The 72,089-nt window shown below is 33.2% G+C and overlaps 3 protein-coding genes across 5 annotated transcripts; 1 reads left to right on the top strand and 2 right to left on the bottom strand.

The window, feature by feature from the left end:
- Positions 1–21,965: 21,965 nt before the first annotated feature.
- On the top strand, positions 21,966–53,603 carry LOC133195854 (uncharacterized). Of its 3 annotated transcripts, none has more exons than XM_061331819.1 (6): positions 21,966–22,548; positions 39,840–40,058; positions 41,275–41,508; positions 48,152–48,461; positions 50,753–50,807; positions 51,211–53,603. In XM_061331819.1, exons 1-6 carry the CDS (start codon positions 22,515–22,517, stop codon positions 52,015–52,017), a joined length of 1,659 nt encoding a protein of 552 aa, XP_061187803.1. In that variant the 5' UTR covers positions 21,966–22,514; the 3' UTR covers positions 52,018–53,603. The 3 variants fall into 3 exon arrangements, with proteins under 3 accessions (XP_061187803.1, XP_061187804.1, XP_061187805.1); XM_061331820.1 differs by having other exon boundaries at positions 21,969–22,548; positions 48,152–48,449; XM_061331821.1 differs by lacking the exon at positions 21,966–22,548 and adding an exon at positions 35,403–35,682.
- Positions 53,604–55,712: 2,109 nt separating this feature from the next.
- Positions 55,713–56,675, bottom strand: LOC133194254 (protein HtrL-like). Its single transcript, XM_061330249.1, has 2 exons — positions 56,618–56,675; positions 55,713–56,512 (listed from the first exon to the last, which is right to left on the bottom strand). The coding sequence occupies exons 1-2, from the start codon at positions 56,673–56,675 to the stop codon at positions 55,713–55,715; spliced, it is 858 nt and encodes a 285-aa protein (XP_061186233.1).
- Positions 56,676–64,237: 7,562 nt separating this feature from the next.
- On the bottom strand, positions 64,238–65,198 carry LOC133194253 (uncharacterized). Its single transcript, XM_061330248.1, has 2 exons — positions 65,141–65,198; positions 64,238–65,037 (listed from the first exon to the last, which is right to left on the bottom strand). Exons 1-2 carry the CDS (start codon positions 65,196–65,198, stop codon positions 64,238–64,240), a joined length of 858 nt encoding a protein of 285 aa, XP_061186232.1.
- Between the last annotated feature and the right edge of the window lie 6,891 nt (positions 65,199–72,089).

Below are 72,089 nucleotides of genomic sequence, written 5' to 3'. Positions count from 1 at the left end.
GGATACTTCGCGTTCCGGCCGGAACCTTAAAATCATAATATTGGTTCCGGATTTTACTGTAAGTTTGGTTCCGGTGTCGCATAATTTACGTTCCGGATACTTCGCGTTCCGGCCGGAACCTTAAAATCATAATATTGGTTCCGGATTTTACTGTAAGTTTGGTTCCGGCCATGGCTGCAATCTTCGAATCGCGGTATCTCTCAATTATTATCTGCCATTCTACACTGAGCCATAGAAGTATTTCTTTCCTTGAGGATTAAGCATGGCGCAGCGGCATGCCATTTTCATGTGGCGCAGTGTTCTTTTTATAAGGCGTCATGCCCTTTTTGTACAGCCATTTTTAAAAATAAATGAATAAATAGCCCAAGTAAAGATCGCTATCTGATACATACACACCGAATAAGATTTGGTCGCATGAAAGGCTTTGTTTATCTAATGCATACAAATTAAGTCCCTTTGTTTATTTAGTGCATGTCAGGTGTGAATTTCTCACTTGAATGCACACAGACCCGGTATTTACCATGTTTACAGGGTAAAGGGGATAGAAGATAAACTAGACTGAGATTACTAAATCCTAAAAAGAAGCACAATGTTAAAGATAAATTTGATCAGTAAATTTTAATTTTATAATCTGATAAAGTAAAGATTTAAATACAAAATGTTATATGTATTTACAGAGATGCATTCTCTGTTTAAATGATATTACAAGTGTTGCAAATTCCACAATGTCGAGCCTCGAATTCATGGCTTCCATTCCTCATAGATATTATCATTTGGCATGAAAATATGATTTATATTCCATTAGAAATAAACAAACATAAAAAATATAATTCACTGATGAAGATAGATATATAGTATTTGTGATAAATTAACAATGGATTTTTCAGGAATATGTGGTTTATTCTGCAATGAAACAAACATGAAAACATAACGATATGGTTTATTCCCTTAGAATAAACAAACACAAGTAATTAATGGAAATTATGTTGTTGTTGTTTTTTAAAGACCGTAGGAAGAAAAAAAAAAACAAGGTTGAAATATGAAAAGTAAAGACCAGCAATGTTGATTGTGAAAATAGCAGTGAGGTAAATTGAATTAGCTCAAATATTTTAGTAAAATCAAGGTTTTAGCAAATTTTAAATGATTTTTTTTTCATGTTTAAAAGGCCTTGAAATGCACTTTTCTGTAAGTTCTATGCATGCCCTACCCACCCACCCCTTAAGATATTTGGGAAAAACTTTTATTCCTTGGTGTTTTTTATACATAAAACACAATAAGAAAATGACGATTTTTATGACACTTTAAAACTTTATCGTTTTATATATACCATTATGTTTAATGAATATCAAAATTTGTGGAGAAAAAATTCAAATATATACATGTAGGCAGAAGGCCAGCTGCAATAATGTAACACCCCTCCATTTTTTAAATCTTAACCCCCTCCCCCAAATTTAAAAAAAAGAGGAGGCTATAACAGCTCCAAAAATTTAAAAAAAGTGTTAGTTAATTATCTGAGCCCCCCCCCCCCCCAAATGAGGAGTTTAAATTATAGCATCTGCAAAAATGTAAAATTGTAAATTCATTTTTTTTTTTATCATTTGCAAATTAAAAATAGTTATTATTCCAGGTTACAATTTCTGAGAGTAATATCAAACATTTTTGATTCCTGTTCATTGTATTCTACCTTATAAAAAGATAATAATAAAGTATTTTCAAACATTTTTGTAACTAAGTTGTTTCTGTTCCACTTTATAACGAAGATAAAGTAGCCCGGAACCATAATTATTGTCAGAATTAACGTTCCGGGTTACAATTGCTGTGAGTATTTTCAAATATTTTTCTTACTAGGTTGTTTCTTTTCCACTTTATTACAAAGATAAAGTAGCCCGGAACCCAAATTATGGTCATAATTAACGTTCCGGGTTACAATTGCTGTGAGTATTTTCAAATATTTTTCTTACTAGGTTGTTTCTTTTCCACTTTATTACAAAGATAAAGTAGCCCGGAACCCAAATTATGGTCATAATTAACGTACCGGATTACAATTGCTTAGAGTATTTTCAAATATTTTTCTTACTAGGTTGTTTCTTTTCCACTTTATTACAAAGATAAATTAGCCCGGAACCAAAATTATGGTCATAATTAACGTTCCGGGTTACAATTGCTGCGAGTATTTTCAAATACTTTTGCTGTTACGTTGTTTCTTTTCCACTTTATTACAAAGATAAAGTAGCCCGGAACCAAAATTATGGTCATAATTAACGTTCCGGGTTACAATTGCTATGTATTTTCAAATATTTTTGTTACGAGTTTGTTTCTTTTCCACTTTATTACGAAGATAAAGTAGCCCGGAACCATAAATAATGTTCCTGGTTATAATTTCTGATATACTTTCACTGATATTATACTTTCATGTAAATTAGTTGAAACTGATTCGTCGAGAAACATTTGTTATAAAACACGATTACCCGCTGAAGGTATATTTCTTTTGACAAGACTTTCTCTAGGATACCAACAATTTTGACCTTGACCTTTGAGATTGAACTATTGAAAAAAAATTAACTTTAACTTTGGCCATAACTTTTGACATTTGATGCTAGGGCTTTTATATTTCACATGTATATTTCATGTGACGGGTCCTTTCCCTGGGTATCATTGAATTTGACAATTTGAGTTTGACCCACTTTTTAAAAACTATAACCTTGGCCATGTATAACTTTTGAACGGTTGGTTCTTGGGCTTTCATATTTCACAGGTATTTTCATTGATACGTCCTTTTTTTTTGGAAAACAACATTTTGACCTCTTGACCTTGACCTTAGAGTTTAACTTGCACTTTAGAAACTTTACCTTTCACAAAAGACTGCATGCCGTACGGGAGCACCAGTGTTTCACAAACGCATTTTGTTTTTTATTACTTCTCATTTTACCTAATGTGTTTACGATAAAGCGTTTGAACTTTTTTTTAACTATTAATCTAAAACAATTCCAGTATTTAATGTGAGCATGTAACCCTGTCTTTGACACAAAATCTTTCAATTTTAGTCTTAAAGGTTTACTATTATTTATTGATTGCTTTAGACATATATCTTATCGCATTTCAACAATAACAAACACAATGCCAAATAATACATAATGGCATTGTATGGTAGTTTTTATAGATTACACAATCGTCGTATATAATGATTTCATGGAGAATTACCATATCATATAAGAAAAAACTTTCTCTCAACTTAAAAGCATAATGGATATATGTCCCAAAGTTACAGAGATCATGGACGTTGTGAGCGCTTAATAATTGTACAGACTTCTGTCAGTAATACTTCTTGACATATTTTTAAAGAAGCTTTTCATAATGCAGGTCGTCAACCCCCATCCCCCCTTTTGAAATATTTTTAGATCCACGCATGTTCACTTTAACACATTCTACACATTCCACTCTACCTAAGTATTTTATTATGTCGTCCTGTCTCATAATCAAGATTATAAGATGAAAGCCTAATTCGACTCACTTGAAATGGAGCTGTGCAGTTTTCAACTGACGAAAACTACACGCCGCATTTTCGTTTCACGGTGGGAGGGGGATATTTTCCATTTTCCACTGCATTCTATGGCGGAAAACATGTTTTAACAGAATTACAGAGTAATATCTTTTTCTTTCCAAATAATTATTGTTTTGAAACTTCGTTTATTTATATATATCATTCAGATATGCCTTTTGAAAATTGAGGTAGGTGACAAAACAGTTCTGAATACATGGTATATAAATCTCGGCGTTCGACATTTTAGCGGGGGAAAATGGACGTTTTATAGCGAAAAATGTGACATTTAAGCGGAAATTAAAATACATATGGACATTCAACACATTGTTAAGTAAAATATACTTATATCTATGCCTCTTCCGTTAGCCAGTCGGGCTAAGTTTTCTGCCCTCTGCAGGGGGAGGGGGTAGGATTTTGCGCAGACTTAACAATACTATTCATTTCTCAGGACTGTAAAATACAAATCTGTATCTGTATTACATTTCCTCTTCAGAGTTATTATTAAAAATGCTGATACCTGCACTTACCTGTATAAATAAAAAATGAGTTGAGTTTTATTCAATACTTTTTAGCTGTGCCGTCGAAACCTTTGCTAGAGTCGGGAACTTAGAAATTTTAAAGTTCGTCATATTTTGCTGGCATTACATTGACTGTTTAAAAAATAAATTTCATCCGAGAAAAAAAAATCCTTAGATTTTTTTTATTGATTTATTACAGGAAATTGTTTTTCTACATATTAAATGCTTTATAATATTCCCGCTGAAATTAATATCTATTCACACCTTTGCAGGTCCTTCGCCCACAGATCTCCTATTATGTTCATTCATGTATTGTGATTTAATTATATACTTGGTTTTACAAAAACGCAATTATTGGGTGTTTGAAAAAAAATATATAAAGATGTTAAAATATTATCCAATAATTTTTTGAATCGTAAATATAATTCATCTATTAGTATTACCAGCTGATCAGGGTGCCCTTTGCCTAAAACTCATTTAAAATTGCGGAAATGACACAGCGATTCGCATGACTGCATATTGTATCGATAGAAGGAAGTCATAAAACAACATGATGGGGTATGTCAATGTAAACAAGTTTCACACCTTCGCGTTCTTTTGTTTACAAAGAAACAACATAATTGCGTATAATTCCATGGATTGTAGTATTGGTACATGTACATGTATTAAGACCGTATATTGGGACTTCTTCTAAATCGATATACGTTTAAATCCTGCTGCATCGTATAACCCGTTAAGAGAAAGAAAAAAATCCAAATTATTTGTAAATATTAATCATAAATAAAGTTTTTAAAAGGGTACTTGGATGCCCGGAACGTTTATTATGGCCGGAGCCAAACTTACGCGGGCCGGAACGTTTATTATAGCCCGGAACCAATATTATAGGTATTTAGCGTTCCGGCCGGAACGCTAAGTTACCCGGAACGTAAATTATGCGACACCGGACAAGTGTCTCCATACATTCCTTTCCGACCGAAATTCCTCCAACTTTTTATTATCAAACATCGGACGTGTTTCTTGTGTTTTTTAACATCGAATATGGCCATGGGTTCTCATGAATACAAAAATTCCCAGACACCAATAAGCTCACTATAATTGATCACAAGTAGCCTTTCACAGAATATTCCCTTCAAAACAGAATCATTTGCCAGATGAGTTTGAAGCGTAACCGCTTTTCAAGCCGATTTACACCTAGCGTAATTTGTCAAAATCTACGACGTACAGTTAGTGCAATATTTATATTCGATTACATTCAATTGTCCGTCTCAAATGTATATATAAGTAATAAATTACAAGTTTAAAAACTTCAATGGGAATTGAAGTGGGTCGGTACGTGATCAAATCTTCTGGATTTGATCACGTGACCGACCCACTTCAATTCCCATTGAAGTTTTTAAACTTGTTATTTATTTCTTAAATATTACAACGTGAGTACGATTTATTAGGACATTAAAATGGTATATTTCATACCGTACAATGTATGTTGACGTCCATTGCTTTAGAAAGACAAATGCCAGGTAAACAAGTTGCTTTCTTGTAGATAATTAAAAAAAAAGTACCAGTGTCTAACCTAACTCATTTTGGTACAGTTAATAACAAGCCCTACCTTATGTTTTAACGTATTTTGGTATAGTTTGTTACAATCCTTGCATTATATTTAAACTCATTTTGGTACAGTTTGTTACAAGCCCTACATTATATTTCAACTCATTTTGGTACAGTTTGTTACAAGCCCAGCATTTCTTTTAAATTCATTTTGGTACAGTTTGTTACAAGCTCTGCATTTATTTAATTCATTTTGGTAGAGTATGTTACAAGCCCTACTTTTTTTAAAACTCATTTTGGTAAAGTTTGTTACTAGCCCTTTATTTTTTTACCTGGTAGATTCAATTAATTTTTACAACCTAACACTAAAACACTAGTTAATTATAAATTTATGATTAAAGATTGTATTTATAATTCAAACATGTTTGTATATCAAATTTTTTTTTTTTTATCTATAGACATTGACATTTATAGCCTTTTATGGTGAGAACCTCGTAAGTTTCTAGATCTTGTGTTCAAACCATTTGTATAATATTTATACAACAAAATATGTTCAAATCAAATCAATTTTTAAACAACTTGCTCAACACTTTTCAGAAACAGTATATCAATATTCTGCACATACATGCATGTGGAATACCTATGGTTGCGTACGTGTATGCTTTAGTTGTCCAGTTTCTGAGGGAAAAACTCTTTTTATGAGACTAAGATGAAATTTAAATTGTGTTCATTTAGTGATTTCTTCAATAGCCAATTCTATTAGACATGGACATTTATACCAAGTACCTAAACATATATACACGTATAAGTTTTTATAATAGAGACAACAGTTTCAGGAAGTTTTTTTTACTACTATGAATTAGTTTCTTGTTAATTTATTTTCTTATATCCAACATTCTTTATGATGTAAGAAGCCTGTTTTAGTAACAAAGAAACTCATAAAAATTTCAACGCAACAATGCATTATTCTAATCGAACCATGTCTTGATTTTGTAATGTTATAAGGTATTTGCATTTGAGTACAAGCCATGTTCCTTTTCTGCAAAACATAGATATTTTTTATTGAATGTTTAGAAGAAGTGGGGTTATTGACTTTACCTGTATATGACTGAACAATATAATGATTTTTTCCTGGTAATAATATCATATTTTTGTGCAAGCAGAGTACCGCGGAAGTTATTGATATTGTCCTTCCTGACAGATTTTATTTTAATCAAATAAACTCTGCAATATGATAAATATTGCAGAGTTTATTTGATAAAATAAAATCTGTCAGAAAGAGCAATATTTTGTAATGCAGTTGCATACGAAATTGTGAAAACTTTGACGTATACTCATTGAAATTGGAACCTAGTTGTTCATTACTTTAGAATCACATCGTTAAACATCGTCTTACAAAATTGAACAACAGATAACTGCATGTCAACTTGATTTTTCAAGAAGTTACAGTATTTTTGTTTTGGTAGCTGCAACACAGTGTATGCATGTAGTTCCAGGTAAATACATACATTATGGCTTAAAGTCACTAAAATAACATCACTGTACTTCGAAGCAAATAAATTACGACAAAATATTCTGAAATATCATAATTTCGTAATTTTGATATTTTTGTCACATAAAACGTAAAAAGCTTTTAAAATAATTAGAAATTAGATGCCAAAATGATTGGAAATGGAAATACATCTTAACTAATACACAATTTGATTGATGGTACTATGCCTTTCTTCAGTGTGGCTTACATGTCATTCTTCTTGTTTTCATTTAAAATAATTTGAATGTCTGGCAAACAAGAAGGAATGCATGTCAAGAGGATAAGCATGACAGGTTTTAGATAAGCAAGGAATTTTTTTTCTTTCAAGATTATTTTATTCGCTATCTTACTTGGATTGTTTAGTTTTGTTTCAAATGCAGGCATATCAGGCAAAGCATACATACGTAAAATATACATATTCAGTTGCCATTCACCAAATTTTTAATATTTGTGTATTTAATTATCAAAACATTATCATAAGGATATTTGTAGCCTATTTTCATCTATCATAGGTCAAGAACTTCTGCAATTTGTAAGTCATTGTTTGTAAATATATATATTTTTTTAATTTTTATCCATATGTACGTCCAATGTGAACAATCTCTAACTCGGGTATAACCACAATGATTACATAAGACGTAATGTAATAACACGATGTTGTTACATATTGTATATACGCAGTTACAGTCATTTGGCTGATGTAATAAAGCAAACTCAACAGTAAATTCATCACTTATAGTACACCAATTACACACATCAAAATCTTTGTAATTTTCTGAAGACTTAACGAAATCTAACGACTAGTGACCGTCCGCCATACAACAATTTGTCTTATAGAATCACATTTACTTTAATAAGCTTTCTCGTCGCTCATCCTTCTTTCACTTCTCATTCCCAAATCTCATTTGTCCTCATCCTTGTAAATGTGGATCGTGTACGTCCGATTGATTAAGCCTCGACTCAGGATATGGAACAGAATCTTCAGACTGTAATTAGACTGCTGTAGAGCTTTGATTCCAATAGTTCCTCGGTGATATGAAAGTTTGAGATGACCATCAAATGTTATGTACTTGTATCATTGCAGAGAGTGATTTCCTCCTTTGTACATATGCATCATCAAAATATATAGAGTTCACACAAATGATACGTTAGAAGATAATTTAAAGAGAAAATACCGTACCATAAGCACAACATTAAAAGAATTCAAGTTCAAGAAAAGTTTAAGGAAAATACGACAAAAATGTTATATGTAGCAAGGTACAGATATTTTTGTTTTTGTAATTTAATTTTAGACAGAGGGGCTCAGAAGTGAATTTCTTGTTTCTTCTGCTGCACAAAGTATTGAATTCTTCTTGCTACGGAATCACGTTCCGGCTTTCAGTGTGGTAAAGAGCAAATTAACTTGGGTCATAATATGTTGCAATAGAATTGTAGTCTTATGATTGAAAGTCTTCCAGATGGCTCTGTAGACCTTAGTTACTTTTTCATAACTGTTATTTTATGTGTTTTTCTTTGATTTTCAACTGCATGAAAATTAGTTGATTAAAAATACAACAACAAGTGTTCAACGTAAAAGCAAGATTTTCAGGCAATTTTTATTCAATTTCTTTGAAATTAAGAATTGATTCACTAATGGAATTCTAATAACGTAGAAAAGATCTAATTTCAGACAAAATACCACATTTTAACACATTGAAAAAACAAGATGAGAACCGTGGGAGAGTTGAGAAAGAATTGTGGTCATTATGTTATGCAAGAAAAAGAAATAAATGAACGTAACTATCACTTGTAAGGGTGTCTTACTTAAAAATTATTCTTTATTTTCCCATTGCAAGTTGTTATGCCACCTCCTAAGTGAAGAAAGTCCTATTTGGTGTCTTTAAAATTTTCTTCCAAAAAGGGTGACATCATTAGATCTGTGATATTATGACCATCACACTATTAGGGGTCCCTCAGTGGAAGAAGGAGGTGGCGAAACAAGCATTTCACTTCATCAAAACAGAGAATTTTTTCTCAGAATAAAAGGTTCCATTATATTTTATGGTTAAGATATTTCCTGAGATTCTATCCCTTTTGGTTTTCCGTCATTTAGCAATTGTTGGTACAACTAAAATATTATGATTGTAGCTACCAGAAATTTGTGCCAACTAAAACATTTTTTTCTTAAAATTCCCGAAGAGGAAAGACATGTTTTCTTTAACATCAGGTTTAGCATCAGAAATATTTATCAGTATGTAGATTTAAACTTTATTTTTAAACTTTTCTCCGTTCTAGGTGCATAGAAATGAGATGTTTTTTTTTGGCAAAATGAAACAGGTATCCTATCGATAATTAAACTTATTTTTGATATGTTTAAAACAGACAAAGATTAGAAAAATTTTCCATATAACCTGTGTAAAGACACTTATTAATAAGAAAAATTGTAACTTTTTGGCGTTAGAGAATAATAACGTTGACGTTTTGCCAAAACAAGCTTTCTTTGCAAATCATACATGTATCTCTCAAAGGATTTAAATGATTTTCAACATCAGAGTTTATAAAGCGCATTTATTATATTTGCTTCTATATCAAAGCTTGAAAAACTATATGGTGGTTTATCACAGACAAAACAACATTGCAACATATATAATAATAAATCAGGTGCTGTAAGTGACAAGTCTTAAATGTATATCTGTTATCAGTTTAGATATTCATGCTCTTCACAAATAAACCATTCATACATATATATTTAGCAAAATTAGTCATATACGAAGCCTTGTTACATTGTCAAAATTTTATCATACGTGGCTGACGAGTTGAAAGTGCTGCAAAACACACATTTGTGTTTTTACTTGTTTCACATTAATGTCTGCCTTCGAATGACAAACGTTACTGATAAAGGCTTCTAAGCCCTATTGTTTGACGAAATAATCCAGCACAGAACCTTTTTTAAAAAACGAAAATTACTCGATAAAAACTGCTCACTTTCTGATCCTTATCAACATCTCATGCTGGGTCCACATCCGTCATGAAATACGAAACCCTAACATAAGAAAAACCTCCTTTATGATTATGCATCATTCTACAATCTCGGAAAATCTCTAGCTTTATTCATTTCATCTGTATAATGAGCTATGACACGACGTTGATCGTACAGTCTCTCACTATTTTGCCCTACCGCGTTTTAAGAAAAACACAAATCCTGGTTTGTTTTTCCAATTTTCCGGTATTGACTGTGTGGCTCCAATTATATCCGCATGATTTGTTTTCTAATGTTTTTCTAGACAAGTACATACTCTACTAATTACTGAAAATCGTTCCTTTAATCCTTCATCGACAGCATAAGGAGAACATGTAGGCTTTGTGACTATTTAAATCATACTTTGATTCTATGATAGCTTTTTTATGATAGCTATGATCGATTTTCGAAGTTTCAGTGTATTCGAAAGAAATTTGAATTACTTTTCTTATGTATAATAAGGAATATATACCGATTTCTGTCTGAACGTTTTAGTCTTTTAAAGTGGCGTCCGTCATATTTATTTATTGTGACGTCTTCTATAGATATCTTTACAAGGTACAGAATTAGCAAGTTAAGATTTGACTGAGATGGAATAAATAAGTTCACAATAAACTCATAAAATGCTTAAGTTTAGAATAAATAATAACTATTCAAAGCCATATTTTCGATAATTGTTACATTTCTGATGTTGTTAGCTAATGAGAATACATTTGCATTACTCATTTGGTTTGAAAAATATGAGCTTCTTCAAAAAAGTTTCTTTTTTTTTTCTTTTTTGCGGATAACCGATTATCTGAAGAATAAAGTTAACTTTAATGTGACATTTTTATTAAATAAGATCTGTTATGTATGTGGAATGGGTACACTATATTTTATAATTCAAAACTAAAGAAGGTTACCTGTAAGTTGTTTCTACATAGAGAAATAACAGATTTTCCCTCTTGGGATTCTCTGTACACGAGGAAAAAAAATAAGAAGACAAAGAGAAACAGCTCGGCTAAAAACTACAGAAATTGTCAACATTCACGATAGTAATGCATGTTTCATATTACATTCAATTTAATATTCCATGTTCTACAGAGAAAATACGTAATGCTTCTCACATACAACAAAGTGAACACATTCCCTAATCCTGGAAGTTAGAAAACGTTTGTCTCTGATCACTTAGTTTGGTCTGAAGGGGATTAAATTCTATTCTTTGATTCAAAAATCAGTCTCAGTTACTTTTCATATAATAAAAAGTATGACTAAAACAACATAAAGAGGAAAAGAGTTCTAAATAGTTTTTAGTTGCATCTACAGAAAACTGTTGATCGTTCAAATTGTGCAAGTGCATGCTGCCCTTGAGTGCATTCCTACTTTACCTGCATGGTCAAAAGTCACACGGAAGCTTGTCTGATATAATTTTGTTCGTTGTCGGCCATTTGATTCATCTCTGTGACTTGTCTTTTAACATTATTGACTTCTTTCTCAGAAACAGTTGCCCAGTGCATTTTAAACCGAACTTCGCTAACTGCATTCTGGGTTTAGGAAATTCAAGTTTCTTCAAGGGAAGAGATGTGCCTACTGCCAAGGGGATAATTTTTAAAATCTTGAAAATTAGATATTGCCATTTAAGAATCTTCTTAATTTTCTGGGGTAATTTAGTCAGAAAAAATAAAATCTTTTATGAAATTTTCTTATTTAGTAAATACTAAAATTTGTTAAGCTTGTGATCCTCAGGACCAATTCTGAACAACAATGGACGATCAAAGAACTTTTCAGAAGGCTGGGGATGACTTCATAGAAACAATAAGACTACAAGATTTCTAAATCATTTTGAAGGTATTGTGAAATAAAAATACTCCACCAAAGAAATTTACACAATTTTGATTATTATCAAATTAATTGCACCTTGAATTTTACACTGAAGTCTATGGGCAATGCATGTGTTATTAAAATATCGTAAAAAGTATTTTGAACTTCATAAAAAGCTCTTGGTGAAAATATGCACACAGTCTCTTTTTATTGAAATATGAAATAAAATTAATCATTTACCACGGATATTTGATGAAATTAAAATTTTCTTCTTTGCATCAAAGGCAGATAACTCTCCAAAAACTTTTTAAAGTGCAAAATGACCAGCTTCTTATATGTTATCAGTCATGTGAATTTGGTTCATTTCACTTTCATTGTTATCTAGCAATGCATTTTTAACTAGTTTAAAATTAATCAATATTGTTCAAAATCCCTTCATTATACATTGAATACCTTAAGTTTTAAAAAGATGTCTATTTCTCCGAGGGAAGAAGAGGAAGCGGAATTTGTAGCCATTTCCGTTGTATATTTCTGCCAGTTTAATCCACTGGGAATGAAGAAGCGATTTTTGTTTTATCTGATTGCTATTTTATATATGCATCGTTCACTTACGTTTATTTAAAGGTATAATTTGAAGTTAAACTTAATTACTTTAATGCAAATGGTGAATAATTATGCATCTTAAGTACATTCATAATACACCATGGACTATTAGTATTATTTGATAATCTGAAACATTATACTTATTCTATTTCAGTTATTGTGATTAATCATGTTAAAATCTGATTATTTTTTTCTTTAAGTATGGATTCTATAGAAATTGAGTTGCACATAAAGAGAGTGTAGAAACTTGGCTTTCGATGTTGTATTATGTAATCTTTCTATTCTAGTCAGCACGGTTGTAATTAAACATGTATGTTTATGTTTCTATCTCACAGCAAATATGTAATGCATTAACCAAAACATTCTAAAATCGACATTAATATTCGCGCAATTTTTAATGAATTATTTTATTATGAAATAGATAGCATATGAACGTACTATAATTGATTCCTCTCTTCGCGACCTGGCTCTTCTTTTCCGTCGTTATTCCTTGAGTTAGCTTTAAATTTGTGTGAGATAATCGTTATAACAAACTTCATCTGCAAATATTAACAGAAAGATTACCATTATATTTAACAAAAAAAAGTGACCCCTGTTTTGATTATGCATGGAAAATTAGAAACATCCATTAAATCTTTCAGAAAGATTTCAGGTTTGAATTGACTTCTAATCCGAGACCAAACAAAAGAGGACAGGGGTTTGCACTTCGTTGGATATTTTTTTATTCAACACCAGCATTAAAATCCCATTACGTGATGTGACAAAACCGAGGAGAAAGTCAACACATTGACATTGTGAATATTTGAACAGTGTCGAATTAATCATGTGTCACGTGACAAAGCCACACGTACCACGCAGTCGCAGCACGGTGTCATGATTAGTTGGTACCCGTATATTTGATAGCTTAAAAGAAATCGTGCTTAAGCGTTTGAAAATGCTCTTAAATTTCAGACAAGTGGTACGTGTATTCATCGGGAAACTTTGATTGCGGTTTTATGATTTTGTTAACAAGCTGTAAAGTAAATAGACATATTTTTAATGAAAGATGCTTTGCCTCAATAAAATGTAATGAGGGACATCAAAGATGCATTATATTCACATTGACGAGATTTGTGTTTTGATTTCAATATTTAGCAAAACCTCTTAAGAACTTCAACACCCTATTCATTTCTTTCCTGTAAAAAGCAATTAAGTTGTTCATTTGATAATTTATTTGTTCGTTACTCGTTTAATTGGGATATATTGGTCAAAGTGATATACATGTAGTTCACAACTGAACGTTTATTTCAGTAGAGAAGAATTCTTGGCACACAGTGGATTTTTTTCTTTGCCTGAGTTTTGATGATGCTCATAATAGCAAAACTCAAATCTTCAAATTCCATGAGTATACTGAAAATAAAGTCAATACAGATTAACGATAAATATTAGGACCAAAACAACATGTGAGTATATGAGCTGAACATAGTTTTCAGATATAGGTTTCGTAAGAAACAAAATGGTGGTCGCTCAGCAAGTCCCATTCATTTGTGGTCATTTTAGACCTTTCGATAATTTCCAGGAGTCCGCGTTTTATGTCCTGTCCACAGATTTGTATTGTTTGTAGGCTTTTTGAGATGAAATATATGGAGATAACGAAAAGTATTCAAGCTCAAAAGTCCATTAAACAATACAAGATAGGAGCAGAGCAAACACGGACCTCCAAAAATCAGAGGTGGGATCAGGTGCCATGGAGGAGTGAGCATCCCCTGCCGACCGGTCACACCTGCCGTGTGCTCCTTGTCATGATCGGGAAATAACGGAAAAATCCGTCGACAATTCAGTGCGTAAACAATGGTTTAACAATAAGTATGAAAAACGTACTTGTCATGCAGCATTGTCATTGACTCAATGATAAATTGTACTTGCTGACAAGGTCATTGAATCGACCATAGAACTTACGAAATGATGACTTTAAACGAGACTGCTGATATTCTTGTTTCATCAACTTGTTTGTCAATAATTTACTTCGTTTTAGAAATTATACATACGTAGAGCATGCTCTTGCGTATCGAATCAACTGAGAGATATAAACCCCGTATGCAGGTGATGAAGGTATATTGCTGCATTAGTAAGGGAAGTTGACGATTGAAAAGTTAAAGTCATCACGTTTATCATAAAGCTTGGTTGTTAGATTACCATTAACGTCTTTTTCAAGTAAAATATCCAAATATGAAACAGATGTGTCAGAGACCAGTTATTGTTCTCTAGCTTCACTTTTTTTTCATTCTGCCTCGGTTGATACATGTACATGTGCACGGCGTACTAGTGTATTCTTTTGGGATGAGTTTAGTACATATAAATTAACCCTATCTCTGCACATTGAATTTTCGTTTCATATTTGTCTTGTAGTTTAATTTGTATGGAAAATACATGTAGGGAGAGGGCAACTGACGTTTTTAGAAGACTTTTGTGCAATTCCCTTTTATGAAACCTCTGTATTACAATATGTTCAAAGTTAACCATATTTGTCATGCGCAGATAAAAAATGCATACCAGAGAGTGTACAGAAGTTCACTTATAATTATGTACCAATTGGACCAAATATGACTCATTTTAATTCCTCGAGTTATTTGCATTATTTTTCATGATAACTTCTCTTTTAAATATTCGCACCCAGTTATCCATTGTTAAATATGAGAAATATAAGCCGTATTATCTACCAGATTAATTTATTAAAGTTTCGTAATATAAGACTTCCACATTTTGTCTAGAGGTATGCAGCGAGAGGACATTCATGTGGGATATTTGACACTCGATCTGCTCCTGAACGCCTCAAACGAGTCGAAAAATAATATGGTTTATTCGTTATACACGTCCGTCCTCTTCTAAATTCCCAATGGGATCAGGTCACAATATGTGCACCACTGATTCATAAAATTATATGGTTAATTTTTCCGAAGTTATTTACACAATCAAGTCGGTGTGCACTTCCAAAGTGCAAACAGAAATTACTATTAGATGAGTAAGTATAAACAAAAACATTCACTCACAAACTGAATTCACATCACAAACATCACCACAACATTACGTTGGTTTGACAATAAATCAAATATATATTAGTCCATAATCATTTTTAAAAAAATAATAATAATTGAAAAAATAATTACGGTGATTCAGTGCTGCTAATCAGGTATATTAAAATCAGTTTAATTTCCCTCACTTTATGACACATTTCTATAAATACAGATGTGTGAAACACATTCATCAATAATAAAAATCTATATTCCAAAGCACGCTCATTTGGTTACCGTCGAGTTTAACAGTTTATTTGCAGTACAAGATAGAGAACGTTACAGGCTTTAGTTCGGATACTACATGTGGCTTTTAGCCTGATATATAATAAGACATTTTCTGAAGACTTGTTCCATTATAATGTCATGTTGTAAATTTTGAATTTACAGGGTGGCGGTAAATACAAAATTTACAAAATGACAAAGAACTCAAACTCTACCCCCTATATGTACATAGCAGTTTCTATTACATTAATCACGTGTTACTTCTTTTCATTTTGCTTCAAAATTGTTTCATATCAAAAAGCATTGGACAAATAAATTTTGAATCTTATTTATCTCGCTTACATTTTTCCCTATAGCAATGAATTTTATATTAATTTACAGATATTCTTTTTCATTCCACAGGCAAAAAATATATGATGGCTTATACGTGTACCATCTCCAGTCTTTGAAGCTAATCAAATATCTTATAAATGTTCTCCTAATAGACATGAAAATAAAAAAGAATTAATCTACAAGAGGGGAGGATATACATTAAATTTAACAGATCTTTTAAAATGTTATCTCCACTTTAGCGATAAACTAAGTACGATAACTTTGCATTGCAACCTGCCTAACTGCTGTGTTTTGCATAATTGTGTTGCTAATGTAGTAATGCAGTTGTCATGTTGTGTACTTAAATTTTGTAGTGAAAGAAATTTCAAAATTTTAATGAAAAAATATTATCAGATACCTTTCAGAGTGTGTGTGTGTGTGGGGGGGGGGGGGGGGGGTCTGTAAAAAGTGATTGGAATGAATGGTTAATACTGAAGGAAAATCTTCCGTCTTTTATTATAACATGTACATTGTAAAACGTAGTAAACTTAAGACAAAAATCAAATACCCACTGGCAACCTCAATGATAACATTTTTATGATTCTTACACTATCCTTGTTGAACTTCCTTGGCAAATTAGTACTCCAGTGGCTATATAAAAAAAAGTTCTGATTTTTTAACATCTCAGTGATTCATAAAGTATTACCACCCACTGTTTTTCCCCCATATTCTTACAGGTGTAAATAAGCAACTCTAAATGAAAACATGATGAAAAATGGTGAGAACTTCTACTAAATTAAAGTCTGTTCGTGATGTTATTCTAATACAATAAAAACGTTATCTCACGGCGACATGTTTTAAAATGCTCGTATCTATTGATGTTTTATCAAAATCAGGTATGCACCTTGCGATTGTTGAATTTAAAGTTAACAAAGCTGAAAAGATTCTCCAAAATTCTCAAGAAATAAACACCCGTATTATGTAATCTATTTACCAATGTTTTCTTCTCGGAAAAGTTGGCATGGTGATCCAAAACCTATTTAAAAACTCATAATGGATGCAGTTACTTTGCATTGCATGCATTCGACAAAGAAGCCTAAGGCCAAGATCTTATCTGAGAGCTTTTATAGGTAAAACAAGAGGGCCGTAATGAAATTATCTTTCAGCACGAATGGCGTATTTTTTCCACGGAGTTTGACATCCAGACTTATACACATATGTCGACATCATACAAATACTAATTGAGGCTGTGAGTCACTAGACGTTTCTTATACCGTTTGATTTGTTTTGGTGATTACGCCATGGTTTGTATCTTTGGAGAAGGTGGCGGTGGTGCCTGGTTGTGGTGGTGATTGTGTTCTGTGGCATACTGGTCATGTTGAAATATATTTGCTCACTTTTACCGAAAGGTCTTCCTGGTCGGTGAATAAACAAATTTCAATCCCCAAAACCCTCTTGAATTTGTGTGCAAAATTAACGAAGTTAGAATGTCTCTGGTATAGATAAAAGAAGGAGCAGTTTTGTAGTTAGCCTCCAAATTTCTAGAATTTGTACTACAAAGTACTACACAATATGAAACCACAATGCCTTTTATTACAAATAAAATAAGTCCTAGGCGTCGTATATAATATGTCTATATATGAAAGAACCAGGCCTAGGCGTCTACATATATGAAGAAAAGATCAAGACTAGGTTTAGATGATTTTCCTCTTTAACAGAAGGAACTTAAGGCTATAAAGTGAATACAAGAAAGCTTTCCGGGATCTAAATGAACTTACTGCTTTAACTCTGCTGCTAGTATGTAACTCTAAAAGCTTTTTCTTCATTGCTGTTATTCTCGATAATTAACCGTCATGCAATGCAGAGTCCACTGTCACGACATACGGTTTTCATGCATAAAAAATAGTATGCAAAAATTAGCGAAACGAATAAATTGAAAACTATTTTGCAGATCCATTTCCTATTGTAAACTTAATATGCATGGACAATATGAGAGCTTTTGGTTCCCACAATGAGTTGAGCTAGAACCTAACGAGGATGATAATGGTTTGATATTGGGGGGATTTGTCGACATGTTAACTCTGTGGTCACAATGTATTAGGAGCAGTGTCTCCAGAAATTGGCCTGGAAGATTAAAGACTCCCTTATGTAAAGATGATGGAGAATTTATAAATCACAGTTCGACATGGCAACGTTTCCCGCGTTTTGGGATATGTAACGTCTGCTATTGTCGATAGCCTCTTTGACAGGCTGATATTCTTCATTTATTCCTGGAGAATTAATGACACGTCTTAATGGAAAGAAATGTGGAGACTGCAAAGATTTGTTCTTATCTTTATGTTAGTTTCATCAGCAGAAAATGGGCGAGATTTATAATGGCATTGGTTCTTATATTCCAATGATTTTGATGAGTTCAACGAAGATGACCCCAGCTTTTTATCTGTAGAGAAATTGAATTTGTTCATCTTTTGTTTTATCTATTTTTTTATTTCCATTGAAAATTTTGCATCTATTAAACATGATATGTCATAGCAATCAAGATGAAACGTAGAGGAAAATCTCCCAGGATGCAAGTGATATAGGTTGACAAATTAATGACGGGTCTCTTGACAAACAAACAAAAAAACGTTGGAGCGTTTGTTTTGTGTGACAAGACATTATCCATTATCAGTGCACGCCAGTGAAATGAAATCTTCCAATACAACAGCAACATGTAGCTGCTCTAGTTTTCAATTGATCGATTAATCTTCGATGAAATACCACTACCTGTTCTTTTAGCAGAAAGAGGGGGTGCATTTTGATGAGACAATCTCACTGCTAAGGACCTCAGAAACGACTATCGTTTTTGTCGGCTAAGAATTGGTTACGTTAACTTAGGTTATGTACACCAAGTAATGGTTAATTCAATAAAAGCTGCTTAGCTTCTCAGTTATGCAATTTTCACTTCATTTTTAGCCTGAAGGGACGGGGCTTATCTTTCCGAAAAGGCTGATCTTATAAAAAGGTGTGTGGAAGTTCCATAAAACACTATTCCCCTATCATTGGTGACACAAGGACGATGTTTGACAAACAAGAGGATTTAACGTCGAGATGCCTCTGTGAATGTTAACATTCCCATAATCATGACAAAGATAACTAACAAAAAAAAAAAAATGTGGAATTCGCGTATGCCAGATAAAGAAAGTTTCGGCTGGGTTTTCCTTCAGTTTTACAAGATAATTGATTTAAGAAAAATGAACGTGTTGTTTATAATGACAGAATTGAAAATATAATACTTTGCATATACAATGACAAGGTAGGCACTAGGCAGCATATTTTTTTCGAGAAACTGAATATCTAATTTGCAATTCAGTGGTGTGAAACACGATGCATCTTTAATAACATCAGCTTGATGTACAAAGGCTAGCGTCCGATTTCCGCCTCTTCTCTTCTTCGGAATACATTTAGGCGTCCTTTCCTTAAACATTCATCTTGTAGTATTGTATCTGTTTTCAATGCATTATTAATAAAAACTATTTTTGAATCCGGCATATTGTCCATTCATACAAGAACCCTGGATCCGCCACTGTAATGTAAATGATTTTTATCAACAATTATAAGGGGGGGGGGGGAGGTAATTAGGTCTTGATAACTGGATGTATATATTTCCAAAATACAATAGTACCAAAAAAGCAAATATTTCCTTTTGAATAAATTACTCCCAGTTAAAATGACTGTTAAGTTTTCCAGCAAAATTTTCATTTCTTAAGTGTTCATTTGGGAAAAATTGCAGACACTAATACATAAGATCTTGTGAGCAGACAGTTTTTCAAACATATGTCAACAAGTCACTGAGTCTATATCATTATTCCATATAGATGTGGAAATTATCAAGTGCTTTCGGAATTTTCTTAATGCATTTTTCTCGCTTTTATTTCTTTCTGAATCCCTCCAGATTTACTAACAGACAAAATGTCGTGTATTTAGGCAAGATTTATATGGTAAAAAGACATCAGACAGTCAATTATACGTCTATTACCGCAAAGACAAGAAAGAAAAATTGACAAATATGGCCGACTATTTTTTTCTGAATGTTAGCTGACTGATGGTCTATGGGAGAAATCAACGTCTTTGTCATTTCATTGTCAGACGATAAAAAGGATAGAGGAATGTTTCGTGCAAAAAGGGAAGCATACTTACTACGAAGTATCCCTAATAAGCCTGTTCAAGCAAATGCTTTGGGATTTTTGTTCGTTTTGATTTTTGTTTGTTCATTTTTCCTTCTTTGTTAACATGTATCATACATTAAAAGATACATGTCAAAATCAACTATTGAGACTTATGGTGTATTACACCAGCTTAATATGAATTTCATGTACTTCATCTTTTAGTTTATTTTGTATATTCATTTGATAATTGTTTTAGCAAAGTGGTTTTCATGGAGAGAATATCTATATCTGATTATTTTTGACATTCGCAGAGTATTGATGAATTTCTTTCACTTACTTGGATAATTAAATTATTCCCGTGTTTTGTTAATTGACAAGTCGATTATTTAGTACACAGAATATTGGCATTTGTTCGTTAATTAACAATCAATCCAAAATTAATTAGGTACGATTTTGTGTCAATTAAGAAACATCATCAACCTAAGCCTAAAATTTAATCTTAACAAGCAACCTAGGGTCAAAGGTGATAGAATATTCAGTGTCTAGTTTCGTTTACTTGAGCGATATGGCACGCGGTCCATGAAGGTCTAGATACGGTGTTTATTTAATCGAAAAATCAAATTAATCTCCTTGTGTGCAAAGATTGAAACAAACACAAGTTGACAAACTAACAAAGTCAGCTCGTTAAATAATCATATGCCCCCTGCTGATGTTTGACACTTAGCTCTTCTCGGCAGACTCTCTAACTGCTGGGGAGTAGTATTGTTCACATTAGATGTCGGTGTGTCTTCAAAATATTGGATTTTGTTTGTTGAAAAAATGCCTCTTTCAAAATATCATTGTGATATCGTTAAATGATCTATATGAATTAAATTAAGTAATGTACAAGTTGTTGGAAATGAACTAGATTAAACATGTACGAGTTCAAAAAGTCCAATGAAACTTATGCTTCTAAATTATGATAAAATTATTCTCCTTTTTTTTCTAATTACGATTGATGCTGTTTTTGGGTATTAGAATTCACACAGCTGCAATACGGAGAGTACGTAAATTATATGCATTTCTAAAATACAACGTAATCAGGTGGCTCTTTTATATACGATTGCTAATGCGACTTCCTTAAGTTCCTACACATAACTTTTCGGAGCATTATAAAAAATTTTATCATTAATATTTCTACTCACACAAAAAAAGTGTAGAAATTTTAAATGACTTTCACTAACCAGCCCAAAAAAAAAAAATAGACAGTGTTTTAATAGATCAATATCATTAGTTTGAACACGACAAATGCACTTTGCACATTAAATCTGCTTGGAGATCCGTCCCTTGGGTAATTTTCTAGGGTAAAATAGAGAAGTCTCGATATCGCGTTTCCTACGTGCATGTTCTTTAACAAGCAATTAAAACTTATTGTTCAAATAAGCGAAAGGGAAATTATTTCTCCCCCGACAGTTCCCGAGTAAACTTGATTATCGTAAAAATGACCCGGACTGCAAACTCTGCATCGATTTGATTGGTCGTAAAAACATGTGTAATCTTCCAAACGCACAAACGCATTGATAACCCCATCGACTGAACATAGCGTGAATGGGCTAATTAGCGAAAAATAATTCGGCAACATGCAGAGACAATCGCTCGTCAGTTTATCGTAGAGAAACCCCGTAGATTGAGCGATCGCTATCACTGCCTTACTTTTCATATATTATTTTCGGACCTATTACATATCATTATATATGGTATACTGTTATTTTTTGCTCAGGATATAAACCCAAGATAACTGTATGACTAATTCAGCTGGGTGCTTATAAACAATTAGATAACAGCTAATAGGCTCTTTAATGTTCTTAAGTACACATTTTATTTAAAGCAACCACGTGTACAAGAGTAGGCGGAGATTCGATTGAAAACATTGCATTGCGATTTGTTTGTAAAAATATTGATTCAGTATTTTGAAAGGCGTTACCGAGCACGCACACACAAAATATAGCGCTCTGCGAACTGTAAAAAAAATCATCATAACTTTTAGAGTATTGGATTATCGGATATCCCCGGAATTTTATACCATCAGAGAGTAGTCTGTCTTTGTGAACAGACGGCTACAATCCGTTAACGTGCCCCGGTATTTAAAGTTACTTTAAAGTGTGTGTGCACTGTAATATCATTGCTCTTTTGTGAAACACAGTGACGACATCTACATTTGGACTTTTTTATGTTGCTTCACTGCCAGGACATGAGAGTATAATATGCCTGTTCCAAGCTGTCCTCGAGGTCCCTCTGGTAAGTGTTAGTCACTTGTTTTAAATTTTTATTTTACGGCCATTTTTCTTTCAAATTTTATTTACTTTTTTCCACTTGACGTGAAAAGGTGACCGTTGACATTCTTGACTATAACATTTAACTCAGCAGGACAGCGAGCGGTCTGTTTTGGATAAATTTGTCGAAATGTTCAGAAGATTCATTTATTGATAAGAGAGAAATATGATCAAAAGATTTGTTATATAAGTTCTGGTTTCATACCCCACCCTAGGAATTGTTCGGTGTTTAAAATTATGACTGTTAATCAGAAAACACAATGCCATGGAATAACCAGTAATTCTTCCCAGAAGATTACAATGCTCATTTAATTTATGCTTCCTTAATCATAGCTATCTGGTGCCAGAAAATGACTTGCTATCGTTTGGGATTCATCAATTGTTATTCTGAACAATAAATATGGAGACAGAACAAAGGAATGGGGGACTAAACCAGAAATCTAACACACGTTACATAATGTATTTAAGATGTCGTTATCTGCCCAATTAAATAGCCAATTGAATTATTATTCTGAAAAAAGATAATGAAGTAATATTTAGCATTTAATCAATTCATTGGGATATCTTCCTCGTTTATTAAAAAGTATAACAAACATACCCCTTTGGCCAAAGGGACATCGATACAAATTCTTCTTAAAAAAATTTAACTCACTGACTTTTTTTCGATGTATATTTTTATATATTGACAATGTTGAAATATTTTTGCCTTGGGCGATAGAGACTGAAATGTTAGTAAAGCACCTGCACTTTTTTGATGACTTACGCGCATCATTCAAATACCCGTGTAAAATTTTGTCCAAACATTTAAAGAAAAATTACTTGAAGAAAGAGGGGGTTACTAGTTAAACATACGTTTCCATTAAGAACTTGTATGCCACTAAGGAAAGAAGATTAATTTTTATCCTCTATTTAATTTTAAAACAAGTCAACAGATGAATTTTATAAGTACTTAGTGCTTTGAATAAGGGACATTTCTAGGGGTCAAATTTGGGACAGTTCATTTTTAATGAGATTCCGATCGCATTATTTGGTCTCGGTGTTGAGTGTAGATGAAGGAAAGTGGTTAGCTATGAAATCGACCTTGTGATTCATGAACAAACCAGGTTTCGAGAGGATTTGACTTTTGATAGTTTCCTTGAGTGGGGGGTTTCTAATTGCATTGTCTTTAGGTTTCAAGTATATTTTTAACCATAATTATGTCTGATTCATGGGAAAATAAGGTTTGTTAAAGTTAACATGGGGAACCAAACCTTCCTTTTGTTGAATTTATCTGAGAAGGGCGAACGTTCAGGTTAATTTGAAGGCATAATCTAATTTCCGTTTTTCTCAGCCAGTACAAAGAAATTGATATAAAGTGTTACTGATTTTTCGACTCCTGTTAAGGTTTTTTTTAATGCACCAGTGATTTGAGAGATAGACAGACTACACTGGTATTTATCGGAATATCTTAAAACGCTATGCTTCAGGCACAGTAAATGCAACTTCTATACTCTTTGTTGTAAACAATGACACTTTACATAGAAACAATACAATTAAGACATCGTGTCATTCAATCTTATCTACAAAACTTCATCAAATCAAACACCTGAAGACGTCTTGTGACTAAATCTATGATCTAAATATCATCTGTTCTTTGTTTATAATCCCTGTATATTCGAGAAAATCTATGGATTTGTGCCACAAGTCACTGTACAGTCCAGAGTACTATCGAAGAGCGAAGTCATTCACAAATCCTCGGTATGGGTCGTGTTTCCTGATTGTTGTATCAGATAGCTTAATTTTTGTTTAGAAGGAAAACAGGATTAACGACTTGACTTATCTTTAGCTGCTGTCAACGTGCAAAATTTCTTACGGCCATCTGGGACTCATAAAATTTCCCAGACAAGGATTTACCCCGAGTTCCAACATGTGCAGGAAAAATGTTATCAAACTGCCGCTGCCAAAATTAATGTCTTACTCGTTCCTTGAAAATGTCCATGTTATTCTTCTTAAACATAATGAATCGCAATGTATAGAATCAGCAACGGAACTCTTTGATGAAGGTTTTATATATTTTCTACAATGTATCCTCGCCCATTTCCATTTATCTCTTTATACATTAACTACTGACTAATATGAAAATAAGCAGAGCGACCGCGGTATCATTATTTACGCTGTACATACACGTTGAATACACCACATAAGCACTTACAGATCTGTAATTCATGAATAGTTCACATACTTATTACTTACAAATGTTGCTACAACTCTTGTGTTTGTTTGCTTTACTTAATTCTATTTTGTCTCTGAGGGTCTGTCTACTCAGCGGAAAATGCTGGTTATTTATTTTGACCCGATAAGAGGTGTCCAGCAGACTGACTCAATGAATAATTTCCTGGTCACGAATGGTTCTAAGAAACAAAGGAATTTTCACCTTCACCCATACCCTTATCTGTGTTGAAAATTGGAGAAAGGGGAAATCGAAATGAACTTGTTTGGTCCACGTAGGAACCCTGGAATATATTTTTTTTTTATCTGGAAGTCATTATAGAATATTATCCCCTGCTATTCAATCAATATCCATCTTTTATATATGACAAGGAAGGATAAACAATTTACCAGTTTACGGTGCTTACCCCCTCCACAAAACAAATAAACTTTAATTTTTATACTACCAGAAAATCATAAAAAATGTCGCTGACAAGAGTCTATAAAGAAATTGTTATCTTAGCGTTTCTTCCACAAAGTTCTGTATCTCTGCTATAAAACGATTTAAAGGTCTGCACTGGGAACCCCTCTTAACCAAAACTGACACTAACTACCGACCAAAGGTCATAAAATTTTGTGGAAATTCGGGAAACACCGGACAATCGAACACGATCAGACTTAATTATTTTCCACGTGCTTGTTAAGCATATGTTTGTGTGCCAATGTGCAGATGCAGGGACGAAGGAGAGCTGTTATAAGATTTTAGATTAGCATCGAAAACCTCTATCCCTCCGTGATCAGAGGCTAAAATCAATGAATAATCGTCATTATTCACGGATCTGACAGTTGCGAAAAGGATTTTCACACGCATTCTTTTTAATGGCGACTTGTTCTAATGTTCGGACATCAGGGTCATTATCAGACACGAGCTGCAAGTTCCCAGTTCACTTCAGTTTGTATTCGTTAGATGCAATATGTCAGTGAGCGCTCTCTCTCTCTCTCATTTAACATAATAAGCACTTTACAGAAACTGATTTTCTTCAGATAAAATATAAAACAAACAAACAAAATTATCATTATTTTGACGGATTTATCAGAAAAAAATTTAAGTACAGATTGTGGTATTATGTATAGACAAAAACTTACACAATAAAAAGTAAACAACAGGGGTTAATCAATAGGTGAGAATATTACAATCAACACTCCATATGCCAAATTTTTAGCGAGAAATACTCCTTTAATCAAACAAGGTATTGATAAAGGTGTCTGTTTGAAATCGATAATCTTTGTTTTGGGACAAGGAAACATGTTTTCACAACAGTGGACGATAAACCGATATCGCAATAATGAACAAATAACTTGATCAATATACAATAATTGGAGATTTGTTCGAACTCTGGTTACGTGAATCTTAATTGGACCATGCTTAAAAGTCGTGAGAGTTCTTTTATCGGTATCCAGTATTTAATGGAAATGTCAAATACTTCAATAAAACCCAAAATGGTACAGGTAATGATCTTGTAAAATCGAAACTCGATACTTGGTGAAGAATTAAAGAGTTCTGATTCCCCCAGAAGTTTGAAGGATCATGTTCATGAAATGTGTTTGTTACTATGTATGTGTAATTAAATACATGTATAATCAACATTTCCATGGTTTATAAATTAAGTCCATTAAACTGAGTAGCTTTTTTCCTTCTTGTAATTTAAAAAAAAAAATAAACGTTTTAATTTGTTTTAAGTACTGCATGCGTTGAGATAAAACAGTTGAACATATATAAAGATATATTTGGGTCTTTTTTTTTTTTTACACAAAGACTAAAATATAAAAATTAAAGGACGTAAAAATCAAGGGGGAAAAAAGCCAACTTCATCTTTTTCGCAGAAAGATTTTTGTCAAAAGGTGTTGTGTTATCGCAACATTTGAACTTAGTTCAATATGAATGAGTTCACAAACTTATTAATATTCTCATGCAGTAGAGATAATGAAATTTCTCGCTGCTCTGCTCTTTGATAATTTGATCAATGTTTTAAAAGTTTTAATAATTTCTTGTGTTTCATCTTTGATAGTCTTACTACTCTGTCCCGCTATCAAGTCACCAACTTAGCATGTTAGAAGAATTTAATTTAAAAATACTCGGAATATTTCTAGGTTGATTTAAATGTTCTCTCAAATATTGTACAAGAGAAATAATTAAAGATCATATATTATTTCCGTTTTATTGGAATTGCACCAAAATTCTATGTTTTGAGGGGATACCAGTGATCGTTGGAACCATTTTATTGGAGACATAACACCTCCTAGACAAGCTAAAGCTCCATAAATGAACATTCTGAGGGAGACCCCTTTTGATGTGTCAAACTCATTTTGCCTCTCAGAGGCCCAGGTGCACGCTGATTTGATCCATTAAATGATTTTTAAGACAATTCGCACCAAGCGATTCAAAGTCCGTACAATCCATCATTACAGTTGATAAATAAATGTGACGTGATTCGAAAAGATCCATCGATTTTTCTGCTATTTTTGGAAGGTGGCTTGGGATACTAAAACTTTAAAAGGATGGGCTTCTGGTCGCTTTTAAAACCAAAATGGAATTTCGAATGGAATAGCAAAGCATTTTCTTAACAGTTTTAGACAAGGCATTTAATGTACCCGCTTCACTTGGTATATGCAATATGAAATAAAATAAAAGCTCCAAAAGATAAAAGTAAAAATTACACGTATTATCCTCGTTATACTTTGGATTCTCAACGAGTCGGATTTTTATTTGGAAAAAACCTCCGAAAATTATATCTTAAACTTTCGGTCAAAGCGTTCCAGCGTCCAAACTCTGTATCTCTATCCCAGAAACGCTTGAATGTAAGGTTTAATTGTTTACATGAGGGCCTTGGTCGATACACTCATTGAGCGACCTGTCCAACAAACGCACAATGAAGTACCATTCTGTGGACTTAGAATCTCGTTACAGCTGATGTTAGACGGCCTAACAGCTCTACAATCAATAAAAGCAGATTCTTATGTTATAAGGAGAATATGAAAATGAACAGTATATTATCGCTCCAATTTACGCAGACCCCACAGTTCGATACACCCTTATCGGGGAAGTATAATTACCGGCCAGAACGTAGAATATCAGATACTGAGAAAATGATCTATATTCAAAGGATGCTTATCTGCAAAAACAGCACAGAAACCACTCAGAATAAACACTGGACTTTGTACATGATCACAAGGAAATGAATTGTATCAGTAAAACAAAATCATGTATGTCTCTGTAAAATACTTTTGTGCACTATTTTCCAAAAGAAAACCAGTTATAGCACTGAGTACTTTGAAAGAAAAAAAAAGCCATAAAAATTGTTTAAAGCCATCGAAGCTTTTTCCGTTCTCTGTCTTTATCTGATTTTTTGTGATGTACTGAATGGCACATTAACAAACTAAGGAAGTTATGAAACGTTTGTTTTAGTTTTGTATTCAATTTAGATCCGGCTTTTAAAATTTTATCATTTCTGCATTGGTGCGTGTTGCAGATGAATTTCTAGACACCATAACTAAGTAACCTCTCAACAGTTTATATCATATATATCGTTCAAAGTTTAGAGTATAGAAACGTTTGTCAAAGCAGCTAAGATCTGCAACATGCAATATTAGTTTCATACACGCGCAGTGTTTGAATAATGTATTGTACATGTCTATTTAGCTTTGGGAGGGGTTGACTACTCCCTCCCTGTCCTTACAGTTGCTTGATAGGCCATCAAGTCATTAAGATGAATGGTAAATATCTACGTCAAAGACCACAATTTTCCTTTCATGATCTAGCGCTATCAATTGAAAAAAGATAAATAATTGCACTGTGCAACAGCATCTTCGGCAAAGCCATTGCGAACATCTCAACACTGAATAGAGATGAAGCACAGGCACAACGGCGGAACACATAAAGCAGTATTAAATATTTATTTTTACGGGAGTTTTACGACCTTTCAACAATGAGGCAGTTACGATTTATTGATTGATAATTGGAATTTTCACAATATAGATGCGTTAATTTGACTTGTCTGATTCAACACACACACGAGCGGCCTCGAGTTATGATGGCGGACGGAGATCAGACGACATCTTAATACTTTGTCTTTTTTTTAATATCAAAAATCAATAAATAACAATAAAAGCAGCTAAATTTCTAATAAAAAATCTTGTTCCTTTGTGATTAAACGATACTTTGATGGTGGTTTGATTGGGGTATTAAGTACAGATTTTGAATCGCTGCAGACATGACCTAATTACATTCTCGTTATTTGATCTAAAAGCGGACAGATGTCAATTCTAAAAGTTTTCTGGTCCCGGACAACTGTTCACTGTTGTAATATCCTCGCTTTATAGGCTTCCAATTCCCCTAAAACACTCATAAATGATTACCCTTCGTCCGAAATGGCAACGAGGACGAATGTTTGTCCACGCTGAACAAACCGGTATAGAAATTTAAATAAAGAGGTTTTAAGAAATTCTTTGTAAAGAGCTTTCAAACAAAATTAAAACTTGTTGAGGGCGACAGACGGTTAGGGTAACCATTTCTGCACAGTCTTGAATTTTGAATCCGCCGAGCACCGCAGACAATGTGTGGAAGATCAATGATGATTTGCAAAAATAATACTGGAAACTTAAATATATGTATATTAGAATAAGTAGCAAGTAGGTAAGTGATAAAAAAAAATTAACAGAGCTGCCATAAGCCAGTGACAACACACAGGAAGCCAAATTGCCTCTTAAATGAAATCGTCAGGATATTGCGGTTTTTCTCACCATACAAGACAATATATAAGCCCAACGGAGTCGAGCGAATCAAGGACATTCTTAAGTTGTCATGATTCTTAACGGCCTAGTTTGAAAAATTTCCCAGGAAACAAATGACTTTCTTTAACTTCGGTAGTATACAGAAGAAATTTAAAAAGAGTTGCGATTTTTAGAGATTTGGTAGTTGTCTCGTCCATTTGTGTGAGTAAATCGTTTAATCCCTTTGTGTGGGGCAGATTTGTATTTTAGCACATCGCTTGTGCTCATATTTTATTGTTATAGGAAATTTACAAGAATAAATTTATCAATGTCGGGTACAAATTGCATGTAGCCGGGGAAATTAAAAAAGTATTTTAGATAACTGCAGTATCCAGCATTGAAAAATCTATTCGAATACGTATTAACCTTGTTGCATATTTTTTTCTTCATCTCAAATGTTATTTTAATGACAATCCACCAGAACTAAATTAGAATAGTTTTATGGTATCTTGTATCCTTTATCACGTCACAGAAATATAAGAGGACATCGGGGGATTTTGTATTCATGAGACTGAAAGCTGTCAAATACTATTCAAGATTAAAACTCTCATTTCATTATCTGGACTTCTGATAATGCAAAATCTCATATTTCTTACATTGTACCCTCAAACAAAAGAAGTCTGGACGAATACGGCAGAGAGTTGAATGGAATATGAGAGTTTGATGAATGATGAATTCCAACAACGAGCGTAATGAAATATTTGAATAACTGATCCAATTTGTAATACAATATTTGCCTTTACTTTGATAATCTCTAAAGGTTAGGTAAGGCTGTCTACAACAAATAGAAGTAATGTCCTTTGTAATGATTAAGAAAGGGTCCCTTTAATCTTTTTTGGAAGCACAGGTTTCCTTTTCTTCAGACACACAGGGAAACAATCTCAGTAGGACTTAGAATTTAAACGAACATGAATATTAATAAACCATACTACATATCAATGTTCAATGTTTATCGTTGTCAACATGGTCTCTAGTGAGCATTCCATTATAATGCTAGAGAAACGAATTTCACTTTATTTTTACATTAAACGTGTCTCATCCTGCATCACTAAAACGATTTTAGAAACAGAAGACAGATATTTTGTTTTCAATTTTTGTGATGGGCTCGGGGATGCACGGGGAATACTAAAGTTTGTGGAATATGATGTAGATTGATTGCTTAATGGTTAAAAGAGTTCAGTTCCGTAACATTAAGAGCTAATTGAGAATCAGATTGACAAGTGCTATCAAAGACGCTCGCTCGGGAAAACATGTGCATGCAATTTTGTTTTGTTAGATGAATGTGATCTTGCATATATCGAATTTGATTCCCACTGTAAACATGTGCTCACATCTTGCCATTTTCTTGCTGTGGGTCATCCTGTTTATCCCTACTTTCCTTTCAAATTACGTCTGCTGAAAGTCTCACTAATAAGAAAGATCTTGTTTTCAAACATTAGCGTATTTACGAACATATCAAAGAATGTTCTGTACTTCACCTGGTGCTCCATGAACCCATTTCTCATCTTTGACGCCATCTTTGAGAATCTGCTTCTATGATACTTCTTTGTCATCAGAACGTTTGTTGTTTGGACAGCCGAATCAAAAGTAGCAGAAATCTGAGGACTCAGTGTTTAATCAGTGGTTCTGCTTTTTAGTATTGGATACAGACATCTTCGATAACATCACGTCTCTGGTCACATGCCCCAAGATATAATTGTGGGCTTGGTTTTGCGGGTGCTTTAGTTTGAGGGTATCCGCTGTTTCGCCGCCTTTGTAATCAGCGACGTCGATGCTTGTTTACGATCTTTGGTTCCTTTAATATCAGTGACTGTCATCGCAGATTAACACGAATACATGACCAAAAGATGAACTTTGTTGCAAGTTCTGTTTACCTGAGCACGGAATATTATATTTAGCAAGTCGAAAAATGATGGACTTAAATAGCACGTTTTAGTTTAGGGATTTATCAATTATTCATTCACACGAATTTAGTGCGTAATAGGTAGTGATTTTTAATTGCTCATTTTTTAGAAGGTGCTCGCACACTCACATATGCATGATCTTAGGTTTTCTAGACTTCATTTGCATCTTTAAACGTGAACTAACACTTATTGTGATCACGTATGTCTGAGTTCATGTAGGGAAGACGGAAATATTTTCAGCATTCGAAGCTTATTTCTGCGATAAAAATTCCACGTTGCTTGTAAAAACCCGAGGTTCTGTTACAAGAGACAAGAAAAATATGCATTTTAGATAAATTAGCTCTCATTTAATCTATAATCTATTTCACAACATTCAACAAGTTGTGTTGTTACAATGAAAAAAAAAATGATTTGTCTGATAAATAAAACTTTCTATTGACATGCCTTATTTCTATACCAATGGCAAGGAAAGAGATATTTTTTCTAGCACAATATTCAATTACGGGTACTGGTTCAAACTACGAGGAAAGAAAATTTACTCTTGACAGCACCCACCCAAAAGAATGCACAGTCATGAGTAAAGTTGAGTAATATTACATTTTACGTATTGACCTAGAATGGTGTGCCTGCTTCCGACTTTCTATATTCTTGGTCTACTGAACACAGGAATTTTAAAAACATATAAATTACCGGTAAAAAAAAACATCAACTTTTTCGTTCCGGTACATGATTCATTGTTACTAAACTCGTGGTGAGACTCAATAATTTTTCTTTATAAATTGATTTTTTAAAAGACATTTTGAATATCGTTTCAATAATAAATCACACCAAGAATTAAATCGGAAAACAATCCTGTATAGCCATTTTCAACGATATTTCCATCCACACCCAAAACTTTACCCACTGATAAATCTATAGCAGGATGCGTCAAGAATTAGCCCTTTTTAATTGCATGGTACCAGTCTTTTTATTAGTACCCAGAGTTGAGCAAGTGCTTTTCAGATTGAGACATAATCTTTATAACACGTGTTGGCGCATTGGATTAATATCGGTAAGACCTATGATTATAGTTAGAACATGGAACATTGTCAACTGAAGAAAGGAGATTAAAAGAAATCTAGATTATTTCAAAATGAACAAGGAAAAGAAAGAATCGGCTGAAAAGATCCATCATGTCTCGCGCTGCGTCGACGAGGGCCAATATTCGATAGAAAATACATTTTTATACGTCTGTTGATTGATTTTCTGTCTTTAAATTAGAATGGGAGAGTAGATAGAGATTTCCAAGGATAAACAATTGGATGAATATAGAGAGTTTCCTAAGATAGATGAATATAGAGAGTTTCCTAAGAATTTTGCCTAGATCTATAAGATTTGAATTATTGCCTATTGTTTTGTTTTTTGGCCATTCCGACTTGTTCCTGATCAGCTTTGCTAATTGCTCTTCCTTGTACGTATACCAATAAGACAAAACGTTTATAAGACTAAGTGGTTGAAAGATAAATGTCTTTAAAACTAAACAAAAAATCTGGCAATACTCTCATGGTGGGCCTTTGAAGTGGCAGCATTTAATCGACAAATGCTCTCTGTATGTTTGTTTTATTTTGACAGATGGGATGCTCTGCAAAATAGTTGTGTCTAATTTTAAGAACATTTTCTGATGAAAAGAAAAAAATGTGGGCATCCACTTTTATCCAGCAACAAATTCCAGTACTTGTCTCTTTTCCCCCTTTTTTATTCTTAAAGTAAAATCAATCACATGCAGTGGCATTCACACAAGGTTAGAAATATTTAATAAAGAAAAAATATCTTCATTTTGAATTAGGTATTTTGTCATTACTTGATTTTGCCATTAGGCCGAGGTATCGTGCGTCTTCGAGTTTAGCATAAATGAGACCACGATTGCTCTTTAAGGGAAGACAGTGTTGTATTATATTTATTTAAACGGCTCAATTTTATAAATTTCAGGAATTTATTTGTATTTTATGTTTTTATAGACCTAAATTTGTACTTCGGCCTAGGAAAAAGGTATATTGGTTTTACATTGCTATCGATTTTTATGAAATACATTTGTAAAATTAGAGCTTCTGTCATGTAATTGAAATGTGCTATATTTTTTTTTGCAAATTTAGCTGCAGTGGATAGTCAAAATGAGACTTAATGGACTGTATCGAACAATGATGGATTGAGAAAAAAATGAGGGTTTGTTGTTCGAACGTGTAAGTCTGACGAGGCATGGACAAAACTCCCCATCACAATCTGCAGAGTAAATTAAACACAGTTTTTATCTCGCAGAAGTTAATTGGGTGTGATAAAATTAATTTATCACCTTAGACAATATCAGGTGGGGGTCGATAAAAATATGACCGAACGTCTTGTTTCTAGCAAAATGAACCGACTCCTGGGTACAGTTCTGTTTACATTTTTTGTAGCGCCAGAGATTATGGTTTTTGATATGTCTGTATTCCGTCATGCGTCATAAACTTGTCATTTGAGGTCATTAGTCGGGTCATTAACTTTTTTTTTAAATTCGAAAAAAATCTAAGTTTTGAATTTGACTGAAGAAATCGGACGCATTCTTTAAAATAAATGAATGTTTATTTGAAATATTTTAGGTATATTATACCACAGATCCAAAAATAAAACGTATACGTTAGGAGTTTAACCATACCAAAAAAGTCTCGATACCCAACATATTTTTATTAGTGGGAAATAATTGCTCGCCATTGATTACCACTGCACCCCGCTCGATTTTAGACATCAACATTAATAAATCGTTAGTCATTTCCCTGGTTTATGTAATTTTGTGTGTCAACCAAACCTCGAATCGCGAAATAAACAATTTTCCTTTCAGTACTTGTGGCCGACAAGTGCCCAGGTCATTAAGTTATTAAAATCCGTAGGTAGAACAGCTCTATTCAACAAGCATCACGGTATACAGATTTCTATTGTTAAACTTTCATATTAAATGGAAAATGCGGCAGACTCCTGCTGACTGGAACGAGTACCCGGCATTGTCAAAACGAAAATCTGCGAAATCCTCTTCCACTTCCAATAAAAGAGGCTCCATGTGGGGAAAAAGTGACAACTATCGCATCAAAATCCGTGCAGATACATGTAGTTCATGCATGTAATTAGTTAATTTATGCGACATATTTTGGTAATTCTCTGCATTTTTTCAAATTCAAGGAAAATGATGACGGCAAGACTCCACACAGTCATTTCGGTAGAGCTTGCATTCACATGATCATTGCAATAACGAACAGCAAGCTCAATGGAATATTCAACAGATTTTTCTCGTTTACTGTCAGAAATTGAACCACAGTGTTGCAAATGACCCTTTTTTCACCCTAAAGTCAGATTTAGATATAATTCCCGTTATTACTTGACCTTATTTAATACAATATATTGTTCTTAAATCAAATTAATTAAAGGTGGTTTGAACTTAAGGTTCAAAGGTCACAATGAACATATCATCTATTTTAAAGCAATCATAGGAAGTGGGTAAATTTTACTGATGACCCAAGATAAAATAACCCAAAAGCTTCAATTTCTTTTTGTTACTTACACGCTCCTTTTAAACCACTAGAAAGATTTTTATTGACTTTCGAAATTCATTATGTAATTTGAGAAGGGTACAAATGTGAAATTTCTCGATCGTTTGAATTTAAATTGCAATATATTAAAGATTTACAATCAGTAAGTCTTCTGATTCATTTACTTCTCAAGTTTATGGTTTATTGACATTATTTTACGAGCGACACGTAATAACGTTTGTAGCATGGGACGCCTTTAATGTTTTTCTAGTCCAATAATCGCTGTATATTCTATTTCCCCACAACTGTGCATTGTTTGCCACAAAAAGGCAATTGGATGCAAACACTTTTCAAGTCGTGAACAAATTTGCATCACAACAGTCATAATGCGTGATAATTTATGCGTGGACCCTACACCGTACCCCGTGTAGAGATATAGAGCATTCTTCCTTGAGACTAGAAGAGGATTATTGGCAAGATGTTGAGGAATGACAAGTGAAATGAAAATTTGTTCGTTGTGACACACTCGTGTTCTGATCTTTCCCACAAGAGGACCAATTGTGACTAAAATTCAGTTCAAACGGGGATTATTTCATTATTTGTTTTGGGAGTAATCAAAAACGGAACCAATGTGGACCTGTGGTAATTAGCCTGCTCTTATGTTATGTTTGCCATTTTTTAAATTTTACAAAAATCTTTATTTAAGCAGCTGGCGATAATTCGACACAATAGATATCAATGTCCAATGTTGAATTTACGTTTTTATGAATTGATGAGTGTTTGAAGATAAGAGAACCGTGTAAATACTCAGTTTCACAGTCGATTGTTTCGAAAAGAATATCTAAGTGTGTATAAACATGTATGTTTGCTGATGATCAATTGTTCATAGTCACTTGTAATGAAAATATGTCGGATTCATCATTCCTTGCTAATTTTTAAAACTATTATTGGGGTATTTATTGAACACTTGTGTCAAAAGTGTGCTCACCTTTTCGTTACTTGAGGTTTCATACCTGAATCTGAGTCCATTACTGGAATATCCAATGTTCGGCTGAATGTTTGTATTTTAATGTGTTTTTGGGAAAAAAATCTATTCTAGCCAAACCGAAAGTTGTTGCATAGAGTATAAATATTTTAAATGGCGTTGAATTGGTTCGTTTTCTCTAATTTGAGTCATCTCTATTTTGAATGACGTTCATTTTGAGAAACATATTAATTTATGATTACTTCGCTGCTTGTTTGACGACAAACTACACGACATTATTAAATTCATCATGGACAATCTACCAGGACCTTGAAAATCCCGATTCTTTACTCAATCTGCGATCTTTTATCTATGCATTCGTATTGATGTTTCTTGTTGAACCAGGTTTATATATTGAATGAGAGAGTCCAAGCAATAATAACGTCCTTCTCTTTATTTCTCATTGAAGCAGCGTAATTACATCCATAGAAAGCTGGCTAAGTAAATACCCATATAGCCAAAAGTCATCAACGTGTTTCATTAGTTGCTCTTGAAACGCGCATAATGGGACACACTAATAACCGGAGAATGCAGAAAAGAACAGGATAACAGGTCCCCTATACTGTCATTGTATTAATTACTTTATGATCCGCAAAAAGAAGGCTTTGTAAGTTTTATGATTTTATGAGGTATCGCACTTAATTTAAATCAATAAAAATATGTAGCACTGTCAGAAAAGTCCATTTTATCATGAACTCGGAATTTGGGTGTATGCCCGTTTTTCAGTTAGATTTATGATTTATTTGCAGTCTGTCCTCGTCCTCCATTTTGTCATAGAGACTATTTACAGAGTAAGGTGTCTCAGGACATCACACTTAATCATACAGTATATAGGGTATACCGATTTAATACACAAACGGTCCATTAACAGAAGTTTGCCTGTTACGTTAGAAGGCAATATCTTTCATAAAAATTGTAATATGATATTCAATGGCACCTTGTTGCTTACATACCCAGGTAAACCTGATGCTTTCACACCTTGATAGGGAAAATTTAACTGCATGATTTATACTTCCAATTTCTATACAATATATAGTGGCATTACGTGTCTCGGTTCAACGATAATGACTTTCCTATTCATAGCGATTTAATATGAATGTTTTTGTTAAACGTTGCAAGTAACAAAAAACGTGCATATGACAGATATGTTTTTGCACGAAAGTTAATTGATATTGGGACCTTTTTCACGACTGTCAATCAATAATCTTACTGCTAACTTCTCAATAATTTATCTTTCTTTTTTTAAGAGTAGAATTTCAAAATAAATAAATAAATAAATAAATAAATAAAAAAAAAAAAATCAAACGTCTCAAGATTTTTTTATTTTCATTTTGGGTGAATCTTATTGAAGGAACTTCATTATTTGCCAACTGCTTCAATTTGAAGTTGTCTAGCCAAACATGTAATAGAACAGTCTGTACGTAGTGATTAGAGCTTGCATTAAGTACAGGCTAAGAACAGAGAAGTGCTTGTTTGAGCTGGGCTGCTGTAGTGATATTCCTGTTTTCACGCCTTCAAAATTAGCCTCGTTATAAAGCAGGTGTTTCTTTGCTGTCGATACCTTTCCAATACAAATTTCTTGGCATGAAAAGATTCATTTGGTAGATTTTTATCACAACGAAGTGTTTTCAGTTTTGATTCCACTTGCTGATGAGTATTTTCACTTGTCTAAGAAAAGGTCGGTTCTTTTCTATATTAAGACATTTGCTTTGGAAACAATGGTAAATTTTTACTTCGATTTTCTTAAAGTTTATGAAATGCAAACTAGAATTTTTATTTGGTAGAACAGACTTTTGTTATAACTCATTTTTATTGATTTTTTATGCAAGTAATTCGGCCTTTCTTAACGTTTATCTCTACAATTTAGAATGGGATGAATTGTTTATGAGTCTCTTAGACTCTTATATTTATCTACGTCAGAAAAACGTTTCCAAAAACGTTATCAACAGAGAATCAAATAGCGGATTGTCATTGGTCATAAATAATTTTGCATCTATTGACAAATTTGTCATATGGTTTTAGGACTTTTTTGCGTTTTTAATGGACGGTCAAATTTCGTTTATGATTTGATGATGGTAGATAGAGATCATCGGAAAATTACGTTTATCTGTCGTCTGTCCGCAGCGCGCGAACGATGATAAATAAAGCTTGATTTATCTAATGGAGTAACTTTCTCGGAAAAATTTCCTCTTATCCCCGATAATTGGTCTTAATTTTCAGTAATAGTTTTATTACCAGATGAAATCTATTTTACTCGCTTTCTTAGACGAACTACTCTCGAGTATATATTTTTCAATAATACATCTCTCATATAAGTGAAATTTCAAGCCTTCTTATGCCATTAAAAAGTAATTTACTGAACTGTGATACAGCTGAAACATTGAAAGCAGAAACTCATCTTCCCGCTTGTGAACTAACCCTTTATTAACTAGATTATTATACCATTTATACATGTAATACTCGTGACAGGAAGTAATATAATTATTTTCTTGTTCATTTCTTCTTTTTGTGCCTCAATTACGGATTCTAACAGTACTGTAATTACACGTAGTATTAAACATACTAGATAAATACCCCAAACCCGCTAGGATTCTTACGTAATTTAGTGCACCTTGCTGCATAATTAAAAGAAGGAATAATGTGGTGCTTCTTAGATGACAACCTGAAAAATGATGGTTTCACGTTAAACTTTTAATCAGGGCCTTTTTCTAATTAGAAATGGTGTCTAATTGGATCTTCCAACGAAACAACCAAGGATACTCCATTATCAGCATCCGATGCGCATGCGTCATTGCGTGACGTTCTGTCCGAAATTCATTGATTGTATTCTATCATAGCAACAAAGAAAGTTCAAACATAAACATATAGAACCATTATCAAGGGAAGCTCGTATTCCCATCTCCAAAAAAGTTCGTATTTCTTGAATCGTGATAAACATTTTGACGTGTTTTGGCAATGAAGTGTGTAAGAATTTTGTCTCGAATATGTAATTATTGATAAGCCAAATGGAAATAAATTCAAGAGTTTGACTGAAACATTCAAAGGATGTTTTTCTAATGAAAAAAAGAAACCTTAATAAGTTTCCTTTTACAGGAAGTGGCTATAAACTCAACAGTAAAACTATTGACCTTTGGAGACGTACATTGACACTATATTTACATGAAATCTGTATAAAATAGCTTATTTATACAAGTGAATTACATCCTTTGAATGAGCATGAAAGACCAAAAACAGAGACTACTTATCATAAAGTACGATTTCATCAACAAGTAGTTTGTCCTCTCAGAAAGAAGTTTATTTTTCACCCTAATTAAACAATTAATTTCAATTCTGCGGTTAGCGATAGATTGAATGGAAAATCAGTATGAACGAACTATTTATCCTACTGACAGATCATTTGTACATTTTACAATTTTTATTCAGAGTTAATTGTTCATTTACGGCAATACTTTTGTAATTATAATGCCTGGAGCCAATTTTCCTCTATGTACCTGTTACCAGAGTTAGTTCTCCCTCCTTACAATGTACTTTGCACATTTTTCTCTTGACTGTTGAGGTGCTTATAGTTTAAAACGAAGGTATTAAAACGAAATGTATTGAGTCCATTGGTATAACAACATATGCATGATGAGATTATAGGGGTTATAGAATCTAGTCGCTAATACATTAGGAGGAAATAAAAATTAATTTTAGTATTGTGCTAAAATTCATATGTATCCCGTAAATCATGAAACTAAAGATAGATGTATGCATAATTTTTTCTCTTTTTTTCCAGGGAAAAACTTAACATGTCCCCACCAACAAAGCAACATATACTGCAGCTCTATACATAAGGGTATCGTGCAGGACTGCCAAAACGATGACATCGCGGGGGGATGGGTGTCCTGTATGGACATTGAGGAGTCATGCCCCATCAATGACTATTGGGTCAATAAGGATACGGTTTATGTCAAGGACGGATGCGGCGGGCGGATCCACGTGTGTTATACCAGAGGTAAGGTGTAGGCCAGGAATATAATCATATCATTATTTTTAAAATTTAAGCAATTACCTATTAAAAAAATAAAAATATTAAATGTACAAATATTTCCCTTTAATTTCCCCCAAAAATTACACCGATCCAAAGCCTCTTTGGTGACTGTTTTGTGACTGTAATTCTAGAATCTAGACTACATTTTCAACAAGGATTGAACTAAAAAAAAAAAAGAAAAACTTAACAAATAATGATGTATATTATCAAATTTAAAGGCTAGCTTTGTGTTTTAATGTCCTTTATTGTTGACGATTTAACTGTAAAAATGATAAAATGCAGATTTAGATGTGAAATTCCATTTTCACTTAAAACACAATAAACCCACTGAAACGAAATAATGCAAACCATAATTATATAATACCTTATACATAAAACATTGCACGAAAACTTCAACTTTTATTAAGTGTTGAGAATGGTTTTGCAAGCGAATGAATCTTGTCAAAATTTGACCAATTTCCGATACTTGTGCGACTTGAATCCCAAGCAACCGGTGGAATAAAAGCTAATTGACAGATGCAACATGAAATACTGCTACATATGAAAATTATGACATCCTATGGTTTTGCTTTTACGAATAATATTTCCCGTTAATGGTATTAGACGGTTAGGTTGCAAGTTGTATAAAACCCAAAATTGCGTTAGCTTGACAAGAAAATGTAATTGGGGGCTCTAAATTAGTTTTAGGATGTGAAATTAGCCCCGAAGAATCCATTCGAAAAATGAAATCAAATTGCAAAATAATTATAAGGAATGAACCCACAAGGAATACTCAGGTGTCATGGACTCAAACTTAAAATGTTTATTCCATCGGGTTCAAGATTATGATTCCAAGATGAAAGAGTTTCAAGATAAACGATAGAAGGGTTTATGTCTAATTTAATTCTCCAATTTTTTGTTACTCACAGAAGTTATGATGTTTTTTTTTTCTTTTCCTTGTTAATAAAAATATTAGGTATAAAGGAAACGATTATTTAAGTTATCTACCGTAGGTCTTTTATTATCGTCATTTACTTTAACGATGAACACGTTAAAAAAATGATGAGTTTATATTCTTAAGTATTCGCCTTTGATGGTGTAACCATATTTACAGTATATTTATAAATTTAATTATTTTTCGTAACTCAACTTTCACAAGAGGAAAAATGCACGTGTTATTAATTTAATTGTGATTTCACAGATGCCCCAGCAACGGAAATAAAGGAGAGAACAATGGAGTGTCGACATTGGAATTCGTCTTACAAAGTTTGCAAGGTGAAGGACGCCCAAAAAGCCCAAAGCATTGAGAAAATTGCCCAATTTCCCATCACATCGGGATCGCAGTGTAATAAAGGGATCGACTACGGCATTATAGAGGATTCTATCTGGATCAACAATGGCTGCAACGGGATTTACAAAGTTGAATATTATACAGGTAAAGGGGTCAGCTAAAAATTTCTATATAGCTCAAATCAAAGAATGAAATAAGACTTGTAAAAAATACAGGACCTAATTTTGTTCGGATTGGTGTGGAAAATCCTGGCGAGCAAATTTGAATTTGTTCAAAAAGACAAATCTGTCCACAGTGTTCAAAGTCAACGTGCTTTTGAAACAATGCACTGGCTCTATTAAGTTCTCCTGTTGCAAAATAAAAAAAAAAATGACCTTATACATAATCTTGACAATCCAAAAATTTGACCTTGACCGAATACAAAATCTTTATAACATGTTCAAATATGATAAAAATTTCATCTTCAAATTAATGGCTGTAGTTGTATCTGCTTTGTTCTTCGATCTCACAAGGAGAGAATTAGACTGAAAGAGGAAGCAATTCTCAAATAAGTTCTTATCATGAAAATCCTGCGTCATGTGGCTTGACATTCGGTTGGTAATTGAGAATTGAGAGTAAGATTTCCCTATGTACTACTGGGAAGAGTACATCTACTTCTCTTTTATATTTGAAGCAAAAAACAAAGCCTTAATAAGAAAAGCAAATTACTACACCTAGAATCATTTGTGGCTTTAGCTACAAATTATAGCCCTTTGAAATAGGAAGTACTGTCTTTATGGCCTTCTTATATCATTACTCCATATGCTGTGTTTGAAGTGTATGAACTTCAATTCCCCTTTTGTTTTATTGCCGCCTTTGTCACTCATAATTATTGACTAATACCAATTTCTTTCACTGCATAACCATTCTTAGATTAAATCTTAATTAACTGATTAAGCTAAGTCGTAACTTTACTGTGCTAGACAACGACTTTTAATAGATCTGAATTGTCCTCTGATCGTAAATCTTAGCAGGCACTTTCGATAGAAAAGCTAATTCGCGCCTTGTCATCTGGTAAAAGAATATTATCTGAGATCGTATGATTACCCCATTTGAATGAATAATTTGGGCATTTTTTGCCGAGTTTATGACCCATTATATGAATTAAGAAGAAGTTAATGCTGGATGTACGTGGTTTCTGGTATTTTACAGAACATCGTAAACCCCCGTTAAACCATTCTCATCCTTATAAAGACAATAGGAACTCTTGCGTGTAAGCTGCACATAAAATGCTTTTTTGCGCCATAAAACCCTCTGTCATTTCTAGTTTATGGCTGGTGTTTGAATATGAAACAAAATGAAACCAAACGCTGACTTAATGAATCATTCCGATAGCAGAGTGAACAGCATGTTTATGAGGAAGCAACCCCCAATCCCTTCGTTGTCTCCAAACTGTCTACGCCTGTCTTAATCTGGTTCCCAGACATGAAGTGTGCGCACTCAAAATTAGCCTAGGTCACACAAGTCGTTTGACCCCCACTCAGTGTTTGACTAAACGATGCGGCAAACTTGTACATGTAGGTGACCTAGACTAACTCGTTTACTATGACTTCCGTATCCTGCACAAGAAAAGAATTATTTTAATCTAAAGAGGAAGATTGTACATTTCTTGTGTAGCTTATTCTTAGTTTAATTTACGATCACCATGTCATATTTTTTTCTTAAATATCACTTTGCTCAATAATATAATATTTTCCCCTTGAGTGTTTTTTTTTTCAATGAACAGCTTCTAAACTACTAATGCTTCTCTATGAATCATTTTGGAATCCTGTTAGAAATCTGATGTACATGTACGGATATGAATGCCTCCCTGGTTAAAATATGCGTGCAAATGTTTTCTAGAATAATTATCCTTAAACAGTGTTGTCAAAACGAATTACATATTGTGCAAAGAATAAAAAAATTTAAACCATTTAAGCCGATTTTAAGACAACTGTAAATTCCAAATGCATTCATTAATTGTTTGGCCCAGTTTAATTTGGTCGTTAAAGGGGACCATGATTATTTTAAAGTTAATCGGATTCTATGCAGTAATAAATCCGCTGAATTATTTAAACATTTCGTTTACCAACTAATACAACAGGAGTTAGCAGTGAGTCTTATCTTAATCCCCTGTCGATAAACAATTAATGCGACACGTCTGTACAACAATAATTGCGCAATCTCATTGTCTAGTTTGTTTATGTTTGCTATTAAGACCTTGTTTGTAGTGGTGTGATTAGAATAATGCTCTATGCTTCAAAGATAAAAGTAAAAATTTTTGCACCTCGCACTAGCCAACGGTGAGGTTTACATCGTGTCGAAAGTTTTTCACACAAACTTCGATAATTTGCATGGCTTTTTTTGGACAAAAATTCAAGTATTATGTTAAGCGCAGTCACAAGATACTAATTTTCTATTTTCTTTACAAATTTACATCAACTATTAAAAGATGTTAGACTATTAGATTATTTTGAAAACTTGTCAATGGATTTTGAAGTTTTAAAGGTTATACAAGCTTTTCTCCATGAGGATTCGAACTACTTTTTAACGTAGATATTAACTAAGCTTATCTTATTTCGGGATAAAACTACAAAAAATATAGTACCAAATTTCATGTCTGATTGCTTAGAAATTCTGCGAAAGCGATATTCATGATATTAGTGAATTGAGAACGCATATAGTTTATATTCTGATTAATCAAGAGATCACATCTTGTGGTGGCTATTTTCTTTGAGATTTTTGTATAATATAAGACTGACATGGGCAATATTTTGATGATGAAATATGAAACTTTGTTTGCCTCCAGGATACCAAGAATGGTAAATCCATCGGGAGAAGAATTATTGATTTCTCTTTTGAAACTTGTTGCGTTTGTTGCAAAGTTTTCACAATCCTCCATTTACTAGAGTTATTTCAGATTCCTGATGATTGGAAAATTAATAAATTAATCTCGAATTTGCTTTATTTCTGACATTTTGGAGTGTTAGAACCTGATTTAATGGCCTTCGTCACGCTCGTGAAATTGCTTTGGATGCGCTGTTGCTTCTAATATACTCTAAGGGGTGGTGGTCCTTTTCTGATTTCCGGAAGCTGAAGAGCGATTGACACGTTGATGGGACTGGTGGTGCCAATTGCATTGTAGACGATACACATTTGATCGTTATTACTTTATTGAGATATGAATATTTGATTCTCCTAACGGGATTACAGTTTCTTGTAAGAAAATAATGACTCATTCTTTAAACAAAACAATTTCATAAAAAATATTCTGGAAGACAAACACCAGATATCTCATTGAGAACATAAAGAATTGTGCTGTCTCTACATTGAATAAATTTCCTAAAAATCATATGTATAAAAGCCATTCGCTCATAATCCGTCGAGATTGAGTTTCTGAGAGAAATCAAAATACATTCTATTACATTGCCTTATCGTTTGTAGTTTCAATTTTTCGAATAAATGGTTAAAATATGTTAAAAGCTAGATACATTTAGTTTTAATTACAAGTTAACCTGAATTTTTATTTTAAAAAAAAAATTAAAACAGCACTGCAATTTGAATAATGGTAATTTATTTTTTTTTTTTTTACTTGACAAACGTGGGATTTTGTATAACATACAAAACAGTGAAATTTCCAGTGGGATTCGAACACGTCTGTCCATGATTACTTATACAAATGATGAGTAATGTAGTTTCGGTTCAGCTCACATCTGGACTTTACAATATCAGTTTCTAAATACATCAGTTAAATGTACCTTAATTCTTTTTAGCAGCGAAAAGTAAAACTTCTGAGTTATCGGAGTAGATGTTCCTCATTGGGCATATTAGCTTACTGAACTGAAGCTAATAATAAAGATTTTATGGTCATGCGTGTTTTGCCTAGAGATCAAAGTTAATTTAATGTAAATTCTCATAAGAATCCTTCTGTTTCTAATTTCAATGCAATATGGCATTTCCCTGGAGAAAATTTAGCTTCTTTGTCACTTGTGCACTATATATGTCTAAATAGTTTATCCCTTTCCTTCATCCCACCGACGGATTAGATCTAATCTAGAGTACAAAAATCCACTGGTCCTAGCATGCATAAGATGTTCGGCAGATTCAATTATTGTCAAACGAATAGAGTGTCTACATTGTTACGTGAAGATTTCTTGAAGATTTATTTTGGGGTGATGAAATGGAGGCATGCCATAGCCAAAAAAAAAGTAAACAAAACAAGAAACAAACAAACAAAAACCACAAAAACTAAACAAACCAAAAAAAAAACTACCAACCAAAAAAAAAAAAAAAAAACAAGAACAAAAATAAAACAAACAAAAAAAAAGAACAAATAAAAAAGTAAAACAAACAAAAAACAGAAAAAACAAAAATATGTAGAGTTATATGTTTTGAAAGCAAATTTTTATTGCGATTGAAAAGTTTCGTCCAATACATAAACTCTTAATGGTTGCGCGACAGTAAAATCCTTTCTTGATTGAAATCAGCTTCCTGACAATATGGCAGATTCTGTTAATCAAAGTTCTGGCGAAATTGATCACAAATGTCAAGAGATAGGAAAGTAATCCGTTATTCGTTCAAATGTTCAACCTAAATAAGCTATACAGTTACGAAAACAAATTCGAACAATGTCTGCAATGATGCATCGACACAAAACATGGGTGTCAATCACGTGTCATGATCGTTGTGAAATCATGTATTCCTATCTGGACCTATATTTATAAAGATAGCAATATGCTATCTATTTTCGATCCGATGCCACTGCAGACTATAAGTTCTGTAGACTACATAAATATTTCAAATATAAACTATGAGATATGATTTATAGGAATTTTATGCAAATACTGGTGCCCAGCTCTGCATGTAACTCAGCCACGTGTAATTGGTTGGTATGAAGGTTGATAAGCCAAGCATGACCACCCATCTCTCTCTCTCTCTCTCTCTCTCTCTCTCTCTGAAGAAATCGGACACATGAGTCCATCTCTCCCTTTGACGACTTACGCCTCATAGGTTTCCCCATAGTCAGTTTGATATGCTGCATTGGGTATCAAACGATTGCTTTAATGAATCTATTTCTAGCAAAGCAGAAAAAACAGTCGATAATCGACAAACAGCTCCGAAAGATACTGAAAACATCCCCATTTATCATGGCTTTCCTCTGTGTGTAACTTGTAACTGTATTGAATTTGTTAATTTGTTGCTCTATCTGCTGAAACACTTTGATTGAGAGATAGAAATTATGTACATGTAATTCAATAGTGGTAAATGTTCTATCAATGAATTTATTTTACTTTCGTTGAAATTTAAAAGTAAAGAATATATGCACAATAAACTGTGTATCATAACACAAAATATATAATGTATAAAGAAATCCATCCTAAGTGTCCGAAATACTAGTACGTAAATTCCACATTGCATTCTCTTTTATGCTACTCAAACTCCCAGTTTTAATTGTGTGTTGAGGATCTGAATCTAGCTAGGAAGCATGTTTAATTTATATTTTCATAACAATTTTCATAATAAATTGGTATTTGGAAGCATCATGTGATAAAAAAAAATCTTTGAAGTTCTAGTGTTAGAATTAACACATATGCAAATGTGTATGAATTCACATTCAAATTTGGGGGAAAACACACACACTCATACTTAATTCAATTTCTTTCAATACATCACTATAGTAGCATTTGATATTCGAGATGTTATAGACAAATCATAGGGGATATATACATGTATTATATAAATAGTGCACGTTTTTGAGGGTAACAGTTGAAATTGACACCCCAAGGAAAACCATTGTCAACCGACGCGTCAGCGGAGGTTGACAATGGTTTTCCGAGGGGTGTCAATTTCAACTGTTACCCTCAAAAACGTGCACTATTTATTTTATTATGCTGAATGTCTTATTGATTTCGGATGTCATAAAAAAATTCGGAGATCGTCGTTAAGTTCACGCTTAGAAAGCTTTCAAACTCCCCGCTTCTATTTTTCTCAATAAGAAAGCTTCGGAAAAGATTTACCAACCTCTCTATTGTTTGTTTGCTACTCAAAAAGTCCTTTATCATCTAAAGTTTGCACTCGCAAGGATGTTTCGTCTGTCGTTTGTTGTTTTCAAGTAAGCTACATCGGACGCAAGCTTTTATTGACGTCGTTTATTCGGCTTCTTTCAAACGCACAACCGACGTTTTGAGAATTCTACGGTGAACCGTACGCGCATGATTTGAACGCATGTGATATTTTCGTAATGTTACCCGTTGTCAAGTGTGTTGCTAACGCTGAGGGTAACATTACGGATTGTTAAATGCGTCTAAACCAATCAGATTTTAGTATTTAACATGAAAGTATAATAAAAGTATATACTTGTTCATTGCACTATCTGCATGATACATCCTTTATCTATTCCCTCGGGTACCTGTAAATTCATTGAAGGATTATTCCAAGAGCATTTTCTAAAATTATATCATTTCTCCCAGTGAATGTAATACAATATCTTGAAAATTAGACATCATTGTGCACATGGGCAAATGGGGACTGTTTACTACATGTTAAATTGTATTATAATAAGGAAATTGTATTACAATGAGGGATGGCCACAGCGTGCAAAATTGCTCTTCATTTCAGCAAAAGTACCACGTTCTGAACGATTGACCGGTTAACATTAATTAAATTCACAGTTTCGTTATTTTTATCTAACAATATATGCATTTACATGAACATGTATATTTCTGGGAATGAGGTAATATAATATATAATGTGTATTTTTTTTCTTCAGACAAGCCAACAGTTGTCACATCAAAACCAAGCCCTCCAAGTTCGACAACTCCAGCCCCAGTGCCGACAAAAACCATTCCCGGTGGAAATATTCAGAGAAATACGACCACGACACCCAGGAGTATTTGGGACATGACCCCATCTCGCGCAGCAACGACCACCCCCACCGACCCCGTGACGCGGACCCCCTCCGGAACCATCTGGAGTGACGGTCTGATGGGGATCACGGTGGGGATACTGTGTGGAGTCTTTCTGATGTTTCTTCTGACGTGCCTAGCAATCCTGTGGTTTGTTAGAAGGTACAGAGTAGAGTAAGCATCCTATAGTAGTTTATTATATATCACCGGTGATCTTTGTTTGTGCCTTCCTGATGATTTTAATAAATGTCTTGTCACTAAAATTGTTAATAGCACGTGTTTTAGCACCACTGATAAGACAAACCCCATCGACCCATCTACCTACAAAACTCTTCTCTGCAAATATAATTAGAAAATGATACCTCTCTTCAGGCGCGTCTTACACACTAAAATACTACATTCAGATCATCGTATTGTAGGGGAATTTTGCTGTTTCTATTCAATCCTATTTTATTTTTTGGTACAAATCATTATTAGAAATGTTGCTGCATCATCCATTGAGTGTTTTAGAACCAATTTATGTTTTCCGATCAAAGGCAAAAACTAACTGACTTAAAAACATCTTATTTCAAAGATCCATTTTCGGATTATTTCCCCCAACAATTTTTTTATGAACATAATTAACACTTTTCCCTATGTAATTCTTAGTTAGGAAAAAAAAGTCCAGAAGGAATACCAACGTGTTAAACTATTAATTCTCTGCCTCAAATATATAAAGTTTATATAAAAGAAAAGAAAGATTATTTCATAAAAAGGGTCGGCACATTTAATGATCACCATGTAGTGGGCTTCAACTAATCTACGTAAAACTTGTTGCGTGTGCTTTGTTGCATCTTAACTTTGGGCTCTTCGTCGATGTTCTTTCATAAAACATACATTTAAGGGCTTCTCTTTCCGATAATTAGATAAAAGAAATTGCATTGCCAAGGGATATTACGGGCAAGAACAAAATTAAATCATTAACGATTTTTCAGCGCTTGGATTGCATAGAGAAGGCAGTCTGACGTTTTTGGACGGATGAAGAATGGCTCGGAAGGAGCTAAACATAGCATATAAAGCTTTCTGTCAAGAGAGTTCATGTAAAGCACTCTATCCGGTCTGTTAAAGAAGTTTTATGAAAGAACATATTTTGTTTCTCTTGTAACATGTATGATTGTGTTCAGTTACTTATTGTGCTTTGGTGTGATGGAAAGGGTTAAAACTTTTCATTGTCTCATTTAACTAATTGTACATTTGTATGAAAATTTGACATCCTTTGTCTAAGGTTAACATGTATTTGTATTGCAAGTCAAATATATTTGTATGCATTCAAAACGTCTACTTTGATAACTGTCAAAAGTTTACATACAAGCAATTCGAAGTTGATGAGTAATGACATTATTAATTAAATGCATTTTAGTAATGAAATTAAAAGGTTGGCATTATTGGTTTGTCAAAGTGTGGAATAAACTCTCAACGGTAAACCACCTTAATTTCTCGCGCGATACCAGTCGAAATCCAACATTTGTGACAAATTATCGAGAAAACAATTAAGGGGTTCGTGAGTCAGCTAATTACCCCGCCCTACCCCTTAAGTAGTTCTGTCAACTCCAAGGAGTACTGATAAAAACTTCAGAAGCCAAAATTAATGTACTCAATAGCTGATCCTGCTCATAACCACGCTTTAAATTACGCAGAGATATAATCTGTATGTATCGTCATTGTCAAGTCTACCATGTGGTGACATAAAAAAGAAATGAAGAAATCGACATGAGCTATGTTGAAACCTTGTAACAGTTGCAGATCAGGAATTGACTTTTGACCCCTTACACAACACGCCATAGCGTGAAGTCAAGCTAATGTCAACTGTCAAATTAACGTGTTAGCAGGTGATTTTTGCTCGGCAAAATAACCGAAGTTTAATTTGTCAACGTTTGACATAGGATTTTTTTTTCTTTAAAACTATTTAAAGTTTCAGAAATTGCCGATTGATTTTATATACCAGGACATATAATCCACATAAAATATATAATTGTACTTTTCAATATTCTGAGATATATTTTGCTTTCTGGTTTTTTGCATGTATGTCTAAACAGTATAACCTGTAGCTCAATTAACGCAAAATGAAAGATCATGCTTTGTCACTAAATTTAAATTCTGCGTTGATATTATCTCGATTGAATTAATAAATTACATATACATTTTATCTATATTCGTCATAATCTTAAATTTGTGTAACAAATACAATAAAATAATTTACTTACTACAAAATTATATGACTTTTTTTTTCATGTGTTTTCTCAACAGTTGTTTTGCATTCCTCTTAATTCTGATGCACTTTCGCACCTGCGTGAGATTTTTTGCAATGTTAACAATCTTGCAGTGATTTTTTTTTTTTTGCTGTGTACGAACACGCATTCTGCACATGGTTTTAAAAGAATAAAATGATTGATGTGTATTTTTAGTTTATTTTTTGTCTTTTTCAGACGTAGAATGATGGACAAAGAAAAGAAAGCGAAGAACGCCCCATATCAAAGAGATGTAAGTTTATTATGAAGCAGTCATTCAATATGGCAGAACTTCTGCATACAAAACTCTATCTTGGGGAGGATGAGAAACACACACACACACACTTAAAATCTATAAAGTGTAATGAAAAAATAATTACAATATTCCACTGCTGAAATGTAATAAACCTTGAAATTTGGATAGCTGAAAATTAAATGTCTGAAATTCTTGATCAATAAGACACAAGGGACTTACCGGGAATGTGTACAAAATTCGTATTATCGGTTGCCCGTTTCTCAGTATAACATTTTTTATAAGGACAAACTTGAATAAATTAATAACTAAATTTGTTAATATAAAAATCATTATATTAGAGATGCAGTCAACAAATTCAATTTATGTATTTGGTGGTAACAGAATTCTCTCTATTTATTAGGAGGCATTCGTTGATGACGGTCGACATTACGAAGAAATTCATCCACGAGATACACCTTATGAAGCACAGCCATTCCTTTCATCTCCGAACGGACTTCCGGGTCAAAAACAACCAATGAATGGGTCACTTTCCGAACCTAACAATAACCCTTCCAATAGCCGATCTCCACTAGGCGAGAATTATTTCATTCTTGAACCCTCCCAAGGAAGGCCAAATACATCTAATCAGAATATGGTGGCCATTCATCCAAATACTATGGAAACTTTTCATCCGGGTATTCACGGATTTATTCCGTACATGCCCGGTCATCATTATGTAGTCCAGGGACCGAGTCCCCACCACCAGGCTGTGCAATCACAGCATCCAGCTATTCCTCCTGCTCATTTGATTCCATTAAGGGAGAAATACATTATATCCGACAGACCCATGGAGTCTACCACGGGAATTGTGAGATATCCAGACAGAAATAATACAATTGGGTCATGTCAAGTGACTGGATTTCGTCACAGTCCAGTTAATTTTACCCAGGAAACGCCTGGACAGTTTTCTCTTGATCGCAGACAAAACATGCAATACATTCAACGATCAACTAGCGTTTGTAGCCAAACTGACGTTCCCGTTCCCGAAGTAGGGGAAGAGGAAGGATACGATAAAATCGAGGATTTCCGTCAGTCCATTCGAGCACCCTCGGAGAAAAGTAGTAGTCATCATTATGACCAAGTGCAATTGACAGAATCCCCATCCCATGGGACTGATAGTAGATCTCAATCAACCAAATCAACGCAAGACAGTTCTACTTCGTGTTAGCTTCACATGAAAAAAATAAAAACGTGCCGTATATTTATAGACTGTGAATATTGCATGGATATACGACAGATACAAAACGTTCCATTGTCGAGGGACCAACGTAACTAATGGTGTGTTATTTAACAGAGTGAGTCTTGCCTTTATCAGAGGATGAAATTTATTCACTAATCCTTTTATATAAAAATATCAATTGTTGTGATTTTTACACGAAATCCCGTTTCAATGGTGCTTGCTGTGTCGTTTTATTTTAATCTTATTTTCACGATGTTTTAATTCCTTTTTGTGATGTAAGGTCTAATGATGGGGTTTATGATAAATATATTTAAATCTTAAAAGCATTTTCTAACCCATTATGACTCCAGTTGCATTTATATTTCTGTGTGCATTTATTAGACTCCTTCTCTGTAATACCCCAAAACAGAAAATCTATTTCATGAAGAAAAGTGTGGGTTCTAATTTTACAAAGAACAGCACTGAACTTTCTACTAGTCTTTAGACAGCTGTGAGGAGCTGAAAATTTCATCCGACTAAAAAAGTTTAAATGAAGTTTGTTTGCTTATATTTTTTGCGTAAAAAATTATATTATACAATGAAATTGCGTTTTTATGTTCACAATTTTGAAGTACATGTATTGATTTTATGCAGATTATTTGTAAAGCATTTCATTTGTTCGGCATTTATGTCGATTCTAACAAAATGTTGGATGACAAGACTAGGCATTTGTCATTATTTTGCAACTAGATTTACTGTAGAAATTACTCAAAGTATACATGTCAGCATTTACTTAATCAGCAGAAATTCATGCTATTTGAAACATGATTGCTTTCTCATTTTTAATCCCAAAAATGTCAAAATAATAAACGAGAAAATTCCATGTTCTTCATGGATTCTACATTGCTTTAATATACTAGTATATGTGTGCTTGAATGGATGAATGGATAACTGTAAATTCTGTAAGTAAGTGTGTATTTGCCTAATGCCTTAACTTAATATCAAGTGGGACTTTCCAAAGTTATAATTACTGTATTTTTTTTTAATTTCAATTTGTTAAGGTAATTTAAAAGGTATGCTCGTATCTGGAGTATTTGAAAAAAAAACTTGCTTCCCGTTTACGTCAAAATGAAAAGAAAAGATTCCCATACGAATATATGGAATGTCTCTTTTAAAAATGCTCTTGATTTAATCTCTTTCAAAATTTATATATACAAACAAGAGGGCATTGACTAAACTTTTTTTTGATTTGAAAAATGTGGCATTTTTAGGTTTTTGTATTCAGAAGTTTTCATTTTAACTTAAATCATGGGTGCTTATTCATTATTTATTTGCTGTCATACGGAAAAATCCGTAAAGACATAAGAGCTATTTTCAATACAGATTTCACAAATTCTTGTGGAAATACATAAAATAGGATTTTGTCTCGTTAAGGAGAATAACATTGTTTATGCTTTATTTTGTGTGAAAATCTTCATTTTCTAGATTTAATCGTGCGGACTATCAGCTGGTCTATCTTACTGAGAAACCAAGTGGGTTGTATACATTTCATTTTGTGATAAATGCATAATAAAATAAAAACCATTTACAAACAAGAGTGTTTTGTTTTACTCCATCAACACTTTTTTTTCTCCTTTTCTTAAAAAATGCAAAACACCTGTCAAAAGAAACTTTGCCAATAAAGGGATTCTCGGAAAAAACCAAAATGATAGAGGACGCTCCCGTACTGACATCTTTTTGAAAATAGAAATGCATGTGCAATATGACATAGCAGATTTATGTTCGACAAAGAAAAGTCAAAAAGGACTTTATTTACTTATCGCGTACCATCACATTATTGCGCTGGGTACCAGACAATGGTACTGCAAGTATGGGAATTATAATTATTATATTATATAATATTATATTATTAAATAATATTATATTATTATATAATATTTTAAAACAATGAAATATATGGAGATAACGAACAGTATTCAAGCTCAAAAGTCCATTAACCAATACAAAATAGGAGCAGAGCAAACACGTACCTCCAAACATCAGAGGTGGGATCAGGTGCCATGGAGGAGTGAGCATCCCCTGCCGACCGGTCACACCCGCCTTGTCATGATCGGAAAATAACGGAAAAATCCGTCGATAATTCAGTGTGTAAATAATGGCCTAACAATTAGTGTGAAAAACGTCAGTCAGCATTTGACTCAATGATAAATTGTATTTGCTGACAAGGTCATTGTATCGACCATAGAACTTACGAAATGATGACTTTAAACGAGACAGCTGATATTCTTGTTTCATCAACTTATTTGTCAATAATTTACCTCGTTTTAGAAATTGTACATACGTAGAGCATGCTCTTGCGTATCGAATCAACTGAGAGATATATACCCCGTATGCAGGTGATGAAGGTATATTGCTGCATAAGTAAGGGAAGTTGACGATTGAAAAGTTAAAGTCATCACGTTTATCATAAAGAAATAAGATTAAATATTTAAAATTTGATTATATTTGATCTTCTGAGCTAAATTATTCATTTCTTGTTTTAAAAAAATCATCTTTAAATTTCATTTTTTAAAAGTGAGTTGCTTAATCAATATGGCAATTATATACATTATCTTGTTAAAAATGTAGTATAATTTCTGGTATATCTAACAAAGATTCATTCCGAAGAATATTTGGAAAATGATATTTATAAGGTTATTTTATATTTTATTGTGTGTATAAATCACATGAAGTTTTAATACAAATGGAACAAACAAGTAAAAAACATGTATAAGCCCCCTTTTTTATCAACAATGTCGAATTAAGAGAGGATCACCCTCCGAACTAGTACTGTACCTTAAATCAAAACTGTGTAAATATTAAGAAATAGTATTTAGTAATTAAAATGTTAATAATGATTCCTACCTCACTTTCAATTATGAAGATTTTCAACATCAGTAGTATTCCCTTAGATCACCTTATTTGTAATTGTGCCACTCTCTTCCCTCGCCCGTATCCACCCATGCCCCCACCCCCACCCCATTTTGAGAAAGTTTTTTTTAATTTTTTTGTGGACCTCGATTTCTAGATCAGTCTCTCATTTAGAACAATTTTCTGTGGGAATATTCATTAATATACAATCCCCTCTTTAAACGAGGTTTGAGAAGATGCGTGAATATAGGGGAAGCGAGGCATGCAAGTTTCAGGCATTATTTGGCAATATGAAAAAGGAAAGATAACTCTCATTCAAAAAGGTATATAACGCTTTCAATTTGATTAAAAATCTATGGTGTACACGATAATAATTAGAGTAAAATTACTTTTAAAATAATATTTCATTTTAATTAACAGGAATTTCGGTAAATGATAAAGTCGAAATCATCTCAACAAATATCAATAGTTGTAATAAGTACTAGTAACGCACAGCGAAAGAGCCCAATTCTTCTCTCCCTAATTATATTCATCAAGAAATATCCTTAAAAAAACAAAATAAACAAAACAACACACACACACACACACACACACACACACACACACACACACACACACACACACAAGAACAAAATACATGTATAAAAATCAAAAACAAAACAGAAAAAATCGTCACATGTGATAAAAAGTATTCTGTTCTGTGGTACCGTACTAATATCTTGATATCAAACTTTACAGCGAGGTCCGGTTGGTCCTCTCTCTCTCTCTCTCTCTCTCTCTCTCTCTCTCAGCTTTTACGAAAACAATTTAAAGGCATCAAACCAGTGTCCACGAATATTTTCAAAAAGACTGGGATTTTCTACGTAACACTGAAACGCCACGTTCTGATCATCATCCACTATGTTTTCCGTGAGGAGTTTTCGAAAAGTTTTCTTGTAGAGTTTTTCATACTTCAAAATGGCCCCAGCATCACCCCCAAAGAATCCTCCACAAAAAGCAGGTGCCATTTGGACTTTATGAAGATCATTGATATCTTTATATAACGCTGGATCGTTCAATTCAATATAGGTGATCTTGTTGCGTTTACTTAAAAGAATTCTAGGCTGAAAGTTCTTCCATTTGGTAAGATCATCCCCGTGTCCATACCCGGCATCAATCCAAAAGAAATGTGTACTGTTAAAAGGATTTTTTCTTACAGCATCTGACAAAAAAGAAACTTTGTTGTTCATCAAGATTAAATATTTGACTGAAAATGCTTCTGGGTGATTAAGCATTTCGTTGGAATTTCGAAATTCTGGAGAGACAAGGACGTGTCCAATATGCTGTCTGTATCGATAAAACTCTAAATCAGTAAATTTTAGCATATATGTCTGTGTTTTGTGATCTAGAATTTTTCTTTCATCCAACACAACTTTTTGAACTGATTCGTTGGAATATATTATCATTTTTACATTCAAACGCAGGACATTCCTGAAATAAGATAAGTATTCATCGAAACTTCGTTGGAAGTGTGTCCAGTTTTCCCGACCAATGTCGTACAGAGCCGTCACGAAAACGGCCTCCTGATTTGGTTGGTGTGCCTGGCCGTTCTGCACTGGATTATAAAACAAATGATCACCTTGTGTTATGTCTTATGAATAAATCAAGAAAAACAAATAAAAGCATTCGTAAACATGTAACAACAGTTGAATAAACTTACCATTGAGAAGACACAGGAAAAATACTAAGGATATTTTAGCATATATGTACTTAGGCATTCTAGTATTCTAGGCATGTACTGTATATTTTGTTTATACTAATGCTGGACGATAACTTGGTGTGTACTCTAAGCTTATCTCAAAGAGGTCATAACTGGACTATATAGAATTAACACTGTGGAGGGACTGGTGATCATTTACTCCGAGTTTTGAACTTTGTTGAATTCTACAATAATCAATATATAATTATGTAATATTTTTACGTTTTGATTTGAAATTAAAATTTGACATATTATATTTGATAAAAAACGTTATAATATTCAAAATTCTAATACGTAAACAGCAGGTAAGTGAATTAAAACGATCTTCTAAAACAAATGATCTTGAACTTCGGCCTCGGTTAGGGTCACGAGAAACTCTCGAGTCGCAAGAAACCTTTGTCTCAAGTGTGTCATGTATACTCTTCTACTGTTTCTTCACTTTGTAGCATTGTTAATAATTTAATGTTTTTCTACCCTGTGACCTTGACCTTGTCCGAATGACCTTGGTATCTATTATCATTTCTAAAGTTCTCAGTTTCACTCCTCTTAATTATGTCGATGACGCTATATACAATAAAATCTTTTTGAAATGACACAACTCTTTAAAATTTTGACAGATGAATCTGAAAATACAAGTCACACAAGTTCAGTTGGTATATTTTAATCTACAACTAAATTTTGTGTTTGAACTGAAAGTATTAAATGCTTTCCGACATAATCTCTGTATATGTCTACAAATAGACAGAAAGCTAGACTGAACAATAGATATGCATGGTGACTCCAGTATATCCACAAAACTCTTAGGTGGTGGTGATGTGTACATAAAAAATATGATGTTATATTTTAGACAGAGTGTTTATTTCCGTATAAAGTCCCTATTTAATTTTGGTCAAAATAATGAATACAACAATAGTACTTCAAGGTTTGATATTTGTATAGTTTTACATACAATGAAAGACTGGCAATGTTTGAAAAAACTTGTAACTTTATAATGAATCATGTACTTCTAAATATTCTAAATATCATTGAAATTATTTTTAAAAAAAAATACTATCATAGTCTTTAATTAAAAAAAAATTAAATCATTTTAACCCGTCCTTTTTTTTTATATATGGTACATATTGTTAATATTGGCCTGATTACTCCTCTTATTGCCAGCCTTTCTATAAATACCTTTTCTTCCCGAGAGGTATTGGAAAAAGTTTGATGAATCTAGTTTTTTAATCTTTTATTTTTTACTGTTGTAAGATCAATTCAACATTGTACAACATTAAATTTTACAGTATAAATAATAAGTTACTGAGAATAATGTTATTCTTTTCCACTGTGAACTTTAAAAAATATAAATTAGAAAATCCTTTCATCACACTTAAATTCATTGTATTGATATCAAATGAAGAATTCATGGAATTACTCAAAACAAAGACATTAATGTAACACGTCACAGGATTTGCCAAGACTTGTATAAGAGGAAATCTGAACGGCTTGCCATAGAAGCTTAACAGGAGATTCTGAGAGATACTACACTTTTTAAATTTTTTTGTTTTGTTTTGTTTGTTTGTTTGTTTTGCTTTTTTTTTCTTTTTTTTTTTTTTTTTTTGGTAGGCTTAAAAATATGCCTTCACATGAAAATCTGAAAGTACTAGTGCATTTATTATGTATCACATTAATTCAGTGTAACATTATATAATATACTGCATATGTGTATCTTCTACATATAATATGAGTTACCTCTTGTTATTATTCACCAAAACTTTATTTTTAGCCTCAAAACAATTTTGCAAAATCATACAAAAATCAACTTCTCATGAATAAAATGTTATTTATAATCCACATATGGCATAATTTTACATTTGGAAGAGTGCCATATTGGTTGCCTTTAATCAAACTAATTCAATCAAGACGTTTTTGTTACATCTTAATACAGTAACGAGTTACACTGACCTAATAACTGGCAATACTTTATCAAATTTGAAAGTTTTGACTCAAGACCTTATAACATTTGCTACATGCAAACTATGTAAGGATTTCACAAATTACATTTAGGATAGTGAAATATTACCTCGATATATTTAAGACATTGAGTGATGGAGACATCAGGCAATAAGGATCTAGAAAACTGATATCTGTTACATTTTATTACATTTAGGATATTGATATATTACCTTGTTACATTAAGGACACTGTGTGATGGTGACATCAGGCAGTAAGGATCTAACGAACTGATATCTGTTACTTTTTATCACATTTAGAATATTGATATATTATATATTATATATTATTCTAAATATATATTATATTATATGGTGACATCAAGCAGCAAGGATCTAGAGAACTGATATCTGTTACTTTTTATTACATTTAGAATTTTGATATATTACCTTGTTACATTTAGGACATTTTGTGATGGTGACCTCTGGCGGTAAGGATCCAAAGAACTGATATCTCAGTGGTTTTGGCCACTTAAGAATGTAAATCTCTGATCTAGATAAAGTTTGTAGAACAGATTTTGTAACAACCGCAGGACGGAATTCTGTTTCTTCTTGCTGAAGAAAGCAAAATGTAATCCAAATTTAATTTCTCTTAAATGTATACAGTGCATAAAAAATACTGATTTTATAAGAGGCAAATAATTCAGAAAGACTTTACTTTCAGCAATTGTTAATATGATTTCAATTTCATCCCCCCCCCCCACCTTACTCCCCTCGAAAAAGCCAGGAACTAAAAATGATGTCAAAGTATACACTAACAAAATGTATTATACTACAGGAAAACCCCAAACAATAGAGATCCATTTATATCCTTTGATAGTCTACGTAAAAGTCTACGCTTAATACAAACCAATTCACGGATCTCTACTTCTATAATGGTGACTCCAAAAGTATTAGCTTATTATTCTGCACTTATTTGCTGTTAAAAGTAAAAAAAAAAAAGATTAATATCCCTCACCAAATGAGACAAAAGAGTGGACAAAACAACACAGCAGTTATCTCCATTGTTCAGAATAGGATTCGTCGTGGAACAGCGCAGTAGCGAAGTCAAGCTAATGCCTACTATCAAATTAATGCGTTAGCAGGTGATTTTTACGCGGCAAAATAACCGAAGTTCAATTTGGCAACGTTTGAATTATGATATTTTTTTTACTTTAAAACTATTTAAGTTTCAGAAATTGCCGTTTGATTTTATATACTAGGGCATACATGTATATCTGCTGGTAAGAATTCAAAAGAAATACATAATTATACTTTACAATGTTCTGAGATATATTTTGCTTTCTGGTTTTTCTGCATGTCCTTATATATGTATATCTGAACAGTTTTGTATTACATGTACGTTGTAACTCAATTAACGCGAAAAAAAGAGCATGCGGTGCCTCTTTATAAATTCTGTCTTCATATCATCTCAATGAAACTAATATGTATATATTTTGTCTATATTTATCATGATCTCATGTATAACAGATACATTGAATTGATTTATTCACTATAATGATTTTTTCATTTGTTTTCTCATCAATTGCTATGCATTCCTCTTAATTGTATGCACTTTTGCACCTGCTTGAGACTTTTTGCAATGTTAACAATCTTGCAGTAATTTTTTTTTTTTTTTTTTTTTTTTTTTTTTTTTTTTTTTTTTTTGCTGTGTTCAAACAGACATTCTGCATATTACTTTAAAAGAATAAAATGATTTATATTCTTTTTTTGTCTTTTTCAGACGTAGAATGATGGACAAAGAAAAGAAAGCGAAGAACGAAGCATATCAAAGAGATGTAAGCGTATTATGAAGTAGTCATTCAATGTGGCAGAACATCTGCATACAAAACTCTATCTGTGCCGTTTTGTAATGTTTTGATGAGTTTGTCTTAATTATTATTCCTCAAAAGAGAATAAAACTTCCTTAGTCTGGACATAGATATTAAAATGCAATTTTCTTTATTCAAATATAATCATTTATGAAATGTCATCCGAAAAATCCAACCATACTATCCTAAATAATCAACAACAGAAAATTTATTTCATCTGCTTGATTCTAGCGTGAGAGGAAAACTTAAGGAGGATGAGAAAAACACACGCGCGCGCTTAAAATCTATAAATTGTAATGAAAACAAGCATTCTGACAGTATTGCATTAGCAATACTAGTCCCCTACCGGCAAGTGTAATCTGGTTCCGTTCCCGTTAAGAATTGAAAATGCCATAATTCCGTTAAAAAATTAATGAAGCAGGACGAAATGCAAACTTGATCTATAACTAATCAAGGTAAAGCCACATACCAAAAATCAGCTCAATATCTACAAGCGTTTGAAGAAAATTGCGGAAAACCCGTAAAAATTGAAAAGGCCGTAACTCCGTCAAAAATCAATGAAGCGGAACGAAATGCAAACTTGATCTGTAACTCATCAAGATACACTCACACACCAAAAATCAGCTCAATATCTGCAAGCGTTTAGGAAAAAAGTGCGGAAAACCAAGTGGGACAGACTGACAGACAGACGGACGGACAGACAGACAGACAGACGGACGGACGGACAGACTCAGAGGAAACCTATAGTCCATTCCGGTTTCACCGGTAGGGGACTAATAATTACAGTATTCAACTGTTTAAATGTAATAAACCTAGAACTTTAGATAGCTAAAAATTAAATGTAGGAAATTCTTGATTAATAGGAATCAAAGGAATTATCGGGAATGTGTACAATATTCATATTATCGGTTGTCCGTTTCCCAGCATAACATCTTTAATTTGTGAGGACAAACTTGAATAAAATTAATAATTCAATTTGTTAATATAATTGCTTTCTCATTTTTAATCCCATAAATGTTAAAATAACAAGCATTCTGAGAGTATTTGTTTAGCAATACTAGTCCCCTAACGGCAAGTGTAATCTGGTTCCTGTTAAGAATTAAAAATGCCATAATTCCGTCAAAAATCAATGAAGCGGGACGAAATGCAAACTTGATCTATAACTAACTAAGGTAACATCACTTACCAAAAATCAGCTCAATATCTGAAAGCGTTTAGAAGAAAATTGCGGAAAACCCTTAGAAATTGAAAAGGCCGTAATTCCGTCAAAAATCAATGAAGCGGAACGAAATGCAAACTTGATCTGTAACTCATCAAGATACACTCACACACCAAAAATCAGCTCAATATCTGCAAGCGTTTAGGAGAAAAGTGCGGAAAACCAAGTGGGACAGACTGACAGACAGACAGAGGGACAGACAGACAGACAGACAGACAGACGGACAGACAGACAGACAGACAGACGGACGGACAGACTCAGAGGAAACCTATAGTCCCCTCCGGTTTCACCGGTAGGGGACTAATAAGCGAGAAAAATCCATGTTCTTCATATGTCATACATGCTTCATTTCTGGAGTTTTTGAAAAACTTGATTTCTGTTTACAAGTCAAAATTGAAAAAAAGATTCCCATACAAATATATGGAATGTCTCTTTTTCAAAATGCTCTTGATTTAATCTCTTTTAAAATTTATGTATACAAATAAGAGGGCATTGACTAATCTTGTTTGATTTGAAAAATGCAGCATTTTTAGGTTTGTGTATTCAGAAATATTCATGCTAACTTTAATCTTGGGTGCTTATTCATTATTTATTTGCTGCCATACGGAAAAATCCGTAAAGACAAAAGAACCATTTTCAATACAGATTTCACAAATTTTTGTGGAAATTTAAAAATAAGATTTTGTCTTGTTAAGTATTACGTTGCTAATGCTTCTTTTGTGTAAAGTTCTTCATTTTCTATATTTAATCGAGCGGTATATATATATATATATATATATATATATATATATATATATATATATATATATATATATATATATATATATATATATATATATATATATATATATATATATATAATACTTACTCATGTACCCATGTAAAAATTTGTTCACACATAGTGGCCCAACCCTACCGCCAGGGGTCACGCTCTGAACAAACTTGAATCAACACTATGACAAGAAGCTGCCATGTAAGTTTCATCTTCTTTGGCGAAGTTGTTCTTGAGAAGATTTTGAAATGACCCCACCCAATTCTTACTTTTTCTTAATTACCTTCCCTTGGGAGAGGGTGTAGTACTTAATTTGAATAAACTTGAGTCCCCTTTACTTAATGATAGTCTGTGCCAAGTTTGGTTGAAATTGGCCCAGTGGTTCTAGAGAAGAAGAAGAAATTGTAAAAAGTTTACGACGAACAACAATGACAGACAAAGGACAAATTTTGATCAGAAAAGCTTAGGTGAGCCTTCGGCTCCGATTTGCTAAAAATGAATAAACCCTTTTATCTACAATGTCAAATTAGAAGGGGATCACCCCTCAGATCTGTTCGTCAATAACCGTGTAAATATTAAGGAAAATAGCTAAAAATGTTAATGAAGATTCCTACCTCACTTTCAGTTATGAAGATTTTCGACATCATTAGTATTCCCTTACATCATCTTATTTATAATTGCGCCACTTTCCTTCCTCACCCGTATCCACCCATGCATCCCCCCTGCCCCGCCCATTTTGAGACTCAAAGAATTCTTTTTATTCCTTTGTGGACCTCGACTTCTGTATCTTATTTAGAACAATTTTCCCTGGGTTTATTCATTTGAACAATAAAATGCTTTCTTTGGTTGTTAGTATGGGAATAAATGCATGTCGCAGCTGTTGCAGAAAAAAAAAACATAACCCGCTTAAGCAGGTTATGTTTTTTTCCGCAATAGCTGCGACGTTAATTCCTGTACTAACAAACAAAGAAAGGCATTTTATTGTTTATGTTTATACCTGTAGAAAAACAATTAAAATAAAATTAAATATTGTATTTTAGATGTGTATATCATTGTATGCATAATTGATGGAAGAGCCGTTGCTCAAGAAGCTTGCTTAGGGGTGTTTACTGTCTGATAAACGACAATGGTTTTCATATGAAATAAAGAAAATAATATTCAGTGGATGTAAATATCAATATATAGCTGCAATAATATACAAACTCCTCATTAAAAAGATGTGTATAATACTGGGGGAACGAGGCATGTAAGATTCAGAATCAGAAAAAGAATGCAAGATTCAAGCATGTTTTGGCAATATGAAAAAGGAAAGATAACTCTCATTCAAAGAGGTTTAACGCTTTCAATTTGACTATAAAAAATAGTGCACACGATAGTAATTAGAGTAGGAGATACTTTCAAACTAATATCAGTCATCTTATTGCTTATCAACATGAATTTCGGTAGATGATAAAGTCGAAATCACCTCATCAAATATCAATCTTTGTAATAAGTACACTGTACTAGTAACGCAAAGCGAAACAGCCCAATTCCCTCTCCATAGTTATATTCACCATGCAAGAAATACCCTTTTAAAAATTGTAATAATATAAAAAAAAAAAACACACACACATACACACAAACAAACAAACAGACAAAGCAAAATGCATGTATAAAAATCAAATACAAAACATAAAAAGTCATCACGTGATGTGATACATCATGTGATAAAAATATACTGTTCCGTGATACTACTATCACTTGATTTCAAACTTTATGTACAGCGAGGTTGCTCCTCTCTCTCATCTTCTATGAAAACAATTTAAAGGCATCAGACCAGCATCCGCAAACATTTTCAAACAGATTGGGATTTTCTTTATAACAATGAAACGCCACGTTTTGATCATCATCCACTATGTTTTCCGTGAGGAGTTTTCGAAAAGTTTTCTTGTAGAGTTTTTCATATTTCAAAATGGCCCCAGCATCACCCCCAAAGAACTCTCCATTAAAAGCAGGGACTATTTGGACTTTATGAAGGTCTTTGATATCTTTATATAACGCTGGATCGTTCAATACAATATAGGTGATCTTGTTGCGTTTACTTAAAAGAACTCTAGGCTGAAAGTTCTTCCATTTGGTAAGATCATCCCCGTGTCCATACCCGGCATCAATCCAAAAGAAATGTGTACTGTTAAAAGGATTTTTTCTTACAGCATCTGACAAAAAAGAAACTTTGTTGTTCATCAAGATTAAATATTTTGAGGAAAACGCTTCTGGATAATTTAGCATTTCGTTGGAATCTCGGAATTCTGGTGAAACAAGGACATGTTCTATATGCTGTCTGAATCGGTAGTATTCTAAATCAGTAAATGGTAGCGAGTATGACTGTGTTTTGTGATGTAGATTTTTTCTTTCATCCAACACAACTTTTTGAACTGATTCGTCGGAATATATTATCATTTTTACATTCAAACGCAGGACATTCCTGAAATAAGATAAGTATTCATCGAAACTTCGTTTAAAGTGTGTCCAGTTTTCCCGACCAATGTCGTACAGAGCCGTCACGAAAACGGCCTCCTTAGTTGGTTTGTGTGCCTGGCCGTTCTGCACTGAATTAAAAAGATCAACTCGTGTTATGTCTTATGAATGAATCGACAAAAACAAAAAAAAAAAACATTCGTATACATGTAACAACAGTTGAATAAAACTTACCAAAATGGAGACACAGGAAAACTACTAAGTATATTTCAGCATATATGTACTTAGGCATTCTTGTATTCTATACATGACTTGCACATAATCCTGGACGATAACTTGGTGTGTACTTTGAAGACCGGAGCTGAGCTGGTTAAATATACATGTACGCACGGACAGCAATTAAGCATATTACGTAGCAGGTCACATCTCCAACTAATAAGACTACAGAGTGAAGCTATAAACAGATACCTGCATAGCACAAGCACGGGTTACATAGAAAGTAGAGATAGAACTCTGCATATGGTTTTATTATTTATATCCCCACTTTGAGTACACTTGTTTGATATAACATATAAATTCTAAAATTAAATGTTTTCTTTTTATAGTTCTTTTTCCCTTTATAGTCTTCAAAGGGCTTTTGGATCAGCCTTGAATGAAATAGACGTTTTTTCTCGGTTTACAATTTCATTCCAATGTAGTGTACCAAGAAAAGCACACACTTTATATTGTTCACTTCCAAATGCTATTCTTTTGTCTTGATAAATATTCAATGTGTTGTTGAAACTTTCCACAAATGTGTATCTCTTCCCAAATTAAAATGACCTTATATATATATTTAGAATTTATAATGACACTTAATTGCCACTGGGTTTTCAATAACAACCTTTGAAGGTTCATAATGTGGATCCTGTTTACATCCTGTTTACATCTAGACATGGAGTGACATTGTTAAGGTCTTTCGTTTCCAACCGGAAGATCTACTGATTTCGTTGATTAAGATTATTAAGGTCTTTCGTTCCAATGGAAGACTTTCTACTGAATCTGTTGGTTAAGATTTTTTTCCTTCTTTTTCCTAGACGCTAACTTTGAGGCCTCATATCTCGCTTATTTCTCAACGGATTGTGCTCAAATTTTCAGAGTTTATAGACGTTGCTAAATTGTTCCAAAATGCTGTAATACATTTCAGAAACTCCCTTCTGCTTCCAAGTTATTCCCCTTTCATTGAAAATTTAGGGTTTTGGTCTCCAGACAAAGGCTCTGAGACTATAAAAGCTGGAGCAAAGTAATATTGAATTTGAAATAAAGAAGCATTGTAGTTGTACACATCGGTTTCTGATTTTTGATTTCTGCGATCAAAATTGCGCTAGAGAGGGGTGATAAAAAAATTAGGATGCTAAAAGGACATTGTCCATAACTTTTTAATGGTTAGTGCTAAGGCTTTCATATTTCACATGTATATTTCTTGTGACAAGACCTTCTCTTAGGCACCCTTAATTAAGGCCATTTATCCTTGGCCATAACCTTTGACTTACGTTTCAAAACACTTTAACCTTTGCCATAACTTTTCAACAGTTGGTGCTAGGGCTTTCATATTTCACAGTTACATTCCGCGACCTTTCTTTTTTTTATCTCTTGACCTTTACCTTGGAGTTTGACTTGCATTTGAGAATCTTTAACCTTTGCCATAAGCTGCCAAACGGGGGCATCAGAGTTTCACAAACACATCTTGTTCAATATCCACACTGGACATAAAACATTCACAATGAATCTTTAAATCAATGTATTGAACCTAATAAATTATTGTGGAGGAATTCATATTTTGACTCGATGCAGGTTCTAAAACAAGATGGGTGAACTTGTCCAGTCGGAAACCCACAGATTGGGATTGCTCATAACCAGTGTGTGTTATGGAGCTCTATGCAAGGTCATTTGGACAAGTTCAATGTCACTGACAGAGAAACTGTAAATTCGTTTACCGTCTCTCTACTAGTGAAACATTGGAAGTTGATATCTCATACAAGATTGCTCATGACCTGAGATTAAGTCATGACGACCCATGGTCAATACTTCCTGTCCACATCTCCAACGAAAGACCTATTCTTTGCTTTGCAACGAGCTTTGTTCTAGTTCTAATTCTTTTTTTTCTTAGACGCCAACTTTGAAGTTTCATATCTTCCTAATTTTTGAACGGATTTTGTTCAAATTATTAGAGCGTTTAGACTTTACATACTGTAGTACATTTAAGAAATTCCTTTCCTCTCACGAGTTATTCCCCTTTGATTGAAATTTTAGAGCCTTGGTTTCCAGACAAAGACTCTGAGAGTATAATAACTGGTGCACTAATACCATTGAAATTGAAAAGAAGAAATTTTGTAGATGTGCACATCTGTTTTTGTTTTTTGTTTTTTTTCTGCGTTCAAAATGGCGCTAGAGGGGGTCAAATATTAGGACGTCTAAAAGAGCAAAAATTTAAATATCTTTTCCTTTGTATCTTTTTAACTAAAACTATTTTGTTAAGATATGTAGAATAAAAGTTGTCCATAATTTCAAGAGCTTTCATTTGAAGCCACAAAAATTAGGCTCTAAAATTAGGGTTAAAGGGCCCTTTAAATTTTCGTTTTATAACTTTTACATTCCCCATGTTCACCTCGATGTTAACATTTATGTAATCCAACCCTCAATCGCACGCTGTTGAAGTCACCAGTGTCCGCCTCGTTTTAGGGCCAGGGGGACCTAATACGATAACATATAAGGTCCGCCTTTTATAAGAAAAGCTCCGGCCCGTGTAAGAAAAGGTCCGCCTACGTTTAAAGGTCCGAGTGGTGCAAAATGTTTTAATCTTGACTTAAACACATAAAATTCAAGAAAGTTAGTTTATATCACATGAAGAAAGAAGGGTTTACCCTGTTGTGTTTATTTTTTTGTACGATATCTCTCTAGTTCAAGAATTGCTACTCCTCGTTTAGTGTGCTTTTAGCAGTGCCGTTTAAGGCAATGATTTTAAAAAAAATGTCACATTTATTGTGTTCGTGTTTGTTTTCCCCCAGCATTTGCTTTGTGTGAATTGGGATGATTAAAGGTGTGAAATCTGCCGATGGGTATAGGTAATAAAACAATGGGGTGTATCCAAAATATTCGGATACCTGACAGCTAGGTACCCACAGGTTGAGCCCACGGCAGATAGCAATGACAATGTAATGTTCATGTGTTTGCTTTATATCAATAGATCTGAATTTCTTTATTTTAATAAATCATGCTAAGGAACCAATTATAATACTATGTTATTCATGCTTACACTTCAAAATTGTGATACATATAATTATATACATAGTCTATTTTTATGTGAATATTTAAAGAAAGATTTCTTATCCCAAGTGTGGAGTTTAATAGTAAGACCAATGAAAAATAAAAGTATTTCTATGCTTCCATTTAGTTTGTAACAATTATCTTTTGTTTTCAGTTTATAATCATATTTTGGCCCTTTATTTGCGGATAGGGTAAAAAATAACCTAATGTTGTATTCGACTTATATTTACTACAGAAACAAAATACATGCAATGTTTAAGCTTAAAACAGGTACATGTAGCTCAGTGTTGAAAAACGTATGTACATCAGATTTAAAGAATAATGGTTTGAATTAAATTCAATTCTTTCTTATAAAAATATCACTCTTCCTCGTTATAATGAACTGCATATATATTTTGTATTTGCATATACATAATTTGTTTGTTTGTTTGGGGGTTTTTTTCATTCCAAAATATCATATTAACCTTGCCTATAACTTTTGAACGGTTGGTGCCACGACTTTCATGTTTCATTTTTGTACTTTGTTGTCCCCCGCTTTCACTGAAAGTGGGGGATATTAATTTGGATCTGTCTGTCCATCCGTCCAATCTGATTAAAATCAGATCTTTGTTACCCTCCGAAATTCTGATGGTCGCTGTACAACGACCATCAGAATTTCGGAGCGTAACAAAGATCTGATTTTAATCAGATTGTCCATCCGTCCGTCCGTCTGTATTTCTGTCTGTAACACTTTCGTTTCCACTCGATATCTCGAGAACCCTTTGAGCTTTCGCAATGAAATTTTGCATAGCAACTCCCTATGGCTTTAAGAAGAAGAATCCTATTGATTTTTAGGTCAAAAGGTCAAAGGTCATAAATTCATAAATTCTGTCTGTTTTAACACTTTCGTTTCCGCGCGATATCTCGAGAGTCCTTTGAGCTTTTGCAATGAAATTTTACATAACAACTCCCTGTGGCCTAAGGAAGACCCCTTTTGATTTTGAGGTCAAAAGGTCAAAGTTCAAGGTCGTAAATTCATAAATTCATACTTTTCGTCTGTGTGTAACACTTTCGTTTCCGGGCGATATCTCAAGAAGCTTTTGAGCTTTTGCAATGAAATTTTATACCATAACTCCCTAGGGCCTCTCTCGCCCCTCTCAAAGTGTCCCGCCCAATTTTTTTTTATTATTATTATTTATTGTACTAGATGAAATCCCGCGCAAGCGCGGGGAATTGAATTTATACCACTACCGACAGAAAAAATCAAATAATATATATATTATGTAAACATAAACATAATATACATAGTTTTTATTGACAGCCTACAGGCTTATAGCAGGAAGAAATACTTGTTCAAAATCCCGCATGAAGTAGAAGTACGTCTCCACCCCCACCTTTGTAAAACTTAAATAAAAATTTCATTAATTGACGTTTATTGTGAAACCTGTTATATACATGTACTATGTTATGGATATTGTATATACTGCGTTATGGATATTGTACTTCAGATGCTCTTATTTCATTTCCGTCAAGAAATGCACATTTTACTGAGAAATTGATTCATTTGGGGGGGGGGGGGATTCACAGGTACTTGGGTCTTGGTTTATAAATATGTATGTACCTTATTGAAATGTAAAAACTGTACCTTACCTCTCTTTTTTTTACATATCAATAAGGTACATACATGATATTTATAATCCAAGACCCAAGTACCTGTGTAAAAATTAGCTTTTACATAACGCCCTATGAGTACACTGGCGGATTTAGAGGGGGCAGCCCCCCTCTCGTTTTGTGTCTAAAATCTATACTTATAAATTATGCATAAAATTTAATAAATCAATTTTAGGGGGTTGTGCATGGGCCCCTACCCGAACTCCAACCCCCCCCCCCCCCTTTCAAGATTCCTGGATCCGCCACTGGAATAGGCCGAGTATTTGATACAAAAGACTATATTCAGAAAAAAACTTAAATGTATTGATTAAAGCACAAAATTTTACAGCATAATTGTATTTGAACAATGCTTTAATTTTTTATTACGAAGTACAAAGTGTACTTCGGGTTCGTTGCCATGATGCTCTCAGTGAGAAATATATATACAGATTTTACCGATAAATTTATCAGGAAAACATACTAAATATATGTAATAGTCTTTCGATATATAAATATATTCACAACTTACAGTGTTATCAATGATTTACCATTATTTCAATGACCATTCACACAAAATCTTTTTTCATGTTAAAGCAGCTATTTTCTTTTTAACATCGGGCTCGATGCTATATGATGTTCTAGAAGCTTCCGTCAATATTACGATCGGTGAATGACGAAAATAATTTGCACATTTTCCTTTTTAATCGGTTATCACAACTTATTTCTTTTATATCATTTAAATCAAGTTTTGTTAGAATAATTCTGTAATGACGTTTAATGAAATAAATAAACGATTGTTTGTTGTCAGTCTCATTAAAAATTGCCAGTAACTTAGATCCGCCAACCGGAAACGCCACCGTACTCACGTTTTTGCTATTTCATGGCTGTTTATAGAAAATAAAAGTAGACTTTTAATTTAATGTACGATACTTACAATGCAAGTGAAATCTAAATATAGTTTACGGACATCATCTTGTATCGTGTGTATTCTTAGAGGAGTAAGTAAGAACTCTGGTGCACCCGTTTCGGAGTTTATTTGCAAAATTTATTAATTTATAAGTATAGATTTCAAGTCGCACTATTTTAGCACAGGGGCATGTGGAGAGTTATTACGTATAATTCAGGTTGTCGGCGGACTTTATTTTCTTATTACATCTATTAGAACTGTTTAGTAAAGGCTAAATTAGACACCATGTATTGTGTAAAATTTTGACAATATCGAACGTGAATATAAACATTATATGTGACCTAATGTTTGCATTTAATTTTTTATATAATCAAGTGCCTCCGTGGTCTAAGGGAATGACTATCGCTTAACATATGACCGGGTTCAAATCCCGGACAATTCTTTTTTTTTTTTTTTTTTTTTTTTTTTTTTGATTTACTAAATGATAGTATTCAGCATGTGAAATGAAAAAGTTATGACGTCTGGTTTGTACAAACTCATGAAATTATCATTACAGTGTGATAAATATTCTATATAAAAAGAATCTTCTACACATATTAAATAATAAGCAATCAAATCTTTATATCCATATTGGCATTCTTTATTTGCTTCAATATACATGTATACATTTAATAATTCTACAAATCCAGGGGTTTCCGACCCCCCCCCCCCCCCCCCCGGAACTGCGCATGCTCTTTTTTCCCCTAAACGGGGGACTCAAATTCTCTGAATTAGCTTGTTCATCACTACATTCATAATAAAGGGAATTCAAACATCACTATGTATCTTTGCGTTTTTAATTACATATCTATAGTACATTATAATTAAATAGATCTAGAAACTCCACCTCCCACAGATTTCGGTGACTGATCTTCTTACGGAAAAAAAACAACAAAAACAAACAAAATTTACGATATGTAATATATTTGTGACATTTTCAATTCTAAATATATCAAAATATTTCACAGATCAAGCTCCGACTCTAACCCCCCCCCCCCCCCCGAAAATACTAACAGTCTTTCATATTCATAACATTTCATTTAAGTCCAAAGAACTTTAAAATGCGAGTTTTGAGGCCTCTTCTCTTTGTTGGAAAGACTTCCTGAAGAAAATAATTAAAACTACTTTAAATAAAAAGAACAAAAAATGAATGTGTTTATGAAAAGACGATTATATCTCATTAAAGAGTTTTGAAAACAAAATTCTAATTCTTTTATCAATGTCAATTATAAAGATACCTTTTCTGCAAAACGAGCCTTCTCTGTAACAAAATCATGATTATCCTGCAAACTACGCATGCTC

This window comes from Saccostrea echinata, unplaced genomic scaffold (assembly GCF_033153115.1).
Source record: "Saccostrea echinata isolate AGI-Se365-2 ecotype Australia unplaced genomic scaffold, CSIRO_AGI_Sech_v1 ptg000029l, whole genome shotgun sequence".
NCBI lineage: Eukaryota > Metazoa > Mollusca > Bivalvia > Ostreida > Ostreidae > Saccostrea > Saccostrea echinata.
Note: the sequence above shows the minus strand (reverse complement) of the source record. Positions and strands in the feature narration are given on the sequence as shown.

Excerpts from the sequence above, each read along its gene's own strand:
- LOC133195854 (XM_061331819.1), top strand. The coding sequence starts at position 22,515 with ATGCCTGTTCCAAGCTGTCCTCGAGGTCCCTCTG. Across the intron at positions 48,462-50,752 it reads GTTAGAAGGTACAGAGTAGA|ACGTAGAATGATGGACAAAG; the intron begins GTAAGCATCCTA and ends TGTCTTTTTCAG. Across the intron at positions 50,808-51,210 it reads ACGCCCCATATCAAAGAGAT|GAGGCATTCGTTGATGACGG; the intron begins GTAAGTTTATTA and ends TCTATTTATTAG.
- LOC133194254 (XM_061330249.1), bottom strand. The coding sequence starts at position 56,675 with ATGCCTAAGTACATATATGCTAAAATATCCTTAGTATTTTTCCTGTGT. Across the intron at positions 56,513-56,617 it reads TTTCCTGTGTCTTCTCAATG|TGCAGAACGGCCAGGCACAC; the intron begins GTAAGTTTATTC and ends TTTATAATCCAG.
- LOC133194253 (XM_061330248.1), bottom strand. The coding sequence starts at position 65,198 with ATGCCTAAGTACATATATGCTGAAATATACTTAGTAGTTTTCCTGTGT. Across the intron at positions 65,038-65,140 it reads TTTCCTGTGTCTCCATTTTG|TGCAGAACGGCCAGGCACAC; the intron begins GTAAGTTTTATT and ends TTTTTAATTCAG.